The sequence below is a fragment of the Diceros bicornis genome, chromosome 24, assembly GCF_020826845.1.
Source record: "Diceros bicornis minor isolate mBicDic1 chromosome 24, mDicBic1.mat.cur, whole genome shotgun sequence".
Lineage (NCBI taxonomy): Eukaryota > Metazoa > Chordata > Mammalia > Perissodactyla > Rhinocerotidae > Diceros > Diceros bicornis.
Window position 1 is genome coordinate 44,271,693 of NC_080763.1, and position 72,089 is coordinate 44,343,781.

Consider the following 72,089-nt stretch of genomic DNA (forward strand, 5'->3'; position numbering starts at 1 on the left):
GTGGTTACTTGCCACCCCTAAGAATGGTGGGATGGAGAAATTACAGGATGTTCCCACCTTGCACTCAAGTCTCCCAGTGCGAGGGACAGTGCTCCAGACTGCAGTGTTAAGCCAATTCACTAGCTGAAATTGACCAAATGTCCTTTGCAATTTTGCCCCTACCAAGACTACCTGTCCTTACCTGGGCGACTCCTCACTGCTTTCCTGCAGGAAACAGACAAGGTGCTGGCTCGTCACCCGCCAGCTGTCCTTACATTCTCATCTTCCCAGGCCCTTTCCCAGAAGGACGCAGCCTGTCCAGTCTGGACTGCAGATTCCCAGAACCCAAATCCCGTGACGCAAGTGTCAGCAGGAACTGAGACTCAGCAAGTCCGGGCTGCGGCTCTGAGGCCGGGGCTTTCATCCGGCTCGGGTGCCAGCCTGCTATGTGACAATGGCAAGCCATCGCCCCTCTCTGGGCCTCGGCTTCCTCACCTGAAAATCAAGAGAGCTGGTCAGAATGACCATAAAGTTCTTTCCAACCCCAAATGAGCTCTGATTCTGTGACGCCATGACCTTGGATGATAACATCTTAATCTAGAAAAAAACAAAGCAAAACAAACACAAATTTTAGAATCAGCAGACCTAGGTTCATATCCCAATCCTGCCTCTGTGTGTGTGTGTGCGCGTGTGTGTGTGTGTGTGTGTGTATGTGCACTCATCTTCCTGCACCCATTATGTGTCACCTCCTCCAAGAAGCCCTCCCTGACCTCTCTTCCCTGAGCTCTGGTGAGGAGGGTCCTGTCCGGATGCTTGACCCAGACCCCCCTGCACGCACCTCACACCTCACGGCCCCCTCCTGTGCATTGATGGTAGCAGTGCTGGGGACTGCTCACTTCATATTGTCGTGGTGTGTTGACTTGTCCATCCCCCATTGAACAGTGGGTCCTGTCACCTCGTTTATCATCCCAGGTCCCCGGGATCCTCTACGTTTCTGTGTGCGCCCTCCCCTGGCTCTGTCACTTTCGCCTCGATCGGCCTGCACCTGTGACTCCATTTAGAGGGTGGGTTTGGGCTGCCTGAGCTTCCTGCATTGAGGGAGCCGAGGCGCCGGGAGTTTACGACCCCCTGGGGAGGTCCTTAGCCAGTGGCTGGCCCAGCTCCCTGGCCTCAAGTAGGACAAGCTCAGAGGTACAGTGTGTGCTCCCAAGCTCCCCGCGGGATCAGGCTGAGATGGGGCATTTGCCTGAAATCACAGCCTCTCTCGGCTGCTCCCCCTGCCCTCGCCTTCTCACCCCCTCCCCCACCTCTTATCGGTTTCTTGTGAGAGCACTTCCTTAATAAATCACTTAACACACAAATTCTTGCCTCTGGATTTTTCTCTGGGCAACCGAAGCTAAGACATCCTGATTGCTAACAATGACGGGCACGTGATACATGCTGCTCAATAAACGTTTGCTGAATGAATAAATGAATGGATGGATATCTCCACGGGCTCAGTAAGTGTTGGATGGATCTGTCAATCATTTCATAGAGCTGAAAAGCCCGAAAAGACCAGAGGAGGTCTTCTAGAAGATTCTACCTTGGAACATAAGCTCCATGAGAGTAGAGATTTGTACCCATTTTGCACATCCACGGAGCCTGGCCCATTGTGGGTTCTCAGCAAATATTTATTGACTGGACGAATGTGGTCCGCCCTCTGCTGCCAACAAGTGCCGCATCCTCCAGTTAAACACCTACACATTTTTGAAAGAAACCCTGGGACCTGGCTTCCCACCCTGATGCTAAGCACAGCCAGGGCATCCTTCCTTCCAGACCCCTCCCTCCCGTCAGAGCCCACCGCCTGGCACCAGGACCACAGTGGAGATGCAGAACAGCTAGGCCCATGTCAGCAAATGTGTGTTCATGGTCCACACCCACAAACAACGTCCCTGGGCAGCATCACCCCGGGGTGACCTCCCTGGCGCTGTGGGAACAATGGCTGGGCAGAGCGATGCCAGCCCTCCGTGGGCCGGGGCAGGCCAGGGCGGCAGGTTCACACACTCCAGACGAGTGTGAGCGCCCTTCATAATAGGGCTTTGTCCTGCCCCAGTGAGCCAGCATCTGCAGAGCCCTGGGGGGGCAAAGGCGGCGGCCCATGTACACACCATCACTTCCCAGCTCTGGGAGGCTCGGCCCAGAGCCCAGAATCATGAGGGCGTCCAGGGAGGAGAGAGGCTGGTCCTAGGAGACCACCTGCCAATGCCTCTCCCTGGGCCGAGAGGTGCACCAGGAATTTCAAAAGCAGTCTTATTCCCTGGCCATTTGCAAAGAGGGACGAGATGGGGATTATGAGGAAGAGGGAGGAAATCTGCATCCATTGAGCGCTTACTGTATACCAGGCCCTATGCCATGCACTTCACAATCCTTATCTCATCTCACCTCTGTGAGAGGTGCGTCGTCACACCTGTTACACAGATGGGTAAACTGAGGCTCTGAGTGGTAAAATGACTTGCCCACAATCGCCGGGACCCCAGACGTCTCTGCCTCCAAGGCCTGTCTCTTCCCCTCCTCCACGTAGACTCTCAGAGCTCTCTCCCTCCCTCCCTGAACGTCCACCCACCTCTCGCCTCTGCAGAGCGGACCCAGCTGGGCAGAACCGCATTCGGACCCCGTGAGCACCCCACCCCAACCCCTGCTGCTTCAGCGTCCCTCAGCCTCTTGCTCCACCTGGCTCCTTCTGAGCAGGGCCCCCTGCCGGCTGCCTATAGCACTTTCTCTACTCCCGGCACAGGGCAGCAAGGGCGTGGGAACCTGGCCTCGCTCCGCTGCTCCGGCTCTCACCCTTCATCAGCCGGGCAACGGCTCCCAGGGGCAGACGCCCGGCGCTTCCCCCACGCCAAGTGAGGACCAGGGTGGACTCCCCTCCCCAGGGAGCTGTGGCCCACCACCCACTCCTCTCCCATGGGCCGAGCCTCAGTGTCCACAAATGGAAAGGGAGAGGCTGAGAAGACTTGCCCAAGGCCACCGAGGTACCTCAACTCCAGAAAACTCGTCCAACGGCCAATGGCGCCATCCGCGTCAGCCATCTCTCCACATCCATGTGCACTAGGCAGGGCATCCAAAATGGGATTTACATTTTATAAAAGTCTGGAGACTAAAAATAGAGATCCTTTGTGAGCAGAAGGCAGCAGCAGGAGTGATGTGACAGCTGCAGTAAGAGAGTGGGGTGGCGACCTGAGTGTTAGAAGCAGAAAGACAGAGCTCAAGTGACACCTCCACCACTTCCAAGCTGTGTGTCCTATGGTGAGCTCCTCGAGCTCTTTGAGCCTTGGTTCCATCATCTGTATTTAAGGCAAAGTATCAGGCCCGCCTTGTAAATCTGTTGTGAGCATTATGAGAATGCTCTTGGCACATGACAAGCACTCAATAAAATTTTCTATGCCCTGTGTAAGACTCTTCTAGGCCACTGTGACCTTCAGACTCAAGCCCAAGCTTCTTGCCCAGCATTCAAAGCCCCTGTGTCGACCCCTGCCCACTCTCAGCCTCTTCTCCCTCCTGCCTACGTGGTACTCAAGGCCCAGTCAGGGCACTGTGGGCAGCCTCCTGGGGCGGCCATGCTTCCAGAGCTCAGCACGTGATCACCCAGAGAGCACCCTCCATCACCCACCTCAGGGATCCAGCAAACCCCGCTTGGCCGTCTCTCTCGTCCATGCACGGCCTCCTATGAAGGCTTCTGGATTGTCCCAAGCAGGGTCAGCAGCTATTTCTCCGCTTCCAAGGCACCTCTGTCCAGCGCCTCTGTAGTGGTCGATGGATCCTGCCCTCCCACTGGTCCTCATGTCTCAGGTTGAATTATGTCCCCAAAATTCACATGTTGGAATCCTAACCCCCGTTATCTGAGGATGTGATCATAGTTAGAGACAGGGTCTGTACAGAGGTAATCAAGTTAAAATGAGGTCATTAGGGCGGGCCCTGATCCGATATGACTGGTGTCCCTATAAGAAGGGGAAATTTGGACACATAGATGCACACAGGGAGAAAGCCATGTGAACATGAAAACGGCCATCCACCAGCTAAGCAGAGGGGCCAGAGCAGATTCTCCCTCAACCCTCAGAAGAAACCAACCTTGAGGTCACCTTGACCTTGGACCTTGGGCTTCCAGAACCATGAGACAATACATTTCTGTTGTTTAACCCACCCGGTTCATGGTACTTTGCTACGGCAGCCCCAGGAAACTTACCCACCAGAGAGCCAGAGCTTGCCTCTCCTGTGTGTATCCCCACACCCTCCTTAGTCCCCACACCTGAGGAGTAGACACTCCAGTGAGCAAACTGAGGAGGAAACGGACAGGTGAGTACAATGTTTTAGGGTCTAAACCTTTACAGATTTTCATGCCAAATCAATCCTCCAATAGAGGCGTTTTTCCTCTGCTGGCCAACAATTTTCAAATAATGCACCCTCTCAAAGAGAAGTGGGGCATGAAGCAGAGAGCTGCATTCGGTCTAACCCAAGAGCATTTATTGAGCACCTGCTGTGTACCTAGAATAGGTTTCCATGCATCCCTAATGCTCCAGAGCAGAACCATGGTGGTCCACCACAACAGAAGACTTTTTCCAACACGTGCACACACACACACACATACACACGTGCACATGCACACACACAGGATATTAATGGGTAGAATTTTCTCAGTTTCAAGTTCTTCCTCTCCTAAATTTCTCTTAAACTGTTGGCTTTTTTGTGCTAGTATGTCACCTAACATAGCTTCAAACTATATTTAGCATATTTAGTCATTTTAGGCTTAAAATGCCAAAAACATTTCATGACTTTCCACCAAGTGCCTCACAACTCTTTCTTTTTTTAATTTGACAACCTCAGGAGTTTCCTCATATTGTTGTTTTGGGGGATAAGTAGCAGTTTACATATCCATTCACCAATTCAGGTTCATTCACTAACTCCAGAAACGCCACTGAGCCCTCCTCTGTGCCAGACGCACACCGGGCGCTGGGCACACAGAGCAGATGAGGCAACCAGAGAGGGATCGTTTCTCAACACATATCTCCCAGCCCACAGTGTGTGGGGCCCGCGCCCTGAGGGGAGGGCGGCTGGACCAGGTAGGGCTGGTCCTGCATCCGCCTGGGCCCTGCGCACGGCCCACGCAGCCTTGGGAGCTGGTCAGTGGGGTGGCAGGCCATCGGGCTGAGCCCCAGGATGAGCTTCGCTGCCCTGTGCTGCCCAAATCGCAAGATCAAGCCTCGTCTGAGAGTATGGTCAGGTCCAAAGTCGGTAAGACCAGGACCTGTTGGATGGGAAGGCGGGAGATGCCAACCCAGGAGATCGCAGACGCTGCATCCGGGTATTTCCAAATCCCCTGCAATTCATCATGTGCTCGACCCTCCTCCCGCCCGCCTCAGCTGGAGCTATTTGAGAACCCTGTCTGCAACCCCGACAAACCTCGGCACCTGCCCCAGGTAGGCGCTCAACAAACGTTTCTCGGATGGAACTAGTTACAGCCCGAGTCACAGCAGAACAGCGGGGTGGGGTCTGATTCGCCATGAGCTCTTGGGGCTCTGCCTTTCCCTGCTCAGTGCCCCTGCCCACCCAGCACAGCACCCGACCCCTCTGTGTGTGGACTGGCCCCTTTCCCTGGGGCCCAGCCCCCAAGTTGGAGTTGATGAGAACCGATGGTTTCGAGCACCGACTGTGCGCAGGCATTCACTGGGCGCTGACTGTCTGCTGCGAGACCCGGTGAGATCTCGCATACCCCGCGCAAGCTGCTGTGGGGCAGGCGCCCAGGGTAGTCATCGTTTCCACCCCCGCAATTCTGTTAGCTCCGGGCTGCACTCTTTCCACTGCACCAGGCCCCATCACTCACGAGACGTGACAATGACAATGATGACGATGATGATGATGACACGAGGCCTGGGAGGGTGCACTTCCCACAGGCCAGGCAGGCGCTGTGCCAAGACCTGGAGGCTTATTATTATGTAGTTTAGTCCTCGCTGACCAGCCGTGGAGGGAGGGGCTATTTTATGCCCATTTGGCAGAGGAGCACACTGAGGCACAGAGAGGATGAAGAACTTGCCAGAAGGCATGCGGCCAGTGGGTGGCTGGGCCAGGACTTTCCCCAGATTCTGACCACTCTTCAAACCTCTCAGAGCACTTCCTCCCCATGTGCTGCGGGCTGTTGGAGCCAAACGGCTTTGCCCTGCCAGAACCCTATTGGAGCTGCCCCCACACAGGCACATGGTCTGCGGGAACCACCTCGGGAGAGAGCTGGGACACCTGGGGCCCGGGAAGGTGGCTGCCTGGCCAGGAGGTGGTGGATGGGGGTTCCCACCGCGGGCAGAGCCAGGTGAAGGCGGTTGGAGGTCAGAGGGGCCTTGTCAGGGAGTCGGATCCACTTTGCAGAGACCAGAACCTGCTGGAAGGGGGCAAGGGACAAAGTCAGTTTTCATCTGACCTCCCCACCAGCTAAGGGCCACCATTGTCTGAGGTTGAGAAATAAACACATATGCACACCTGTCAACAGGTGAAGGGAGCCTACACGCTGGCCTAGACGAGGGAGAGCGAGTTTGGAGACTGCTCCACACCCAGTTCCTGCTGCCTATGGGCTGTGTGACCCAGAGAACATTGTGGAACCTCTCTGAGCCTCAAACGCCTCCTGCAAAGGATGGAGACAGAAATACTTTTCAAGGCTTATGTGTAATTTTAAAACATTTTCAGTGTTTTAAAACGGTGCCTGGTGCTTAGTAGGAAGGGCAAGTTCTCTTTTCTCTAGGAAGAAGGTAGAGCCTTCAACAAGTTCTTTTTCTCCCAGCGCCTGCCCATCCCATCTTCAATGGACCAGGTCCCCCAGCTAACTCAGCTGAACTGAGTTCACAGGGAAGAGGCTGGAACAGGTAGCCCCCAGGAACCCTGCAATGCTGGGCTCTGAGCTGGCCCTCGGGCCTCTGTAAGGGAAGGGGAAGGGGCACGGGCCTCCATCCCACACCTCATGTGGAACCCTTTGCCTGCTTTGCCTCCTAGACTCCACAACAACTCTCCAAAGATATTGTTCTTCCCATTTCGCAGATGAGGAAACCGAGGCTCAGATGGTTGAAAAATCTCAGCCAAGTTCACAGCCGTGGATGCACCAGGATCCAGACCCAATGCAACAGAACCCCAGCACTAGCCACACACCCTGGGAACCACGTGCGGGCCAACGCCGAGCCTCACGGGGGCTTCATCATGCTGGAAATGAGAAGCGCTCCTCATCTGGGAACAGTCGAGAGCGGAACCGAGCTCTGCCAATCATCCGGCACAGCATATGCATTTCAAGGATGGAACAGTTGTATGCTCTTTTTTACCCAAACTTAATATTTTGCATGTTCCTCTCTCAAACACCACAAGCTTTCCCGTCACCATGTTGCATAAGCCCCAGAGATATTTTCTCTCTTATGTTTTACCCCACACAGCGGCTGTCTTCTGAGAAAAGAAATAGACCAAGGGACAAAATCTTGTAAATATTCCAGCCATTCACTTATCCAGCATAATTACCCTGCAAAGAGCAACATTTGGTCCTCAATTCACTAGCAGATAACTGCATTATGCAATTAGCCAACACGCAATTAGCAGGGTTTGCAACATGCAGGAGCTGATGGGGGCGCCACAGGCTTCCAGGAGCCCCTGTGCGCCGGGACAGACACGGCAAAGTGCCACCTGCCCCAGTGAAGGTGCCTGGAGCAGAGTCATTTGGAAAAGTGGAGGTGAGCTCCTAGAATTTTGGAATCCACCTCCTCCCTCCATCCCATCTGCCTCCACACAGGCCCAGTGACTTAGTTAGCTCAGGCTGCTATAACAAAATACAGCCTGGGTGGGCTAACGCACAGACATTTATTTCTCATCATTCTGGAGGCTGGGAAGTCCAAGATCAAGGTGCCAGCTGATTTGGTTCCTGCTGAGGACTGTCTTCCTGTGGACTGCCCCCTTCTCACTGTCTCCTCGTGTGCCAAGAGAGAGAGCTCTGGTGTCTCTTCCTCTTCTTATAAGGGCACCAGCGCTGATGAATTAGGGCCCCACCCTTATGATCTTATTTAACCTTTATGTTCTCCTCACAGACTCTGTCTCCAAATGCAGTCACATATGGGGTTAGGGCTTCAATATATGAACTTGGGGAGGGTGGGTCACAAACATTCAGTCCATAACACCCAGAGTCAACATTTCTCCCCTAGACGACTGCAGCAGCCTCTCACCTGGCCTCCCTGCCTCTCGTCCTCCACCCAGCAGCCAGTGAGAGCTTCCTAAAACCCAAATCCAACCATGTCGCTTCTCTGATTCAGTGTCGCCCCATCACCTTTAGGGGACACAGAAGCTCCTTCATGACCTGCAACCCCCATGTGTCCCTCTAGCCTCCTGTTTTGACACACCCCAGTACCCATCCCCTACTCACTCACCCCTCTGCACGCGCACACACACACACCCCATACACACACACCACGCTCTACATACGCACGCACCACATACACACAGACACCACATATACACACACACAACACGTACACAAACACACAACATACCACATACACACATACCACATACACACACACACACACAGCAAGCACCACACTGTTTCTTCTGCCTGGGCAGCCTATCTCTGCCCCTTCACTCTGCCATCTGTTGGATGAACAGCCACTGACCCTTCAAGTCTAAGGTCAAGAATGACCTCTCCGTGGAGGCTGCTCATTCCCCTCCCTTCACCTGCGGTCTGGAATCACACAGAAGCTGCCTCCTTCGCACAGAAGATGACTTTGTGTCCCAAAGAATAACCATGAATAGACTTGTCATTTCTTCAAATTTCTTAGAGAAGGCTCTTTTAAAAATAATATTCCAAGGAGGGAGGTTACTAATTTTTAAACCCACTGCCAAATTATGTCAATGTCCACTGCCAAAGAGAGTGCCTGAAGAAGTGGTCCCAATCCGTTATGTCATTATCAGTGCTCAGAACTATGATTATTTATAATTTTGCTCATCTAATGGGTAAAATAGCAGGCATCATTTTATTTTGTATGTTCTATCTAGTGAGGTTAATCATTTTTCTAGGTACTTGCCAATTGCATTCCATCTTGTTAGAATTATCAATTTCAGTTGTTTACTTTGGAGTCTGCTGGTTTTCTCGTTAATCTGTGTGAGCTCATTGCACAAACCAGGGGCACAGAAACATCACTTCAGCATTATTTATAATGGCAAAAATGAAGACTCTCAAAGAAGGAGTACTTTAAACATGGATAGTGCAACACTTCAATAGAATATTAGGTAGTTGTCAAAAATGATAACCAGAGAGGCTTTGTACCATGGCCAAATGCTCATCATATGATGGGAGGTCAAAAGGGCAGCATACAAAATTACTACTCTGCAAAAATGCATCATGTGTGGGGTCTTAGAGAGACAAGGATGAACAAGACTGTCCAGTGCAGGGAGGGGAATGTGCAAATAGACTGCTTTAATGCGATGTGAGAAGGTTTCAGTGGAGGGGAACATAGTTGGGAATGTAAGTTCAAAGTAGAGGCCTAAGGAAGGCTTCCTGGAGGAGACGATGTCTGAGTCGAGTCTGAAGGACTAAATCATCAGTCCCAAGGATGTGGCTGGTGTCCTCCAGACTGAGAGCCCCACCCCCTGACATTCAAGTGTCACCAGCTCAGTCCCCCCTGGGGGCTGAGTCTCCCTCTTGCAACCTGCAAATGCAGAACTGAAGCAGCTTCATGTGCATGAGCCGTATATTCCTCCAACAGCCCTCTGAGGTGGACATTCTTACGGCTCATTCTGCAGCAGGGGGAAGTGAAGTTCGAAGAGGTTAGATCTCTGTCTTGAGTCATACCAACTTCAAGCTCACGATTGCAAAGCACCAGAGCACATGCTCATACTCCCATGCCTGTGTTTCTCAAACCTCTTGCACCAGAACCACGTGGAATGACTGTTAAAGATCCCAGGCCCCATCCCAGACGACTGAATCAGAATATTTTGGGGGAATGATCAGGGAATCTGCATTTTTTTAAACACTCCTCCTAGAGGATTTGTATAGACACTGAAGTTTGGGAACCACTGAATGACATGCCACTTAACGAGTTATTCTAGGAAATATTTGCATCTGCCTGGTTTTAAGCACCCATTTCCCAGGGCCCAATCCTCCACGTGTGTGGTCATCATCACTAGCGCTTTGCCTGCTGTTTAGGGCAGTGTGCATTCAAGACATTTCTGACAGCCAGCCCACTCCCACAGTTCACGCCTCTCCCAAGAACTTTTTCCTCCAGTACCACTGAGCTTGTTCTGTTCAGAGCTAGTGTGCAACCTGGCTTCTTTCTCATTGTTTTTTTTGATGCCAGCAGCAATGAGGCATCTTCTCTACCAAATTAATTGTGTCCATCATCACTAAAAGACGTCCTCTTAGCCCCGTCAAGCCCAGCTCATCATGGAGGGGCTGGCATCTCACACACCCACATCAGCAACAGAAACTGAACGCTGGAAGGGGACAGAGGAGGAGAGGCTGATGCTACAGGATACCAGAGGCTCCAGGACTTGATCTCATCAGCCAGGGTTGAAGGAACAACCCGGAGATGGGTAAACCCGGGTTCAAGTCCTGTCTGCCTTTTGCAAGCCATGTGACCTTGACCACATCCTTCACTTCTGTGGCTCTCAGTTTCCTCATCTGCTCAGTGGGCATTACACTGCCTCATGGGGCTTCTGTGAGGGTTATTCGAGCTGATGTACAAGGCAGAGAATTAGACACACACACTGCTTCTGAACATGCCAGTCAGATGCAAGGATCTGGATTTATGCTGCACTCCAGAGGAGATTTTCTTCGTTCTTAGAAGAAGAGGAAAAACCGCAAAGAAGGTGAAAAAAAAAGGGATATTTACAAATAATGTACATTCTTTCAAGGTGTGTTAAAAAGCAGTAAAATATTAAGAGAAAGGAAAGGAAAACAGTGGAGGATAGGGCATTTCTTACGTCCACATTAGCTTCCCATCTCACTGTGATCTAAGACTGACTTATCTATGGTGACCACTCACGGACATCTGGCCCATTCCTCTCCCTCCACTCACCTCTATTGGTCCCACCCCAGCTCTGGCCTCTTAGTTAGTCCCCTAGAACTTAAATACACCCCCACAATGAGGTCATCACTGTGCTGTTCCCTCTGCCTGATGCTCTTCCCACATAGAGCCGTGGGCTCACTCCTTCCTCCCTCTAGGCTCTGCTCAAATCCCACCTCATCAGCCTGGCCCTCCTGGACAACCTACTGAGGACCGACTGTCCACGATCTCCACCCGCCCACGTGCGTGAATCTTCCACACGTGCGGGTCCTCCACGTGCTTGGGTCACCGTCTGATGGGCACCACACTGACTCGTTTACCTGGCTGTGTCTGTTTCCGGTCCCTGAGCACCTGGACTTGGTCTGTTCACATCCCCAGCAACCTCAATACTGCCTGGGCATTCACTAAATACTCCACCAGTCCTGTTTAATTGATTAATCAGCTATGCAGGATTTATCTCATTGAATCTACGCATCCAGCCTGAGAGGTAGGTGTCATTGGTCCCATTTTGTGGATAATGAAAATGAGGCTTGGAGAAATTGAGCAACTGGCCAAGGCCTCACAGCCAGCGAGTGATAGAATGAGTGCTAGGAATTCAAATCCAGGTGTGTCTGGATCCCATGCACAAACCTTACCTTTCACCCCACAGCGTAGAGGAGTAAGTATGTAATAAATGAGCTGGTGGCTGAGAACGTACCGGAATAATCAGAAAACCAATGCAGCCCCCTGCGTAGCCTCATGAAAAAACCCATCCAACCTTCCAATCCAGATGTAAACCACAGCGAATGAACCTTGACTTCGTGCCTCGATACTTAAGGCAGAAGCCCTTTCCCAGGGCTGCGGGATATAAGAAGCCAGGACACTCTGGGGTCTCCAGGGATGAGCTCAGAGGTGCTGTCTGGACACACTCCGCACGTGGAAAGAAGGACCCTGTTTGCAAAGTTGCAACGGGACGGAAACCTCAGTGCTCCCCACCGAGGGTTCAGGGAAGGTAGGGGGAGCAAACCTTTGTGAGAATCTCCTCTGCCGGGCTCACGCGGGCCCTCCCTTCCACCCCTCTTCCCACCCTCACAACAGCAGAGCCCAGCAGAGGGCATTGAGGCCATGCAGACTGTGCCTGCACACCTCCAGGGGGCAACACTCACGTGGGCTATGCTGTGAGAGGTGTTCCTTATAGTTGTGCAACGTGGAAACCCTGGGCATCATCCCACTTTAGAGCAAGAAAACAGAGACTCAAAGACGGGAGCAGACTTATCTAAGGTTCCCCAGTTAATGAGCCACCGAGCCAGGACCCAAACCCAGTGCGTCCAACTGCAAGGCCCACGCTCAGCCCACACACCGCCACACCTCTACGCTCCTGGGCTCACGCGTGTTACTTCATTTAGTCTTTGCTGTGACCCCGGAAGAGATGTATCATAAATGAGCAAACTCCTCATCTGCCCAAATCAAAGGGCTGTGAAAGAGACCACCTCCAATGTAATTTTCAATCTAAAAAATCCACAGTGTTTCATTATAGTCATCATAATCTTAAGGAAAAGGCAATGCTGCAGGAAGGCCCATCCTCACACACTGCACAAGTCAGCAGCCACTGACCAGACGTACCAGGGAAGAACAAAGGGAGAGATATCTGGAGTAGGTGGCAAGAGTCGCACACTTTCACCTCCACAGCCTCATCATTCAGGCCCCACATGATGGAACCCACCAGCATGTGGTCAGCTTGTCCACGGCTGGGAAGTGACAGAATCAGTCAGACTCCGAGCCGTTGTGACTCAAGTCCAGACTCTCCCCTGAACCTCACTGCCTGTCAATGGTATTTCATTTATGCTCACAGTGACCCAAATGCCAATTCTGATTCTATTGTCCAGAAATGGCCCCAGCGCTTCCCACCTCTGAGCCTTGTCACTCCCCGGTTGAGACAGCAGCGGTCTGTGTCTCCTCCCCTTGCACCTGGCTGGTCCTGGGCAAGTGTCCAATGGAGGACAGCAGAGGTGGAGCTGCGTGGCTTCTGAGGCCAGATCATAAACAGCAAAGCAGCTTCCTCTGACCTGCAGGACACTCAGTCTTGGAAGCCAGCCACCATGCCATGAAGGAGCCCAAGGGACATGGGGAGGCCACACCGGGGTGTCTCAGCCAACAGCCCCTTCTGAGCCAGCACCTCCCAGACATGCGAGTGAGGGTGACTTCAAATGCCTCCAGTCCAGCCAACATCTGACCACAACCCCCTGAGAGATCCTGCATGAGAGCCGCCCCACTGAGCCCGGATACCCCCAGAATCAGGAGAGATAATAATAATAAATGAGGATTGATTTATTCCACCAAGAGTCGGGGGGGTTGCTACATAGTGATAGGTAACCAGAACACTCGCCTTATAAAGGAGTAACAGGCTCTGAGTCGTGCAGTGACATCTCTAAAAGAGAAAGTCAAATCCCCATGCTATCTGTCTGACCCTCGACTCTGTCAGGGAGCAGGTGGAAGGAGGCGGGGGCCGCTATTCTATTGCATGGGTTCCTTTCAGCTTATTAAACCACAACGGCTTCTTTTACTCAGCAAAATAAAGGAGGGAGGTTTGCTAGCACCGTTTCTGCACAGTTAGAGGAATACAATGTAATCGTGTTCTGTAATGACTACTCATATAAAAATTACGTTTTCTTCACAAAGAGCCTCTCTCCCTTTTTCTCTCTCCCAAATCAACCTAAACCGCAAGAACTATGAAAAGTACAGCCTCCGAGATGTTATTCAATCCTTCAGATGTGCAGTCCTTCATTATAAGCATAATCACAATAAATAAAAGATAAGGCTGAGTGTGAAGAAGTTCATCGTTGAAGGTGCAAACTCGCCAGCCCGTCTGCCCACGATCACTGCCGGACCATGTGGGTGAGGTGGGGGAAATAAAACCTGGAGGAGGTGGTTCAGTGTCCCCATCAGCCGGGGGACGCTGGGAGTTGGAGCCCAGCAGAACCAGTGCAGCAGCCCAGGATGAGGCTGAGCGAATTCCTTCCCACACACTTTCTGGTTTCTTCTCAAACTTCTCCAAGGCAACAGATTTTCACTTCCTTTTAAGATTTCTTTTTGCTCAGAGAAAGAAAGGAGTTAGCATATACTGATTTCTCACATGCCAGGCTGGCCATGCACACAGTATCTCCAAGCCTCATAACCACCCTGGGAGGTGGGTATGGTTATTGGAGGCAGGAGCGTGGGCTGCGGAATCTAGACAGAAACGGGTTTGAATCCCCTCTCTGACTCTCGGTAGCTGTGCAAACTCGATGCTCCATAAATGAATGCCTGTCGAATGAAAAAATAAAAAAGTCTTGCCTTCCATCTCTGCCCCATTCTTGTCCCTCTCATCATCACACACCCCTACGTGTAAGGCACATAGAAGGTTTAATCCTGTTTGAAGACTGAGCTCACAGTTCCTGAGATGGAGCCAAGACAAATGGTTGCTTCTAGCCATAGACCCTGACTCCAAAATGCAGACTCAGCATCGTCCATAAGCAGAACAAAGCCAAGCCTCATGCCCTGTCTTCCCTGGACCTGGGAGAGCTGAAGAAGAGGGTCTTACTCCCAGGGAGAGTAAGAGGCACAGGCCTCACCATCCGGACAGACTGTGGGGCTTGGGACAATGGAGCGAGGGGGAGCAGGGTTACAGCAGCCTGAAGGCCCCCAGAAGAGTGGCTGTGGGGAGGAGTAATAGAAGATTCCAGTAGGTGACCAGCAGTAGGAAGAATGCAGTGCACTTCCTGTGGCCCCAGGAGGCTCTAGGAGCGAATCGGAAGACCCAGTGGCCACAGCCCTGCTCTCACCAAGAGTGCTGGGTATTTGCGAGAGTGGCTGTCCATGCCCAGGTGCCCATCATTCCCTTCTAATGACATTACTAATTACTAAATACCAACAACACCTTGCAATTCACACATCGCATCTGCACCTTAGCTCAAACTTCCCTAAAACAACGTGGTATCATAGTGCTTATAACTCAGGGCCCCAAAGCTCCGACCAATTTATAAGAGAATGGTTATTACCAAGGGCCATTTGCTTGGAAAGCCCACACCCCACCTCAAAGATTTTATCCAGGACCCTCCTAATGCGAACACCTGCTACACATCAACACAAAGGCACTCGGTAAGTATCTGTTGCAAGAATGAATGAAATAGGCCCCATCATATATTTTATATCATGTAATAAAGAATGCTGCTTCTTATACTCTCTGAGCCTCGGTTTTCTAGTCTATAAAATAAAGATAATATGACCTGCCTAACAGTGTTAGAAGATTAAGCAAGGTGATATATGTACAGGGTCTGTGCACCTACGACAATCAATTTATGTTCAATTAAGTTCAGCAAATATTTAATCACCATCATCATTGTTATTAGCTATCATTTATTTAGCATCTGCTAAGTGCTGGAGACTTAGTAGGCTTCCTAATTCTCACAATAATCCTTCAAGGTAGACAGTATGATCACCTTTATTATGCAATATTTATGAGAGCTAAAGAAGTAAAAAGGTAAGAACAGAATAATACAATAACTTCCACTCTGGGATTATGGCAGACCAAGTCCTCTAAGACACCCTCCCATGTCACAACAAGACTATCCCGAATAGCGTGCATGTTTGACATATTGCCAGGCTTGCAAGACATATGGAAGTTTCCAAATCCCTCCACCCTCCCCATTTTTCCCCAAAATGAGAGCTAGACCTGAAGCTGGGAGGAGCTAGTAGTGCATGGACAGAAGGGGTTTGCTTGCCTTGAGAGCAAGCGCCAATAGCAGAGCTGCAATCAGGATTCTGAACCTAGAGCCAGGAGCAAGGGGGAGGAGCCAAGCCTGGATCCCTCACAGATCTGGGATGCTCAAAGGCAGCAGATATGTCTCCAGGTCTTTGGTGCCCCTGACTCACAGCAGAACCAGATGGAAATCTCCAGAGGAAAGCATCTCCAGTTTAGGCCTACAAGCGTCCCACAGACTAAGGATAAGCAACAACCTCACAATGAGAAGTCACAGAAACAGAAGGAGGCAAGTGTCCATGAGCAGCAGTGACAACAAACAGTAGAAGTAAACACCAAAGATAACAGACACTGACTAGTCTGATCCATAATATATAACATCAGCGTCTGAAAGGTATAAAGACAGACAGACTGGAATCACAAAGATGAATAATAAACAAAAGATCATCAGGAAACACCAAACAGGTTTGAAAAATAACCAGTTGGGACACCTAAAAGTGAAAATTTTAATTGATTTAAAAAAACTCAAAGGATGGTTGATTATGCACACCTAAAAATAAAATTTGTGAACCCAAGAATAAGAATCTGATTAAATTACCAAAATGTAGTACTAAGAGATAAGGAAAACTATAAAGGAAAACGTAAGCCCTATGGAGAATAGAATGAGTAGCCCTAACACATATCTTATCAGCGTCTCAGAGGAGGGTGCGGAGATATTAGAAGAGAGGTAACATTTGACAAGATCATAGCTGGGAACTTTCTAGAACAGATGAGAGACACAAATCCAAGATTCAGGAAGCACAATATATTCCAAGTAAGAGTAAATGTTTTAAATCCTCTCAGATGTCCTATAGTGAATCTTTCAAATTCCAAAGACAAAAATAGTATTTTTAAAGCTACCAAACAACATGAAGAGCTAATCTTCAAAAGAGTGGCAATAAGATTGAGAGCAAACTTGTCAGCTCTGACAACGGCAGCCAGAAGACATAGACTAGTGCCTCCAAAGTGTGGAGATGCTCTTGCTGCCATCCAGAATTGTGTACTTCACAAAACTGTGTGCCCAGCACGAGCAAAAATGAAACAGAGACACATTCAGATAAGTGTGGTTGGTGGTAAACCAGCAGATCTTCCCCTGGGGAAGATCTTACGAGAGTGAGAGATGCAAGAAGCAGTGGTGGGCAGAGAGGCTGATAAACACGTATGTGAAACTATCAAAGCAATGTGTATGTAAAATCGTTAACACTGATTCATAAAATTACAGAAAACTCACAGAATTGAAATATTAGGCAACAATAGCATATAAGTCAGTCAGGAGGGTGGTGATTTGATTTGGGGTATTCGAAGGTCCTTTTATTAATCAAAGGAGTTTAAGATATTGTTTAATTTAGTATGTTGTTAAGTTAAATATGCACGATAAAGTGTCTGGGACAATGAGAAAAATAGTAGAATAAAGGAATAGATTTCAGAGCAGTAGGGGGACAGTAAAAACAAAATAAGGAAAAAAGTAAATAAATAACTGTAAAAAAAAATCCTCAACCAAAGGCAAAAAAAGACAATTGTAGAGAAAGTATAAAAATGGAAATCGCAAAGTAAGATAAAAGAAACAACAAAAAATTTAATCAATAATCTAAATAAACATAAATGGGCTAAATTAACCAATTCAAGATAAGATTGTCCAAAAGATTTTTAAAAACACAAGAAACACCCAGGTAGACCCAGTATGGAGTTTAAGAAGTAAAATACTATGAGAAAAATTGAAGCATCTATGTACCCTTCCCTGATCACAAACCCCTCCCCCAACCAGAAAAAAATGACTATTCAAATCAGTGTCTAGTAGAACCTTCCATTCCCATACATTTTACTATAAATGTAAGTATCACTACACGTGCACACACATACGCACACACACATATTTTTTCTACACATCACATTTTTACCCAATGTTGTGTTCACGAGGTTTGTCCATTTTGATACATGTAACTTTAGTTCATTAATTTTCACTGCTGTATTATTTTTGTAAAACTATGCCACAATTAATTTATCCATTCTCCTGTTGGCTGGCATTGCTATTATAAAAACTGTTTACATTTGCAAAAGTTTCTCTCTAGGGTAAATATTCTCAGGCGTGGAATTTCTGGGTCTTGGAATGCAAATATCTTCAATTTTCCTAGATATTGACGAATTGAACGTAGTTGTACCAGATTGCCACATTTCTGGCAGTGGCAGACTAGGTAATTAGGACCAACTACCCCACTGTAAAACCTAAAAAATATGGGTAAACTTTTAAATTAAAAATTAAATGCCCGAAGGCATTGGAGAGTTACCAAGACAGTAAAGAATTACAGCCAAGATCCAGGAGAAGGAGGAAGCTCAGCGAGACAAGCTCAGAATGTGGACAGCTTTTCCCCTAGAGGTGCCCACTGATTCTGGAAGAGGAGGCTGAGTGGCTGAGATTTTGACAAATTCATAGAACTGGAGGGGCAACAATTAAAGTTCAGGGACCACTAATAAAGGGGATTTAGTAAATCACCAACACCTAAAGTGTTATCCTTTTTTTTCTATGATTCTCTTTTTTGCTTTTTTGGAGGAATTGACTGGGTTTTATTTTTTAACTGACTCTAAAGGGATACACCCTAGAATATGCTGTCCTTCAAAGGGATTGAAGCCCAGTCTAACACATCTCCCTCCCTAACTGGATTAAGGAGATCCGGCATTGCTAGTAGCCTGTGCCAGAATCAAACGTTAAACTTAGTCCTCAATTTATCTCTACATTTTTCCCAGTACTCAATCAAAACCATACATACAAGGAAACAAAAGAATATGGCTGAAAACAAAGAGACACAACATAAGATGCAAACTTCAGGGGCCAGCCTTGTGGCATAGTGGTTAAGTTCGGCGCACTCCACTTCAGCGGCCCAGGTTCACAGGTTCAGATCCTGGTGGACCTACACCGCTCATCAAGCCATGATGTGGTGGCAACCCACATACAAAATAGAGGAAGATGGGCACAGATGCTAGCTTAGGGCCACTCTTCCTCAGGCAAAAAGAGAAAGATTGGCAAGAAGTGTTAGCTCAGAGCCAATCTTCCTGACAAAAAAAAAAAAAGATGCAAACTTCCCACAGGACCTCCAGATAACAGAGGTACCAAACCCAGACTTTAAAAATAACTGGCTTTTATGTTCAAGGAAATAAAAGAAAAAATTGAGAATTACATCAGAGAACCAGAAAGGATAAAGATGAATCAAATTTAAATTCTAGGACTGAACATTAGAATAACTGAAATTAAAATTTCAATGGCTAATTTTAATAACAAATAAGACACAGCTGAAGGAATAATCAGTAAACTGAAAGATACGTCAGAAGAAAATATCTAGAATGATGCATGGAGAGACAGGAGGATAAGGGAAAAGTGGAAGAGACATGTGAGTGACCACAAAAGGTCTAACATATGAAATTAGAGTCCCAGAAGAACAGAAAAAAGAATGAGGCAGAAGCAATATCTAAAGAGATAATGGCTGAGAAATTTCAAAAATTGATAAATTACATTTAGAAAGATTCAAGAAGCACTATGAACCCCCAAGCAAAATAAATACCAAGGGAGCCACACCTAGGCACAGTATACTAAAGCTATTGAGAGCCAAGGCAAAGAGAAAATTTTAAAGATCAGACAGAAAAAAAAAAGAAGCATTACCTTCAAAAGAACAAGAATAAGACAGACAGCTGATGTCACAACAGAAACAATAAAACCAGAAGAGAATAGAACACTATCTACAAAGTACCAGAAAAAATTTGTCAACCTAGAACGCCCCCAGCAAAAATATCCTTCAACAATGAAGGTGAAATAAAGGTGAAATAAAGACATTTTCAGATTGGGAGAAATATATTTTCAGGCTGAGAAAATTCACACCAGCAGACCTACAAGAAAGGAAATACTGACTGGTATTCTTCAGAGAAAAGTTTGGAAATGTAGGAAGAAATGAAAAAATGACAAAAAGGTAAGTGTGTGGATAAACATAAATGAATATCAACTGTATAAAAAATAATAATGATGACTTAGGGGGAGCGGAATAGATAGAGAAATAAAATGCATGAAAACTATAAAGTATAAATCAAAAAGGAGAAGTAAATGAAGTGAAAGTGCTCTCAAGCCCTTGATTTATCCAAGAAATGGGTAAAGTACTGTTTTATATTAGACTGCAAAAAATCAAAGATGTCTATTGTAATGTCTGGGGCAGAGTTCTCAAAATGTGGTTCCTAGACCCCTAGGAGTCCCAGAGGGGTCTTCAACATCAAAAATATTTTCATAGTAATACTAAGGCATTATTTGCCTCTTTTTATTCTGTTAACATAGGCACTGATGGTGCAAAAGCTACAGATAAACCTGCTGGGGCCTTAGCACAAATTACATCAGTGGCAAGAAACCATACCACTAGTCACTGTAGTCTTCACTACCACACACTTACAGGAAAAGGAAAAAAAAGGAGCCAATTTCATTTGACTATCCTTGATGGAACAGTAAAAAAAAATGCATTAATTTTTATTAGATCATGACCCTTGAATACACATTTTTAATACTCTGTGTGATGAAATGGGACATAGACGTGAAGCACAGCCACTGCATCCTGAAATAAAATGGTTGTCTCAAGGAAAGGCACTTGTGTGATTAAGTTGCAAGAAGAACTAGCCACTTTTTAATCCAACACCACTTTTACTGGAAAGAGCAACTGACAAACTACGGTTATGCCACATTGGATACTGGGCAGGCATCCTACCAAAAATTACCAAAGTGACCATTTCACTTTAAGGAAAACAGCTTACAGCATATGTTACCAATGATATAATTTGAGATTTCAAATAAAAATTAGAATTTTGGAAAACTTGTATTAGCCATCATGAGCTTAATGGCTCCCCAATATTTAAAGACTTTTCTGGTAAGATCAATGACGATATAAATAAATTTAATTTGTTAAGTCATATAATCAAATATGTCAATATTTGGAAGACCTGAATAACTCTATGAAGTAATATAGTCCAAAGACCAGTGCATAGTGTTATGAAATTATGCATGAGTTAAAGATCTATTCAAATTGCAAGAGAGACCCATGGATTATAATGAAATAGAATATGAAAAGCTCATTGATATAGTTTAAGATTCCAAATGGGAACTAATCTTTAAGAAACTACCACTTGTGTAAGATCAAAGAAGAATATTCACAATATTCTGAAAAGGCTATTAAAATATTTCTCTTTTTTCCATCCACATATCTGAATAAGGCCAGATTTTCTTTATGTACTTCACTCAAAACAACATATCACAACAAACTGAATGCAGAAGCAGATATGAGGATATAGCTATCTTCTATTAAGGTATACATTAAAGAAACATGCCAAAAGAGAAAACAATGCCATCTTCTCAATTTTGTTTCAGTAAAGATAGCTATTTTTCACAAAAATAAGTTATTTCTATTAACTAGCATTTGTTATTACTTTTAAATGAATTAAATGTTTTAAACCTTTCTCAGTTTTAAATTATAATACAACAAAATATTGATAGATGTGATCCAGATGAATAAAATCATTTCAGGATTCTCAACAATTTTTAAGAGTGTGAAGGAGTCCTGAAATCAAATAGTTTGAGAATCACTGTTCTAGGGTAACCATTAAAAGAATAACAAAAGAATGGATAAATACTGTTAAGAGAAGGGAGGAAAATAATAATAATGACTCAGTGAATCCAAGAAAAAGCAAGAAAGGAGAAAAAAATAGCATAGATGAGACACAAGAAATAGACTATAGCAGTCATTACATTAAATGTATATAGACAAAGACTGTAAGTCAGAATTTAAGAAAAAACATGATCTAATCAAATGCTTCTTACAAGATAGACACTTAAATAGAAGGATACAGAAGGGTTAAAAGTAAAAGGATGGTAAGCTATGTCAATGTAAATACTAATCAAGAGAAAGCTGGTAAAACTACATTAATAGCAGACAATGTAGACTCCAAGGAAGAAAATGTGACTAGACATATAGAGTAACATTTTAGGGGCCAGCCCTGTGGGCTAGTGGTTAAGTTCGGCACACTCCACTTTGGCAGCCCGGGTTCAGTTCCCAAGCATGGACCTACACCACTCATCGGCAACCATGCTGTGGCAGCGACCCACATACAAAATAGAGGAAGACTGGCACAGATGTTAGCTCAGGGCAAATGTTCTTCACCAAAACAAATAAAAAAATAAAAATAAAAGGAGGGACATTTTATAAAATACAAAGTCCAATTTGCCAGGAAGCTATAATAATTCTAAATGTACATGCACCTAATAACATAGCCTCAAAACATATAAAGCAAAAACTGACAGAACTAAAAGGAGAAATAGACAAAAACAGTATCACAGATCTTAACACGTCTTCCAGTAACTGATAAAACAAGTGGACCAAAATTATTAGCAAAGATATAGAAGCTTTAATAACATGAGTAACTAATTTGAGTTAACTGACATTTATAGAATATTGCACCCCAAAACTGTAGAATATGTTTTAAACATTTACCAAAACCGACTGTATGCTGAGCCATAAAGCCATAAAGATTTGGAATCTGAAACAATATCAAAAAGTTTCAACACATTTGAAAGAATTAAAATCTCACAGAACATGTTCTCTCATCAGAGAGGAATTCAGCAAGGCATCAATAGCAAAATTAAGTAGAATATTTTGGGGAATTAACAATTTGGCGGAAATAAGTACATTTCTAAGAAATACACTGGGTAAACAAAAAAATCACAATGGAAATTAGAAAATATTTTACCTAAATTATGAAACAACATTATATAACTCGTGGAATGCACAAAGGCCCTGCTTAGAGAGAAATTGGGATAGCCTTAAATGTATATATGACAGAAGTGTGGAGTCTGCAGAGGGTCGCTGCTTTGGGGAGGCTGTGATGGGCTGCAGGGGGCAGGTAGTCAGCCAACGAGGCCGGTTCCCCTAAATGTCAACTCCAGCCGCTTTCCATCTCCCATCCATTATTTCTCTCTGCCAGGTATTTTTGCTAATCGAGTACATAAGGTTTTAATTCACATTTCCCTGATTACTGAGAAGGTTAAGGATCTCTTCATACGCTTGGAGCCTCACATGATTTCTCTTCTGTGAATTGTCAGTTCAGATCTTTTGCCCATTTTCCTATTCGTTTTCTTTTCTTTTCTTATTTTGATTTGTAGAAGTTCTCCCTATATTTGGATACAGATGCTTCCTTTGTAGTACGTATTCCAAATATCTTCTCCAACTTTGTAGCCTATCTTTTCACTTTTTAGGATACTTTTCATTGAACAGAAGATTTTAATTTTAAGGTGGTCAACTGTATCAATATCTTCCTGTGGCTTTTCTTTGGGGTTTATTTCCAAAGTTCTTCTGTATCCCCAAAGCCATGAAGATATTCTATTATATTTTCTTCTAAATGTGTTAAAGTTTCTCTTTTCCCATGTAGGTCATAATCCACCTGGAAGTTATTCTGGAGGTCATGTGAGGCTGATTCTGTTTTTACAGCAGATGAAATCAAGGCTCAGACTGGTGAGCGGACTTCTCGGGCTGTAAACGGCGGAGTCAAACCAGATCTGCCTGGTCTAAACCACATAGTCTCTCTCTTCCATCCGCCTGCACCCTTCCAGAAGCCTCCAAGCTGAGCTGCGCTGGGCTCCTGGCCCTGTGGGAGGTGCTAGGGACAGAGACATCAGTTGGACCCAGGCCTGCCATGCAGGAGCTCAGCCTGACGGGCCCGGATGTGCGCTGTGACAGGGAATGCCAGGATCATACCTTCCTGATGGGTGAGGACTGCGGAAGCAAGCCCAGGGCCAATTCGAGGCTCAGGGGCGAGGCTGGGGAAGTCCTGCCTCAAAAGCCAAGACAGCACAAAGAAAGTGCTTATTTCCTAGTTACAACTCAGCAAAACAACACTCGAAAGTTCAAGGAACCAGCCCAAAACTATACCTGGAGGAAAGTAGCAGAAGGGAAATTGGGAGTCAGGCCTGTGGCACTGAAGTCTAGTCTCTCTTGCTTTCTTGGCACCGCTATGCAGAAAGAAGAAAGTTGGGGGGGGACGGGCAGCAGCTGTGGGCTGCCCACTCACCCCAGCTGCCTGACCCCCATCCCCAGCTTGGGGCCTCTGAGGCGGGACTTCCGGGTTCCACGGTGCCCTGCAGCCTTGTAGGTTCTCAGGTTTCCCAGCAACGCCAGCCTCGTCAGCTGCAGCCAGGTGTTTCCAGCAACCCACCCCCAACACACATAAACTCACATGCGTGCACACACGTGCACGCACATATACACATGCACGCACACACACACACCCCCTGCCCTGATGCCCTGTGCTGGAACCACACCCCTCCAGCAGGACCTCAGCTCCGGAGCCCGGCACACCGAGCTCAAATTTCTGAATCTTCATCCATCAACTGTCCAGCTGTCCAAGCTGCTCTGTGGCCAGTGCTGGGTGACCCCAGGGGCAGACCAGGCAGGGACCTAGGGCTCCAGGCACACACGCACAAAGGTCAACTTCAGAAGGCGTCTCAAGATTTCCCAATCAGGAAACCTAACAAGAAGTTATTTTAAATCTCATGGGACATGTAAGGGTTGTGTCAACACGCAAAATAAAATGTGAATTTGAATTACATGGGCTATAGGAATCATTCTCTCTTCTCAGCTTAGATCTTCTCAAGGGCTGCATTTTGCCCTGACAGTGGCTCAGCCCAGAGAATGTTTTTCCAACTTGACTCTGAGTTGCTCTCTTTCTATTTTTCTCTGACCCTGCCTCTTCACATCTTCTTTCTTTCTCTCCCTCTTTCCTTCCTCCCTCGCTCTCTCTCTCTCTCATCCTTTTCACTCTGAACCGCACATAATCATTTCCAACCCTAAAGCACTTCACATTTGGTGAAAAGCACTTCAGTATCAAAGTGATTAGATGTTGAAGATCTGTCGTTTAAAATTTAAATTAAACCGATTAAAATTACAGGAGCTCTTCACGTGTTTTAAGCAAATAATTAATTTTTACAAACAGATCCGAGAGGTTGGGCCGAGCCAGGTATAAGCAGGAGTGAGATTGGGCGGGGGGGGGGGGGGGGGGGCCGCCCAGGGCTGAGCTGCCCCGCCCCGCTCAGATGGCTCACGGCAGCCTCCCCAAATTTAGGAGCGGACAGGCCCCCGCCCGCAGCAGGGCTCCCTCTGCTCCCAGAAACCACTCAGGACCCTGAGCCTTCCTTCCAAGGTCCCCGGGCTTCCAGCACACGTGGAGGTGGGCCTGACTGAGGGAGGAAGTAGAAGTTCTCTTGCAGCTCCCCCCGCCCAGTAACACGCACACTGCATTCCCAGGATATTCCCGCGTGCCCCAGCAGAGAGGATGTAGACCTCAGGGTCAGCAGCATGCAGAGAGAACCTCATGTTTTGTGTCCTGGACACAAGAATGAATCAGCAAAGTTCCCCCCCTTGAGGAGCTCAGCCCAGCAGAGGAGTAAAAGTATAAATTACACAAGTGTTGTGAGTAATACAGAAAACTATATGAGGTAGTGAAACAGAACCAAGATAGAAGTGAGTAACTTCTGGTGGTCCTCTGGGCTGGCCTCACAGAGAAAGGGCTATGTAAACTGGGGTTTGCAGGATGAATAGGAGTTTTCAGGCAGGCAAGAATGCAAAGACATTCAAAAGACCATGCCATCAGGCTCCTGCTACAGAATGAAGAGGCGTAGGGGAGGAGATACTCAAGTTATCTTCTTACCAAGTTGGAAACTAAGTCACAGATTTGGAGCTGCTGTCTGAAGTGACACAGCTAGAAAGTTGTCAACTCAAATCCAAGTCTGACTCCAATGTCCCAAGTACTTTCTATTCCCCCTTTGTTGATATCTGAAGCCAGAGATCGGTGTTTTAAGGCCTTTTTCTTCCTTATTTTTGACCAAACTGCGGCCTAGGATCAAAACCAATAAACCAAGCCGCCCTTCAGTGCCGCCTCCCACCTCCCCACATCCGTGCCCAGCTGGTGGGAAGGGGAGCTGGTTGTTGGGCCTAAGAGGCAACTGGAACAGAGAGCAAAAGAATATAGTTCATGGTCTGCATGGCGAAGGGAGACGGGCAGCTGCAGCCACATCCAGGAGAGCCAGAAGACCAAGCCCAGCACAGACATTTCAAAAACAAACCTGCGTCCAGGTTTCCATCTCCTGGGGCTGGCCCCACCCTCCAGGAGGAGGGTAACTGTGAGCCGCCCAGCTTCCTTTATTTTGGAATCCTTGTTTTGTAGTTTTCACTTTTCCCTAATTAGGTTTCAGAGACCAGAATAATCCGGGCAGCTTCCTGTGTGCCGTCTGGTTGGACGCGTGCTGCGGTGTTTATTTAAAAATATTCCCAAAGAGCGAGAGTGATTGGGGGGCGGGGAGGGGGGCATTTTCTAAATAAGAATTAGCCCTGGGGCTGGGAGGAGGGGGGACAGGAGTTATTATTCATGGGTCGCAAGTTTCTGTTGGGGATGATGAAGAAGTTTTGAGTAAAGATAGTGGTGATAGTTATGCAACAGTGTGAATGTACTTAATGGTACTGAATTGTATACTTAAGATGGTTAAAATGATCAGTGTTATGTTATAGATATTTTACCATCATAATAATCAGCTCCTGAGATGTTTTCTGAATGGGTGGCAAATAAGGAAGTCTTCAGTGATAATTATGTCACCAGTGGTGACAGAGGGGGAAACACTTCTGTGCTTTCAGAAGGTCATTGGTATATTGGTCCATTGGGAATGGAAGCCCCCAGCTTTTGGACAGTCTGGGCGCGGCTGTGAAGCAGAACCGGTCCCTGGAACACCTTCACGCTCTGGGGACGTGCATTCAACTTAGAAATCAGCAGAGCCATGTCTTTTCTTTCAAGGAACTGATGCCTGTGGCCACTGGGAAGGCCCTCAGCCCCTGGACCCTTCCTTAGATCCGTGTCCCTGAGCAGAGAAGTGGGAGGTTTGGAAAGCCATGGCTTCATCATGGCGGTGCAGGGTCGTGGAAAGTGCAGGGGCTTGGCAGACAGAATACGCTCCGCTCCAATCCCAGCACCATCACGGTGCGACCTTGCAGGGGTCACTTTGTCCCCCTGACCCTCATCATCTCCATCTTTTGACTGTGACTGAAACCCTTGAATGGAATGAATCAATGCTTGTGTATGTGCCTGGCACATAGTAGGTGGTCGACAAAGACTGCTTCTCTCTCTCTGTCACTCCTAAGAGGAGCCTTGGTGCCCAACTGAGCCATGGTTTATCCTTGGGGACCAAGAGTGAGCCTCGCTGAGGCTGTGGCTGGCGAGACTCGCAGGCAGGGTGGAAGCCTTGCTCTCTCCTTCAGTGATCTGTGTGATCTGTGTCCAGGGTAGGGTGCAGATGGGAGCAAAGGGGGACATGAAATCAGGAGCAAACCCCTGTTGTCGGGCCCCACGCCCCTCGGCATCAGCAATTTGGAGGCCCCTGAAGGCTCAGCTCCAACATCTGTGAGAGAGGGAAGGTCGACCAACAGGCCGGCTGGCTCCTCTGCCGCTGCCCCTTCTCCCCTGAAGATGAGAAGTTGTGGGTCCAGAGCCCACACAGAGGACTGTCTGTCCCGCCCAGTTTGGGGTGAGCTAGAGTAGGGGTCACAACGTCAGAAAGACCTCCCTCCTACCCTCACCCCAAACCAAGCTAGCTCTTTCTCTGCCAACCATGTCCCTTGCTTAAAAGAGAGAGGATGGAAACCATTTTGGAAGTCCACCCAGGAGCCTTCTTAGACATTGTCACCCGCTGCCCCTCTGCACAGCAGTGTTCATGTGGAGCCTTTGAGAGAGTCCCTAGAGGTTCTACCCCCTGCAAAGTGTTTCTCAGCTCGTCTGGCCTAGGAGTCTTTTTACTTATGGTGTCTTCTGAGAGTTAAGTTCTGGAGACATATTTTTGGAAATGTGAGCTTCATGTTTTTTAACTATGGCTAAATCTGGCATGAATTTTTCTAAATTCTTCCTGTAGATGTGAGCATCTTTGGCAACTGAGGTTCTTGGAGCCTCGGTTTTGACATCTGTAAAATGGGTATCATAAATCGTATCCACACAAACAGCTGCTGCAGGAATAAAGGAAAATATTTCACGGAATGCACAGGCCGGGTCGCCTGCAGCTCCCTGGGGAACAACTAAGCACCACCTTTTGTTGCTCATTGTGTGTTGCTCTTATTTATTTATTCGCAGATTTGACAAACACTTACTACCTGACAGACCAAGAAAGGTGTAATGACTCCCTTTTTCCTCACTGCTGTTTGGGTTGGGATGCAGACGCTGAAGTGAGGGATGGAGCTGACCTTGCCTGGTGTCCCACAGCTGCAAATTCCAGGGCCAGCGTCAGAACCCTGGTCCATCTGAGCCCAAATGCAGGCGTTCTCCACCACACCAGCTGGCACGAGCTGCCGCCGTTCTGTGCAGGTGCCGCGAGGAACACAGCATGGGAGAAGTCTAAGGTTCTTCCCCAGTGAGGTTACAGCTCCGTGGAGACACGGAAGTCACCGTGGGAGCCTGTGAAAGACGAGGCCAGGTGGACAACCTCTCCTTCAGAGATAAAAATGTCAGTAAGGACAGTTAGACGTAGAGGAGGACCATGAAGGGAGGAGGAGGAGGCGAGGGCGGATGCTCCAGCTAGGCCCACATTATCGAGGAGCATGGGATGGGGCTTGATGCTGTGGGCATTGGCGGGCTTTGTGGATTTCTGATTCCGGTTGTCAGATGATGTGGGGGTACAGAAGGACTTATCCGAAAACTGTCTGGAGAACTGTCGTGCACTGCTAGTAGGGATGTAAAATGGTGCAGTCACTTTGGAAAACAGGCGGGCAGTTCCTCAAATGATTAAACATAGAGTTACCATATGACCAAGCAATTCCACACCTAGGTATATGCCCAAGAGAAATAAAAAAGTATATCCGCAACAAAAGTGTACTTAAATGTTCATAGCAGCGTTATTTACAGTAGCCAAAAAGTGGAAGCAACCCAGATTGTCCATCACCTGGTGAAGAGACAAATAAAATGTGGTCTATCCATACAATGGAATATTATTTAGCCATAAAAAAGAATGAAGTTCTGACACATGGATGAACTTTGAAAACATGCTCAGCCAAAGAAGCCAGTCACAAAAGACCACATATATGATTCCATTCATATAAAAAATTCCAGAATAGGGAAATGTATAAAAATAGAAAGTAGATTGGTGGTTGCCTAGGACTGGGGGAAGAGGAGAAAGGGAGTGGGTGAGAACTAACAGGCATCCTTTAGAGATTTTGAAAATGTTCTAAAAATTGACTGCAGTGAGCGTTACATATATCTGTAGATATACTAAGAGCCATTAAATTGTAAACTTAAAATGGGTGAATTGTATGGTATGTGAATTATATCTCAGTAAAGCTGTTTAAAAAAACTTACAGAGCCATTGAGTAGCTTATATGTCAGCTTAGTTGAACCTGACCTCTACATGGGGAGGTTTATTTTATTTCCCATTTTACAGATGAGAAAAAAGAAGGTTCAGAGAGGTTAAGTGACTCTTCTAAAGTGAGAGTTAATACGTGGTCACTCCAGGGGTCCAGCCCATCCTCCAGAGTCCAGACTCTTCCCAGAACAGTCGTTTCAATCCCTGTGGGGCTGTTAGGTCCAGCCCGCCTGCCCGCTCGTTGAGGACCCAGACTGGCGGTGCTTCACCACAGCCCCCCAAATCATTCAGTGGCTCGGTCTACCCCAAGGCTCCACGCCCCTCCTGCCTCGTTCCCCACCACGGGCCACACGGCCAGGGCATGCTTCGCTTCTAGCCCAACTCTTTGTCTTCAAAGGCAATTTCCGCTCCAAGTATTTATGGCAAAATACACAGAGAGCCTTCTTTCACTGGGGCCTATGTTTGAAGCGGTTTCCCAGCGTGCGTGTATTTGACAGTCAAATCTCTCGGAGGGCACACGCAGATCTCTTGGCTGCTGGCGCTCCACATGGGCACCCGCCCGCCCTCACAAGTTGTGAATGGCCCCGACAACGTTCAAGTAAGTGGTGTCACTTCCATGAGCTTCTGAGATGCCACGCCCCGTGTGCTCCAGCCCTGACTCTGTCCACTGTGTCCAGTGGCAAGGTCCTCTCCACGGTGGACGCTCATCAAGGGGCAGCCCTTGGAAATCCGGCACCGCCATTTACTGGCTGCGCGACCTGGAGCAGATCACGCTTTCCTTTAACCGGAAACTGAGGACAGTAGTAAGTGCGGGATTCTACAGGACAGTTTTGTAAAGGGCTTACAGCTTAGGCTAGCACGTGGTGAGAACTCCGGAAATGTTAACTATATTTTTTTGTCCTCCTTCCCTGCTCTTCCTCATCCTTCCTTCTTTTTTGTTATTAAACAGAGAATTCTGCAAACAAAATATAGCCACTATGTGTCCGTCACATTTTTACTACATGCCTAGCCATTGGCATAAGGATCTCTACTTCTCAGAGGCCCCTGCAGCATAGGCCTCCTCAGCACCCTCATTAGAGAGAGAAAACTAAGGCTCAGAGAGGGGCAGTCAGTTGCCCAGGGTCACACAGCTCAACATGGGCCCGCTGATTTGGAAGTTCCAGCTCGTTCACTACTGTCCCCGCTGGTCCTCTTCTTCCTCAAATGCAACCACAGTAAGTATGACTCAGAAGGAACCATGGCGCACGAACATCGATCATTCTTCTATCTGAGTCTTGGGACATATTTAAATTGTGAATGGCCAATGAAGGTTTGGGGGATGCTAAAATCAGAACTGTCAGCACATTCCTGCTGTGGGAGAAGCCAGCCCCCGCGGATGACACAGCTCAGCATGGCCCCACCCTGCGCCCTACCTGCCCCACCTCACCAAGGTGGCCAGGTCAGGTCAGGCGGGGCCAGGCCAGTGTCTCAGAGGCCCTGGCGGGAGCATCCAAACCCAGGGATTCTTCAGGCGAGGTCGCCCCACCAGGTCCAAGGACTTGACCACGTGCTCCTCCCCAGCCTCTGTTCCTCCAAGACTGCATTTTTGAGGACTGGTCAGGACAAGGCTGGGGGAGCAGTGCCAGTTCCCCTGGGGCTTCGGCATGCAATGGAAAGAAAGCTCTCAGGCCCCAGCGGGCAGGGGCGGGACCTCTCGTTTATCAAGAAGATTCCCAGCGCCAAGCCAGGCGGTGAACTCTACAGGTGTGCTGTTCAGGCATGGAGCCAGCCGGTCCCTCCACCAGGGCCAAGCCCTGAGGACGGGGGCTCCAGAGGGGACAGCGGAATGTCCCGGAACACAGGAGCAATCACGCGATTTGGAGTTAGACCTTGTGGTCTTAGCTCCACCAGCGGGAGCTCTGGAGCAATGTGACTGCGGAGACTCGGTTCCCTCTCTCCCACTAGGAAGGGGTCAGTGACAATCCCCTGGGCTTGTTATGGGGAAAGGAGAGCGTCCATTCATTCAACATTCCATCCCCATCCCCAAGGCTTTATCGCTGGCTGGGGATGCTCATCCAACACTCAGGCAATCATCTAAAACCTGGTTTAAGACCCATCTACTCTGCTCAGCTCAGTGTCCCTTCTGTCTAAAATTCACTCACCCACCCATCCACTCGTTCAGAAAGTTACCCATCTTTCATTGTTGACACTTGCTGAAGTGCCCATGCCCAGCCTCCTGGACTCACCCACTTCTTCACTCGTGCATTTATTCATTTAGCCATTCATTAGACAGACATGTTAAATATCCAGATGTTTTAGGCAAATCACCTCCTAGCTTGGAATTTCCTTATGAATGAGTGAATGAATTCTAAGGGAAAATTAGAACTATAGTTTTTCCTACATTATCTCAGCTAATAAAACACTAGTGCACTGACATGGGTGAATTTTGAACTCATAAATTCTGGCTTTAAGGGGTTTGGTATCCAAGCTTCTGCTACGATTATGCCTCTTGGCACAGTGGCCCTGGATTGCCACCTTCTCTTCCCAAACAGGGATCCGCGTAAGAAATTCTGCTTGAGCTGGAAACTGACTTCAGAATGTCCCTTTTACAGGTACAACCTTTATGAAGACACATAGAGGGCCGGCGCTCTCAAAAAGAAGTGTTTCCCCAAAACAATTTAATGGTTACATTGAGTGGGAGGAAACAAGATCCTCATATCTTAAAAAAAAATTTAAATCATAATAATAACCCCACTCACCACCTGTATCTGAGTCAGCATGCCCAATTTTAAAGTCAGAGCGCTGTGGCCTGAAGGCCCAAGCGCCCAATTCTATAAATACAGACAGAAGCTGCAAAGTCAAAAGGCCAGACCATCCCAAGCTGTCACCCTTTCCGCACTGATAAATTATGTACACCCCTTGGATGGATACGCCCAGAGGCCTGAGGTCCTGTCTGAGAAAGTCGGATCCTCACGAGTCCACCTGGGGCCCCGCTCACCCTGCCACCCGCTCCCCCCGACCCGCTCAGCCCGCCCCTCCCTACCTGCTGTCTCCTTTGGGCAGACCAGGTGTGCTCTGTGATGGATTGCCCAACGGGCTCCTCCATCCTGGAGGCGGCCGAGTCCGGGTGGCGGAAAGCATCCGCCAGGTCTTTGACAGACGGCAGGCACGTCAAAACTGGAAATGAACCTGGCTCAGGGGGATGTGCATTTTATTTGAGTTGCAGGGCCCCTTCCCAGCTTCTGCCCTGACCACACCCTGTGCCCCCACCGTCTCATTCCCCCTCACCCCTCTTCATACCTCCTTAGGGCCCTGAACGCATTGGGTGCGTGTATGAGAACCACGTTTAGCTGAAGAGCAACAGAAAGGAACCAAGTTCCGCCCTTTTGGAAGACTTTTCTCTGTGATCTTAAGACAGAATCAGAAGCGTGCCATATCTCCAACTAGCTCCTTATAATTCAGAGAGACAGTTGCAAGTCGTTTAAAAGGAGACACAGCATCTTTAATAAATTTAATCCACGTCTGATTACAGAGGAAGAAAGCTTTCTTTCTCTCCCTCTCTTTCTCTCTCTCTCTCTCTTTTATCTTACATGGCTGAAATATTGCAATAAATGTTCCATCTGATTTTTTAAAAAAATAAGATTTGCTAAAGGTCAATGTATCTCCTGGCCACATATGCAGCAACATTCAAATTTCCCTGGCCCGAGAATAAAAAGATTTTATCATTAAAAATAAAAGCATAAGGACATCTCTGGAGCCCATGGGGGATTTTAGAAAGAGGAGACATTTCGTTATCAACGTGCAATCACGAGATTTTTAAGCAGTATCTCTAATCTGCTTCCCCCCTCCTGCCCCCCGCAACCCATCCACCCCCCACTCCCCTCACTTCCCCCCCCTTCTTTTCACATCAAGGTCTTTTTATCTTCCAATTTTGCATCTAAAGATGAGGTGAATACCATTAGCTCAATTCAACCTCAAGTGTAGTCAGATGGGCCTGTGATTTCTGAAAAGCGCTCGCTAAGGTCACATTAAAATGTATAAGAGCATTTCGATTCCTGAGAAGGGGGCTTATTATCCACCCGTGGTGTAAAAGAGGCATGTCAGTGGCCACAGACTTGGGTGAAAACAAAAGAGATACCAGGATTTCAGTCTTTTGTCAGCAAGCTTCTCTGGTTTCTTTTCATAGCTCTCCCGCCAGCTCTGCAGATAGCTCTGCAGACTGCAAACTCAGGCCTCTTGCAAAAAAAAACACAACACTTAAAAAAAAGAAACAAGTTTAACTGGCTTCCCCTGCCAGGTTTTATTTAACCCTTCCAGCCAGAGGCAGCCGTGTCAGTTGCCTTCAAATTACAAACGCAGATTTCCTTGAGAGAGAGAATTTGGTCTGTCTAGTTCTTGTGGCTTGGTTTTTGGTCTGTGTTTTCAGTAGACAAGAGTCAGCATGCAGTTAGAAAAGTGTGGACCTTGGGGTCAGACCTACCTGGGTAAGAAGCCCAGTTTTGCCACTCATGACTGATGCGACCCTGGGCACTCACCCATTCACTTATTCAACAGACATCCTTGATCATCTGCTATATGCCAATCACGGTTCTGGTTTTAGGGATACGTAGATGAACCAGACAGGCGTGAGAGTTTGCATTCTGGAAGGGGCAGGACTTCCGTACAGAGACGGAAAGCAACAAGATAGGTGGAGATGATCATTATTTCTGAGGAAAGAAACGAGTGCTGTAAAAGAGCGAACTTAAAGGCCAGCTCTAGGAAGGGTAATTAAGGAAGGCCCTTCTGAGGAAAGAGAATTTGAAGTGAGACCTGAAAGTTGAGACTAAGCCAGCAACGGGGTACAGGAAGTGAAAGGGTTGGCATCGTGGGCATCTGATATTTTGCCCACCAAGCACCCACTCCTCCTCCCTCCCGTCAACTGTGCTCCACTTTCTTGGCACAGTCTTGGGGGGTGCCCTGACCTCATCCAGCAGAGGAAAGGTCACATGACCCAAACAGGCCATTAGGCCCTCCCCTGGGGGCGTGCCTGTCAGGTGGAGGAACATGAGATGGAGCAGAGATGCAGCTTCTTCATCTCGTTGGTAGTGCTCTGAGGAGAAGGCCTTTTGGTTTTGACTCTTACACGCCTGGAATTTCTCTTGTTCCTTATCATCCCCAATTTTGATTCTTCAGCTTTCCTTTAGATTCTGTGAGCCACTCAGCCTCCCAATAAATGCCCTTTGTGCTCAAGTTAGTCAGAACTTGATACATGATTTGAAAACGAAGCATCATAACCAACATAGAAATCAATAGCAGAAAGTGAATCTTCAGGTAAAAGAACATCAGGAAAAAGTCAGGTATATTGAAACAGCTATTGGCCAAGAGGACTCTGATTTATATTCAGAGCGGGGACCTAATAGCCGATGGCACGTAGAGGTGAAACAGCCAATTATGTTATCATCTTCAGGACTCTCAAAGAGAAGCCTCGAGAGTGAAGGTCTGGCCTGAAACAGATTGGATTAGAATTGGATGTGTTGGTCTGAACTCATGGTTTTCAGTATATATGGATACATCTAGTAACAGACATGAATGTGTGTTTGTGTGTGTCCACTGAGAGTATCTGAGACACCAGGTAGCAATGAGCACACTTAGTGCCCAGATCTTGGTTTCTAAATACCATTCTCCGCTAATAGGAACAAGGGCTCCTTAGAGAACTGTATGATTCCAGGGGTGGGGCAGGGAAAGAACACAATGTACCTGGAACATCTTGTGCGAGAAAGTGAGGAAGTGCTCAAGGAATGATGGGAACATGTAAGAACAGAGACCAACTTGAGGCACACACCGACCAAATTTGGGAATTAAAAGAACTTTTTTAATCAACTTTATTCTGATATAATCTACATATGATAAAGTGTCTTTTTAATTACAGTTCAGTGAATTTTGACAAATATATAAATACACATACCCATGTGGTCACCACTTTAATCAAGATACAGAACATTCCCATCATCCCAAAATACCAAAAATAGCATTTATGGTAATTTGTTAAGGCAACCCAAGTAGACTAATACAGTATGAAAACAGATGAACAGAGCATCACTTCTGTGACATTTCTGACCAAGATGCATATCCTGAATCTAATCATTAGAAAACACAACAGAGATCCAAATTTGTAGACACTTTACAAAATAATTGGGCTATAATCTTTTAAAATGTCAAGATCATGAAAGTCAAGGAAACAATGAGAAACTGTTCTGGTCTTAAGGAAATTAAAGAAACATGATAACTGAATACAACACATGATCATGGATCCTTTTGCTACATAGGACATTATTGGGACAATTGGCGAAATTGAATGGGGTCTATGGCTGGATGGTAGTAATGTATAAGAATAATTTTCTGATTCTGATAGTTGTATTGTGGTTATGTACAAGCATATCCTTTTTTTCATTAGGAAATACATACTAAAATATTCAGCAGTGATGGGATATAGTGTCAGCAACCTTTTCTCAAATGGTTCAGGGGGTAGTTCTTTGCACTATCTTGCAACTTTTATGTAAGATTGAAATTACTTCAAAATAAAAAGATAAAAATAAATACTACATCCCTGGAAGAATGCAATTATCAAATATTTGATACACACAAAGGTGATAATTCTAATCACAACCATATTCAATTCCACAGTTTCAGTCAATGCAAAACTCTCGTGAATTTGGAAAGCACCATGAATTTATATAAACTTAATCAGATGATCAATTAAATTGCATTGACTAGTTCCACATCTGGTCTTACAGGAGACTATTTGGGGGTTTTATTCTTTTTGTAGCTTCTTAAGCTGTACACTTAACTTATTTATTTTCAGACTTTTTTATTTCCTAATAAATGAACATGAGACTATTAATTTTCCTCTAAATACAAATTTATCTGCATCTCCCAAGCTATTATATATGAAGATTTCATTATAATTCAGTTCTACATATTTTATTATTTCCTTTATGATTTTCTCTTTAACTCATGGCTTATTTAGAAGTTTGATTTTATATTTAACGTTTCCATATGCATGGGAAATAGTTATCTTTTTATTGTTGATATTTTATTTTATCTCATTTCACTCAGAGGATGTGGATTGTGTAATGGCTATTTGCAATGTGTTATAACTTCCTTAATAGTCTAATACATTGTCATTTTCAGCATATATTCAATGTATGCTTGAAAAAAATTTAAGTTTATGTTTTCTACTGAGCCAGTTTCTATATATTTCCTGTGAGACCAAGCTTGTTTTTCTATACCTTTATATATTCTTTGTTTGCCTGATGAATCCATTTCTAGGAGATGGATATTAAACCTTCTATTATTGTCACAAATCTTAGCAATTACCCCCTGTTGTTTTGACAGTTGTTGCTTTTTATATTTTGAGGCTATATAGTTAGGTATATACAAATTAATGATTGTTATGTCATGTTGGTGGATTATTCTTTTTATCAATATGAAATAGCCCTCTTTAATGTCAATATTACTTTTAACGCTATTCATATTAAATTCTGTTCTGTCCATTACTCTACACTACACTAGCTTCCTTTTGGTTAGTAAATGCCTGGTATATCCTCTCTATATACCTTAATTTTCAAACATCCTCTGAATGTTTTAAGCATATGTATTATAATCATCATATATTTGTGTATTTTTAATCTAATCTGAAGTCTCTGTCTTTTAATTGTGAGTTTAACCTATTTACATTTATTGTGATTAGCAATATATGTGGACTTATTTCTACCTTCTTGCTTTCTTTTTACCTCTTTTGTTTTTCTCCTTTCATTTCTTTTGTTGGATTGATCAAGTTTTCTATATTTCTTTTGTTTTCCACTAGTGGTGCAGAAATTACACATTCTATCATTTTAGTCTTTATCCTTAAATTTTAATATTGTTTATTTTGCATCCCACTCCTTCCTTCTGGAATTTTTTTTCTTGCTTAAGTAATTCATTTAATAATTATGTTAGGGAGCATCCACATGTAGTTTTTATTCTATGTTCTAGTTTATCTAAAAATATCTTTGTCTCACCCTCACCCTTAAATTATAGTTTTATTGGGTATATAATTATAGATTCACAATTATTTTCTCTCAACCTCAAAGATATTATTCCATTTATTTCTGGCATATGTTGTTGTTCATTAGAATTTGGCTAACAACCTGATTGGTGCTCTGTCGAAGGTAATCTATGTTTTATTCTCTGGTGGCCTTTAGGATTTTCTCTCCCCTTGATATTCTGCACTTTCACTATAAAGTCTGTAAGTATGGAGCTTAATGGGTCTTTCTGCACTTCTGAAAATTTTTCAGAATTATTATGGTTTTACTATTTTTCTATATTTTGTTTTATTATTTAAAGTTTTCAGAACTATTATTGTTTTAAATACCACCTTGCTGTCTTTTACCTCAGTCTTTCTCTCTTGACCTATGACGGAACTTCATTTTTTTCTATCTTCTATGACTCTTAGGTTCTCTTTCATATTTTATATTTCAATAATTTGCATCCTATTAGATTTATTTTGAAGCATCTCATTCTCCATATCTCTTTATTTCTCTCATAATTTCTATGTCTTTAATACTTGCCATCTTCCCCATATTTTCTATTCTGTTAGTCATATGCTGAAATGCTTCATTCTGCATTTAAATTTTTTTAGTTCTGTTTTGTGTTTTCCATGGCTTTAATAGTTTTTATCTCTAATTCTATGTATTAGATTCTGGGAGACTTAATCAGCTCAGTTTTCTAATTCATTTATTCTTTACTCAGCTATATCGAGTTGATCATTATCCTTCTGCTGAGAGGTTTTGTTTTTAATTCCAATAACTATTTTTAATTTATTTTTACCTCACATGCCGAGAACTGTGTCAATAAGAATCTTCATTTGAAAGCAGGTTGCTATCATGTTTATACAAGGCCCTTATTTTATTTTATTTTCCCCCTTCATTTCTGATCACAACTACCATGCCTTTCTCACCCATTGACAATCACTCTGTAATATATAATAGACAATACGTGGTATATAATTTGGGGTGGCTTATGACTGTGGGCAAATAGGCTGTGGCAGAGACTGGCTAGGTGGTCTTTAATCTCATTTCCACATCCTGAGCACTTCTTTATCCAGCCTCCCTTGCAGTTAAGTCAGAGCCCTCTGACTACTTCTGGTCACTGAAATTTGGGTGGAAGTGGTGCAAGGTAAAATTGCATGTGCGGGGAAAAGGGTGTGGGGGGATGTTGAGCTGACAAGATATGGACAGTGATAAACATCTATTGTTTTTGCCCGTATGCCTGCCTGCCTGACCTTCATCCCCCCTTCATATGATAGCATCCCCCAATAGTGCTTTAGGAAACTGCCTAATCATGACTGCAGGCAATCTTGATAAGACTGTCAATCAAAGCGTCTTGCATTCATCTGACCAAAGCAGGACTGGCTACATAATTTGTGAGGCCTCTTGTTCAAAAATTAAGAATTACCATATGACAACAGCAGGGCATTAGATCAATTGAGGGACTCTTCTAAGAGCAGGGCTGTATGAGACTTCCCAGGCTGTAGGCTCAGGAAAGTCACCCAATCTAAGCCAATTGGACTGTCCCTCCTCAAAATTTAAATCTTGACCACAAGGACATAGGTTTGGGAAACACTTGGAACTGATTTTCCCTGGAGGGCCTGCTACTTGTAGCCCCCAGGGGATTCGTGATTCCTGTCTTCTCCAAATCTGATTGATTGGTTTCTTTCAATTCCATCAGCCCCTACTCCATTTCCTTCCCTTTGGCTAATTTAACTCTGGTCGATTGCTGATGGTTATATCCAAGAACCCTAAATGAACGATGAGTAATTCCACTTGAGTCCTCTGATCCTCAATTTTCCATCTGCAAAATAGGAGTGATGACGTACACCTCCAAAGACTCTTTTTATGATTAGAAAAAGATAAATCATGTGAAGTGTACAGTACAATCCCTTGCATGTACTAGGAGCTTATTAAATACGAGTTTTCTTTCTTCACCTCCACTTCCTACTAGAAGCAATTAATTACCACTCTACATATTACTCAGATGGAAGCATTATCCATCTTAGACCTAGGTCTAGAAGTCAAATTTTTCAAATCCATCAGATATTGTGAGAACCTCTCTTGATTGGACCAAGAGAAGTTCTGGCAAGGGCCTCTGCCAAGGAGTGAAAAGGAGAAAGAGCCAAGGGTGAGCGTGGTGGATCTCAATCTTCTCGTTGTCCTGTGTCTAGTCCCCCTCCCTGAGAGCATATCAGATTTCTTTGGAGAAACTAGCTCTTCCTTGGTGTGTGTTCTCTGATCATGATTCCAGAACAAGCCTCCCACTTGGAGGCCAAAGGACCAGATTCTAACTCTCCTTGCCCTGGTAAGGCAGGGGGTGGGCAATACGACCTGAGCTCAGCCAATCAGGGCCTGCCTTCCAGGGCTTGAATCTTGAATCATCATATCTGAGTGATGTGAGGAGAGACGGGGGGCTTCACTGCAGCTGCAGCAGCTATAAAGTGGCCACAATGGCCCCAAGGCCGGGCTGCTTCAGTTGTGACACAGTATCTGTGCTTCCTGCTGTCTCTACTCTGTCTCCTTGAGTTCTCTTGGTCTCTGCCCACTCCAAGTATGGCCCATCCATTTCAGGAGCTCCTCTATCCCCCAACACACAAACACCCCATGATATCTTTCCACCAAAACTCCATTTATTAGCTTAACCAAGTAAGTTTCTATTTCTTGCAAGCAAGACCCCACATAACCACAGGGAGTCAAACTCTATGTCCTCCAGAAGAGCCAATCTTAGGGAGCCAAGATCAGGTGAAGACTCCAACAGGATCAAGTCTGGGAATGGGGAATGGAGCCCAGGGTCAGCTGCTGAGGGGGGTCAGACCCCAAGCAGAGGGAACCCATAGCCCCATCCAGGCACTTTGTGGAGTGAACCCATTGCTTCCCCTTTTCCAGAAAAGGAAACTAGACCTCATGGAGTTACATGATGTGCCAATAGGTGGAAAGCTGGGACTTGAACCCAAAACTCTATAAGATGTTATTATGCCCATTTTTTACAGCTAAAGGGCCCATATCTCCAGATGGAAGGAAACTCAGATCTATCAAGCAACAGCCAAGCGCCAGGTGCTGCCCTGGGATGTATTTCCCATGTGGTATGTCAGTTGCTCCAAATAACACAGGCTCTGTGTCTCTGTCTTTTCAATGACTACGATGATGTTATATTTCAAATCTATCATTTAAATACGGGACTGTGTAGTGTCATAGGGTGCTCAACGTAAGCTCAGATGGCTCCATGCTGTTAGGAGCTCACTCTCCATATGAGCGCATCCAGTTGAGTCCACGCATCGCATGTTAGGGTGCCAACAGGATAATTTCCATATAGAACACAATATTGGAGGATAGGTAACAAAAACATGTGAACCCGAAGCTAAAAGAGATAGTATTTTGACTCACCATTCGATGCAGCAATTGTTTAAAAACTTAGACCAACAAAAGAATATTTCAGAGGGGAGCATTCTATCATTGATATTGTTTAGAACTGTCAGCGCAGAGTGAGAATAAAAAGCCAGCTCAGTTTGAGTCAATTGTGTTTGTTTGTTTAAATTCCCTGTTGACAATGCCTCCCCTTCTTGCCTGCTTCCCCCAGCCCCCCAAGTCTTGGTACATCATTTCCATTTTGCAGATAAAGCAAGTGGGCTTTGGAGTGGTCAGCGACATGACGTCACTACCACAGAGTGAAGGCAGAATTCAAAGTCAAGGGTGTCGGGATGCCAGGCTCTCCTTTCCACTCTGTGGGGCTGCCCACAGGCCTGACGCTGCAAACGCAGCGACTTCTTCCTTTGGGTGGGAGATGAATGCCCCTGCCTCTCCCCACACCCTCCTCTTGCTGCCTTTGAGGAGGGTGCTCCGTGGACTCCTCCCAAGAACGTGCACTTTTCCTGGAAGAGACAAGCTCCAAGAACACTCCCGCGGAAGAGCTGGGTTCCAGTCCCAGCCCCACCGCGATGTCATTTCGAGGTTCCCCACAGATGCTCCTGCTTGCACCCCTATCTCAGGTCGTGCCAGGAGGTCACGGGTAGGAGAGCAAGTTGTCAACGGTGGCCCCGCTCGAATCCAAGGGACCGCCCTGTCTCTAACCTGAGTGTCGGCATCCACATCCCCTGTCCCGAAGGATTCTGATGCTGCTGTCTGGAGGGAGAGAGCCCACCCGGGGCGGCAGGCCAAGAGAAGCGTTGTTGCCGGAGCCTCGCGGGAGCCAAGCGGCACCATGTGTCTGCGCGTTATCATTTACACTGAGGAGCCGGGTATTTAGAAAACAGGGCTGGTACCAAGGACGCCATCTGTGGCCAAGCTTTCCCGGCCCACCGCACCATATTGTGGAAGGCGCCGGCTGAAGGAAACAGCCTCCCGTGTCGCGCAGTGTTTGTTTGGTTTGGGGCTTTTGTTGTTTTTTGTTTTTTGTTTCTTTAACAAATTCAAATGTGGCTTCCTCACTTCGGGAAGCAGGCTGAATGGCCTCACAAGTCAGTCGCTGGAGGGAGGGAAGAATTGACGCTGCATGGGATTTGTACCCTGGTTCTGGGAGAGGTATAAAATGATCCCACCCGCCAGGCACGGAGGGCCTGGTCTCCATCAGGCACTTGGCTAAACGCGATATATGTATGGATATTTATAATATATTTTGTGTGTACATATAATTTCTTTAATCTGCACAAAGTCTTGAGTGCTAGATATTATTACTATTCCATTTTGTAGACATGGAAATGGGAGCCCAGAGAGGTTGAGTAACTGGTCCATGGCCACACAGCTAGCAAAAGTAGAGCCCAAGCAGAGAGCCAGGTTTCATCCACGTCCACCCTGGCTGACCTCCGGGGCCCTTCTGTCCCTAAGATACACAGAGCTCGTTTCCCAGCCTTTCCGGCAGCTTCCACACCTCTTTGGGTCACTCTCTTTCATGTGGTCCTGCTGTATTGTCCTCTGCACACTGATGGAATCTGAAATTCCCTTCCGTATGAATTGCTTGCTGTATCTGTTCCCCTCCCAGACCATCAGTTCCTTGCAGGCCAGGCTCCTGGCTGCGTTCTTCATCACTGCATCCCCAGTGATGGGGCGCAGGGGCAGGCCACCCCACCACTCCAACCATCAGCTTTCTTATCTATAACGTGAGCATAAGACCCACCTCCACGCCTGGGTGGTGACATGAGACAGCCGGGCCTGGGCAACCTCGTCTGTAAAATGGTGACCAAATACCTGCCTTTGGGGCTGTGTGAGGATTCGTGGTAAAGTGGGAGAAGTGCCAGGGTGGGGCCTTGCCTCTGAGCTCACATAATACCCCCCGTCCGCTCTCCTGGCACTTGTCACCTGCATTCAAGTATTCTGTGTAACTGGCTGTCCCCCGCCCCAAGAGTAGGGCAGAACCCTGTTTACCTTCTCCTCTGCCACTTGCCATAGAAAGTGCTCAAGAAACCATCGTTGAAAATCAATAAAGAGCCTCATTCCCTCTTTCTTCTCTCAACCTCAGTTTCCCCGCCTGTCACATGGCCCACTGCTCTCTAAAGCCCTGGCCAGCTCTGACATCCTTTGGCCCAACTCCTCCAGCCCTGTGAGAGCCCGGGGCCAGCCTCAGAGCCCGGCACTAGGCGAAGGTGACGAGGGAGCACGTTGTGCTGTTAAATAATGCAGGCCTTGAGGTGCTGCCGCCCCAGCTCTTGCCAGGCAGCCGCCCTGGGGAGGAGCCAGCCCATTAAGGAGCGATTATCTCACCACCGTTAAGTGGCTGCAGGAGAAATTGGGTTTGGAGAATGGCAGGCAGGCTCTGCTGCTGCAGCACATGGTAAAATTTGGTGCAATTAGCAGCGAGGGAACACACATTACTACTATTATTATGTACTCTCGGCATCCCGGCCCTGCGCGGGCTGCCTTCTTTCTTCCATTTCTTTTTTTTTTTAAAGAAGGGGGAAAAAATGCTCTTTGGGAACTGAAGCAAAATAAAAATGCCAAGAATTAAAAATGCAAATTCATCCAAGATGTTCCCTGCCCAAGACGGCAATGGCCACATGGCTCGATAACATTTTAAGTGTTAAAAAATGGGTAATTTTCAGTAAAAATCAAATTTGCCAGAGCCCGAGTTTAAACGAATCCCATATAGCGCTCGGGCACACGGCCAACATTCATGCACAACAAGCCCCTTCAGGAGGTTGTGTACAATTAAAATGAGGAGAAAACACAGACCTCGCGTATGCAACGCTGGTCCTCGGAATCCAGAAAGCACGGGTGGCAGGGTGTGGACCCAGCCCAGCCTTTGCCCAGAGCGGGCAATTTCCCTCCCTGCACTTGGTTGCCCCATCTGTACAATGGCCATAAATAAAATCCAGCTTTGCGCTTTTATTAGTAGGAATAATGTTATAAAAGCCCAATAAATGTTTTCTTAATGAACATGAAACGAATATCTTGCACATCAATAAATATCTTGCTAAACAGAAACTTTTAAGGACCAGGATTAAATCTGAATGCACTTACCAGTCCGCCCCCATTACCCACAGCGCCCGGCGAAGGGTCTGGCTCCTAACAGATGCTCAGGAAGTGCTTTGGCAATAACTGGGCTCGAGAGAGCTGGGTGCCCACCTGTGCTCAGCACGCAGCCCAGAGGTTCAAAGATGAATAGTCTTTGAACTATTCATCTACCCGTCTACCCAGAGGAGTCAGCACTCAAGGACAAAAGTAAACATCTCCCTTTCCTTCGTTTCTGTCACTAGTTCCACCAGGCAGGAAGTGGTTGGGGGCACCCGTCTTACCACCAGGCATACCTGGGCTCAAATGCACCTCCACTCTTACTGGTCATGGGACCCTGGGGAAGGCAGCAAACCTCTGCATGCCTCAGTTTCCCCATCTGTGGAATGGAGATAACAGTGGAACCCACCCACCAGCTCTGTTGTGAAGATGACTCACATGAAGCTTTTCACGCCTGCCTGGCCCGTGATAAGGAGCCTGTTTCAGTCGTTGTATTAATGTCCTTCCTCAAAGTGGCTGCTGCCCTGCTGTCCCTTGGTCTAAAATGAATCCTGCATCTGACGAAGATGCCCTTAGACTACGAGGTAGGGACACATCCCAGGAAATCAGCCAATGTTTGCTGGGTTCTGGTCAGGACGCAGCAGGAGACACGACAGGTGCCTCCACACTCGCCTCCCTCACTCTCTTGCCCCAAAGTCGGATTGGCCCACTCCTCTGCCTAGAACCCCCACCACCCCCCATCACATAGACTCACGCAGAGCCAAACCCACCCTAACCTCGGCCTTCAAGGCCCCATGTGCTGTGCCCACCACCACCCTCCCCGTCTCGTCACCTCTGGACCTCATCTCCCACCAGCCTCCCACATGGGCCCTTGCTCCTTTTCTAGCCCACTGATTACCCCCGCCCCCTCCAGGCCTTGCCTGGCATCCTTTGCTGGAACCCTTTGCAGGAATTCACAGGGCTCACCTTCTCACTCCCTCCAGGCTACCTCCTCACAGAGCCTGCCCCTGCCCACCTAGGAGAGACCCACCTGCTCACGGGCACTTGGCAGCAGCTGACCCATTACCTAGCAACACTCATTGCCTGTCAAGTTCCTTTCTCTCCCCACCACAGTGTGAGCCACATGAAGGCACGGTCCTGGGGACCTAAGTTTCTTTGAAGACCGAGGGTCTTGGGAGAAAAGGCAAAAGTCATGGGCTCCAGACGAGGGGGACCGTGCCTCAGCTCACAGACGGGGAGATGCAGGTTCAGAGAGGGGAAGGGTCCCGCTCACAGCCACACGGTGAGTCAGTGGCAGAGTCTCCTCCTTCTCTTCAGCTTGTTTGTGAGCTGATGTGTCGGGCAAGCAGGATTCATGGGATATAAGCACAAGGCAGCTTTACTTTGCCTCCTTCTGTCCCTTGAAAGTTTACTTAATGGGAAAAGCTCCTCCCCTGCCCATGGATGATCCTCAGAAGGCTTCATGACTTTGTGGGTCACTCAGGCAGTAAAAGTGCTATTGTCACTTTAAGTCACCAAGCACTGTGTCACTTTAGCAATTAAACATGTCTCGTGCCTGGTTGTAATCAAAACTTCAGAGGTGATTTAAAGTGAAATTTCATCTCCTCCCAGGCAGGCCTGCCGCCCGGAGATACGTCACTCAAGACAGAGGCCTGCTCCCTGCCGCCCCTCTTCCCTCTCAGGACTCCCCCTATGCGGGTCCCTGCTTCTGACCCCTCCCTCCAGGATCTGGATCTTCAGCACGAGAGGGTTGCAGGAGGAAAAGAAATGGAGTGAGAAGTTCTTACTGCCTGCACTGTTGTGAGCTGGCTTCTTCCTCTCCCGGCCTGGAACAGGTATGAGGCCTCCTCCTGCCACTCTTCTGCAAAGATCACTCCCCCGCAGCCCCCTCGACCGGCTCTGTATATCTCGCTGCCTGCTGGGCACTTCCCCTTCCACGGCCCCAGGAAGCCTGGGTGCACCAGCTTCCCTCTGCTCAGTCTGCATTAGCTGCCCAGGCCACTGTCTTGGGCAGCACTGGCCATTCAAGGCTGGCCCCTCAGTGTGCATGGCCCCCTCTGGGTCCGAGCAGCACACACGTGATGGTGTCCCTGGCTCTGGTCTCTAGGAGTGCAGGCCGACGTCACTGCAGCCAGCTCTGCTTTGGCTCCTCCGAGAGCTGTCAGACAAACTTGACTTCTCTCAGACAGGAGCTGGACAGAGGGCCCCGCATGTCCACTCTGCAGGGACACGCAGGAAGGTCCTCTCACTAGACTCGAGGAGGGGGTCTCCTCATGCCCCTCCACATGGTAAAGGAAGGGCTGGGCACAGCTCTGACAAAGAATCTTTCCCCAAATCTCTCCCTTTCTTCCCCAAACCCATCTTACATTCTCAAAGGGAGAGAAGAGTTTTTAAAACCCACATCCATTTCCCTTTGAAAATCTGCATCTTGTTCTGGGACTTCACTTGGGAGAGTGACATCTATTAGACCCGATTCTTCTGTTGAGAATTCCAGTTTAACAACCTGTCACAGTTTTCTGTTGGTGGGTATGTTTCTTTGGGGAAAAAAACAAATAGATGATAAGAATATTTATGATGATAACGGAGCAGATGATTCTTTTCTGAAATGAAATAAAATGCGATACGTTGGAGATGTGGCCTGAACTCAAGCATCCAAAAAGCTCCTCTGGTCTCCAACTTCGAACTGTATCTTCCCACAAGTGGAAAACCAGAGGTGCCACAGGCACCCTCCATCCGCCCCCCTCCTTCCCCTCAACTGGAGAGCTGCGATGGAAGCAGTAGCCATCTCCCGGGAACCGCTGGGTGGGGAGCAGTCCATCTGTACGTGGTCACCGTATGGGTGGCTCTAACTATTCTTGTTTTACAGACGAGGAAACTAAAATAGTAGAAATGGCTTTCTTGAGATCACGCAGCTATGTATTGGAGCAGCTGGGATTCGAACCCACAGCTGTGGGTCCCAGAGCCTATGCTTTTTGCCCTCCTCCACCTCTGGGGAGGGGCCAACAGGCCAAAAGCACTCTGAAAGGACAGTCCTGTTTTCTTGCAGGTGTATCCAGGCCTGCCAGGCCCGTGGGTGGCGCCTTGTTGGGACCTCTGCGGTCAGAAGGAGGAGCTGCAGGCGGCAAGCTTCGCCCGGCTGAGCTTCCTGCCCCAGACCCCACTGCGAGCATCCCCCATGCAGTGAACCAGCCCTCCCAGACTCCTCCTCGCCCAGGCCCTGGGCCTGGCTGCAGGGACACCAAGAAGGACAAATTTTGGTCTTGGCCCCAAGGAGCCACATTCTAGTGGCGGCGATGGGCCCGTGAACCAGTGATGCCAGTAGGGCGCTGCCAAGGCTGTGGATTGTCGGGGCCACCTTCACAGCAAAGAGAGGGTCTGCGCTGCTGCAAACGGACAGCGGAGCTGGACTTTGCCAGATGGAGAAGGCAGGAAAGGACTTTCCAACAGGGGACAGTACTTCCACACTTGTGCACCAGAGTCCCTTTAACGGCAGAGGAGGGCAAACCCCCTGGATCTGGCGACATGGACCAAAGTGGCCCACTGCCCCCAGGAAAGTGCATCCAATTCCATTCTATACCTGTGCTTGTTTTACTATAAAAACATTGCTTTAAATGCCCAAAGTGTCCAGGGTCCGCATTGGCTGTGCAGGGGCAGGGTCTGCTTCTCTGGGCTAAGCACACAGGAGCAGCTGGTGAGAGGTTTTAAGCAGAGGAACGACACGGTTACATCCAGACTTCAGAAAGAAAGACTTTTTGGCCACAGCATGTCCAGGGAGACACTGAAACAGGGAGAGCAATGAGGAAGCTGTTGCCAGGGGCCCAGTGGAGTCCCCAAGAATGGATCTGGGAGCCGGAGCCTGGGGTGTGGCTGGGAGAGAGAGGAAAGGGGGGAGCATGCCAGCTGTAATGCCTGGGAAACCCTTGACATCATGACACTGTCCCCATGCTCCTCACTCCTGCTCCTCCACCGAATCCCAGCTCAGGCCTCACTTCCAGAGGAGCCCTCAGGACCTCCCAACCAGGTCCACGTCCCCTGGAATAGGCTCTCATGGTCACAAGTTCCTCTGCCTCCCAGTTCTTACCAGACAGCGTTTTACATTTACTCCTGGGACTTCTCAATGAAGATCTCTCCCCAACGAGTTACTAAGCTCCACCATTGGGTTGGTCAGTAGGTAGGTTGGTAGACTGGGTCGTAGGTTGGGTGGTTGCTTGTTTAGTTAGTTGGTTAGTTGGTTGGTTAGTAAGCTGGTTAGTTGGTAGGTAGGTAGGTTGGTTGGTAGGTTCGTTCGTTGGTAAGTTGGTGGGTAGGTTGGTTGGTTGGTAGGTTGGTTAGAAGGTTGGTAGGTAGATTGGTTGGTAGTTTGGTTGGTTGGCTGGTAAGTTAGTTGGTTGGTTGGTAGGTTGGTTGGTTGGTTGCTTGCTTGGTTTTCTTTGAATCATCATCATTCAACACAGTGCCATGTACATAGTAAGCCTACAATAAGTATCTGTTGAGTTCTCTCAAATCCATATTATCTCATTTGATTCTTGCAATATCTTGGGGCCCTAGGCACACAAGGAAGTGATAACCTCACCGATGTGCAGGCTGTGAATTCAGCCAGACTAGCCTGGGTTCAAAACCAGCAAGTCAGAGGCAGAGCCAGTCCCTGTGCAGGTCTGACAGTCATGGAGCTCTTACTTCTGATGAGTGAGAGGAAACCCTTCATGGCAAGGTCAAGAAAAAAAAATGAAGGAAAATAGCATGTTTGTTCCTCATTACTAATCGTGCAGCATTGATTACCTCCTACCACCACTACCAGCTGGAAGAGTGCCTCTCAGCACCTGCCTTCCATTCACTTGAAGTAAAGCGAGCCTCAAAGCCCCCTGACCACTGTCTTCCCCTTGGCCTGCAACAGGAAGGTAGTGAGCATTCCTGACTGAGACCCTGCAGGAAGGGGAGGCCACCACCCCGCCCCTACGTGAGAGCTCACTGGCTTCAGCGAACCCCAGGCCCTGCCTCTCCATCAGCTAGTTGGCTGGCCTTCAGCAAGTCATCCGACCCATCAGATCTTCAAGGGAATAATCCTAGAGTGCCCTTCGCAGCATCAGCAAAGAAGCGGGTATGTGGCAGTTATAGCAGCCAACACCTACTAGGGCTGACCACGTACCAGACACTTCTCTAAGCACTTTCCATTCGTTACCTTCTTACGTAGATGCCTCTAATGCCACCATCCCTGTCTCCCAGATGAGGAAACTGAGACACAAAGAATTAAGTAATGTGCCCAGGATTTCACAGCTGGTGAGTGAAGGATCAGGCTGGTGCTGAAGTTGAGGCTGGTGGGAGGAAGAGAGAGACCCTGTACGTGCCACTGTCCTTACTACTCATAGGTTTGGTACCCACTGCCGTGGCAGCTGTCAGTCACGCTTTGACATTCTGATCCAATTGTGATGATGGTGTTCGGGCTCTCTCCCCTGGAGCGGATGAGTGTCTCTGGCACGCTGCCTTGGAAGCACGATCCACAAGTAAAAGGAAGAGAAACCTGAGCTTACAAAATCAGTCTTAAGAACACTGTTTCCCAAAGTGGAAACGATCAACAAAGACCTCCAGTGATGTGTAGCCTCTGCCGCTGCTCGCTGCCAAGCCCAGCCACCCAGCTAGTGAGGAACGCACACGCTCGCGCACATGCCTGCTGTTGCAACTTGCCCTCCAGCTCCTCTCCCCTCTGCCCCTATTACAGGATAGGAAACTAATCCTTCGCCCCTTTCTTCCCAGCACGCGGGCTGGGAATGCCAGGGCTGCTTCATGGAAGGGAGAATGCCCTAACTCGAGCCAGTTCCAAGGTAAACAGAAAACTCCTGCCTGCCCGGCTCTGTGGCCTGTGAAAACCAGATGCACGTTCTCTTTCGCATCGTGTGTGTGTGTGTGTGTGTGTGTAAGGTGTGTGCACGTGGGAGTGAGTGTGTGAATGTAAATGTGTAGGTGTATGTTAGTGTGTGTGTAAGTGTGCATTCTTAGTATATGTGTATGGTGCGTGAGTGTGTACATAAGAGTGTCGGGGCAAGGAGGGGTGTGATGTACCAGGAGCTGCCGCCCAGAACATGCTAAGAATTGGGAGCCCGGGTCTAAACCTCGACCCCCTGAAGATATGCTTCTTTGAGTGAATTCCCAGAGAAATTCCCTCTCCTCCTCTCACTTCCTTCCATTCATTCCCAAACCCCTTGGGACAGAAAACCCTGAGCCCCTCCCAGCTGTTTTGTGCTAAAGGAGTAGAATTTAGATGGGCAGAGAGGCAGGAGAGTAAGGTCTCTGTGTGAGGGTAAAGGCAGTGCCGGAGACCTACGGGCTGAAGTGGTCCAGCAAACCCTCCCGACTCCATCAAATCGCTCAACATCAGAGCCGGGAGGAGCTGCAGAGCCCATGCAGTCAAGCCAACCCATTCTACAGATGAAGACACCCAGGGGGAGAGGAAAAGGAAAACCTGACCCAGGCCGGGGACCTACAACATGCCGAGTGCCTTGACACCTGCTGTCTTCGTGAATCCTGCACAGTCCTCAAAGACCAGTGTCCACCGTGCGGATGAGAAATCCTAGACTCTGAAAGTTAAGTCACTTGCCTGTTAAGGTCAAGGGAGCTGAGAAGTGGCAGGAGCGGAGCCAGGTCTCTGGGAACCCAGGCTTGTCTGTCCACCGCTCCTCGCTGCTTCGGAGGCCGGGAAGGCAAAGAGAGAGCCAGGAACTGGGGCCTGCTGAGCCTAGTCAACGCTCCGCTAAGCCAGCTTCTAATGGCTCGAGACTTGGCTTTCCCTTCCTTTCGTGGCACCAAGGGATGTTTGGACTTGGGACTTGCAGGACAGGGGGCAGAGGGAATGTTTTTGGTTTGGTGGCTTTTATTATTGGTTGGCTGTTCAGATTCAACCAAACGGCCCTGTGGCTGAGTCTCCTGGCCAGTTTCAGCTGAGTGGCTGCAGTGCAGAGGCTATGAAGCCTGTGTGGGGAGGCAGGTTCCCACGTGCGGCCCTGGGCCCGGCTTCCCGGGACTCCAGCCTCCCTCGCCGCTCCTCCCGGCTCCAGTTCCTGGCAAATCCTCTCCAGGAGGCTGCTGCACATGGAGCCTGGGGTCTTTCATAGAAGACAAGGGACCGCTACAGAGGAGTGGGCAAGGGCTGGAACGAGAATTGCAGGCCCTTCTCTGGGACGGTCCCTGATCTGCATGCACCCTCCCTTCTGGGGCCCTGCCACTAGGTAGGCCTCCCCTCCTCTCTCTCCTGTCTCTGCTTCCTTATCCCTCTTCCTCTGTCTTATCTTTCCCTCTGTGTGTATCTCTCCCTCTGTCCTTCTTGCTCTCTGTCTTCCCTCTCTCTTCCCCTTGGGTTTCTCTCTGCCTCTGTCTATATCCCTGGCTTTATCTCCATTTCCCTCTGTCTTTATCTCTCTAGGTCACTCTTCCCCGAGATGATCTCTCATTTGCTCCTTTCTTGGTCTCTACCTCTCTGGGACTTTAGAGTCCAACAGGCTCACGTTCAAATCCAGGCTCAGCCCCTTCCTAGCTTTTTGACTAAAGGTGAGTCGTTTTACCTCTCGGGGCCTCAGTGTCCCGATCTGTACAATGGGGATAATAACATCCATCTCACAGGATCCTTAGGAGGGTTTGAGAGGTAACAGAAATAAAATACTGAAGAAGCCAGGTGCAATTACAGTAGAGGGGGAGATGACAGCTGCAGAGGAGTGGGCCCGGGGCTGGAATGAGAAAGGCAGGGCCTTCCCTTGGCTCAGGGCCCCACGCTCCCCTCCATCTCTGGCTCTCTGCTCTTCTGCTTCTCTCTCACTGTCTCTCTCTCTTCATTATAGGGGTTCAGGAAATGCCAGGCTGTCACCACTTTGCTCATTGTCCCTGTCCCCAAAACAGAGCAGTGCCTAGAGCCCATTCAGCATAAGGCTAAGCCAATAGAGATTTCTGGAAAGAATCCTTTTGCCATGTGGAAGGAGATGCTTCTTTTTACCCATAAAGTTGGCAAAATTAAAGAAGACGTCGCTATCCTCTGGCCTAGGAAAGGAAGCAGAGGGGCGCGCGGGCTCCCGTGTTGTCAGCGGGATGAAAGAGCAGAGGCGGTGGCTTTACATCCACCCTGTGCCTTATGGTGGCACGTTAACAAGTGATTGGGATAATAACCACGAGTGAATGTCATAGTAATATTTTAGTAAGTGAGTATCACAATAAGATTTTGTCAATTGTTGTTAAAATGAATATTATAAAAAGATCTTTTTCAGTTGTTATTTTAAAAAGTCTTATGTTATACCTCCTGTGTTGGTCACTGCCCTAAGCACAGAAAGGTTAAGTCATTTGCCCAGAGACACACAGCTAGGGAGGAGATGAGCTGGGATTCAAGCACATAAAACTATAAAAGTATATAAAATATATAAAGCATATATTTAAGCATATATAATACTAACATATCGTATATTATGTAACACATATAAGAACATATATAGCATATATAACATACAGCATCTAATAATTGATAATTTATATATGATATATAATTTGCATATAATTTATACATAACATATATAAATTTATTTGTGAACATATGTAATTTAATATGTATAATTTATTTGTACAGTCACGTGCCACATAATGACATTTCAGTCAATGACAGACCACGTATATGACGGTGGTCCCATAAGACTAGTACCGTAGAGCCTAGGTGTGCAGTAGGCTGTACCATCTGGGTTTATGTAAGTACACTCTATGATGTTCACACAACGACAAAATCACCTAATGATGAATTTCTCAGAAAGTATCCCATCGTTAAGCAACACATGACTGTACATAAAATATTTACAGCACATAAAAATTTGGAGATGAGAACATTATAACAATGTAAACTGGCTGGATATGTCACTGACTACCTTAGAACACAGTGAGTTCGCCATCGCGGGAAGTGTGCAGGCAGAGGCTAAAGGGCTGTCTGTTGCAGCTGCTTGAAACGGGAGCCGTGTCCAGGAGAAGGAGGAGCAGAGGACTGTGCCTCAGTGACCCTTGATTCTCAGTCTTGGGGGCTGGCCTGCTGGGGCAGGCTGGGGAGGAAGCCCCACTTACGTGTCCTCTTGAGCGATGGGCGGGTCTCACGCCAGGGTGGATGGAGAAGAGTGGAGAAAATGTCAGGAAAGCCAGCCTTGCCTTCTAGTCCTAACTCCGGGGTTTCAGGTTACCGGCCGGGACAGTGCCAGTGCAGGATGGCACTGCATCCACCCTGTGGGGGAGGAAACAGCTGACAGTGACACCGGATGGGAGCCCTCACCGTCACCGGGATCCCCACGCCAAACTCCCTACTCAACAGCACCAGCAGCAGGGAATGAGCTCATCCCCACAGAATCCGCAGAACATTGGAGGGAATGGGGCTACGGAGATGAATGGGCACCAGCATATGGCAGGCCCCACTGGGCACCAGGGCGCGTGGACAAAGATGCTCGGGACCGCTGACTCCTCATTCTCTCTGGTCTGACGCCCAGGGAGTCAGAGTCAGAAAGACCTGCTTCTCAATCCCAGCCCTGCACTTACTGGTCTGAATAAGTCACTTGTCTGTCTGAGCCTTACTTGTCCCCTCTATAAAATGGGATAATACCAGGCCCTATCTCCTAGGGCTGTTGAGAACGTTCAATGAAATGCTGTTTATAAAGTGGCCAGCTCCCAGCCCGCCACACTGCGGGTGCCCGACAGATGTGGGGTTCCTTCCCCTTTTCCTGTGTGAGCCCATGCAGATATGTGAAATGCGGGAAAACAGTGGCCCTAGAAACAGACTAGAATCAGGAGTTGTGGTTCTAATCCTAGGCCTGCCTCTGTCTGCCTTACAGAGTCACTTTGATCAAGTCCCTTCACCTTCTGGGCCTCGCTTCCCTCTGAGAAATGAGAAACGAAGGGCATAGACCTCAGAGCCTTCCACAGACCATTCGGTCAGAATGCCTTCTCATTAGAGAAGAGTCCCTGGACTCTGGGATCAGCATCTTAAAAAGCAGCACACTGGATTTGACTCACACCAATATCTGACCCACTGTACAAACTGATGCCTCAGGGAAGGATCTCTTTTTCTTTTATCCTGACAGCAAATCCTGAGAGGCAAGGGGCACTAGGCTTACTCCCATTAAAGATGGGGAGGCAGAGGCCAAGGAGGTTGTGTCACTCCAGGCAGCAGGGAACCTCCTTCTCTTGGCTCCCTGCTCCGTGCCTTCCCCAGCCCCTTCTTTTCCCCAGAAAGATAAAATAAAACCACAATCATAAGGCCAGGGTTCAGACACCCTTCTCGTCCCCCGCCGCAGGGCAGGGGCCCAGCACTTTTCAGATCCATCAGCTCTTTAGCCTCATCCCAGCAGCCTTGTGGTCACAGCCCTCCCTCCACTCTGGGTGTTTCTGAGAGTGACAGAGGAAGACAGAGCCCCTGTAGCATCAGAATCCTCCCTCCCTTGCCTATAGTCAGAAATAAAAGTCCTTACTCATTTTTGTAAGACAGAGCCGAGGCAGGGAGTCACAGTTGGAGTTGGGTGGGGGCGGGGAGCAGCTTGTTTTTTGGGGGGTGGTGGCTTCAAAGATGTAGCGCTGTGAAGCCACCCTCTGTATTTTGCTTCCTCCCTCTGTCTCCTCCCAGAGCAGTTCCTTATTTGGGGAGCATTTGACGATGATCACGGCTCCATTTGCATGAGAAGTTCTTGGGAGGGAGAAAGGACTTGTCACATTTCTCCCAGAAGAATGTGTTCACACCAAGAACAAGAGAGATGCCAACGGTGGCCTTTGCCGTCACCAGAAGTGGCAGCTGAGTTGAAGAATTTCTTCCTCTAGGCACATTTTCCCTGTCTCCCTATGAACCGACTTCTCTCTAGGGAAAGAGGATCTCGCTGTCACCAGCGCAGCCTCCCCGCCCGCCCTCCACGCTCGGCGCTCCGGTTAAAATCACGTCCTGTCGCTGCTACAGGTTTATGAGGCCCTGTTTCAAGGATGACAGTCTCCTCTCTGGGTGAGAACAGGAGAGCCAGGGCCAACCGTTACAAAACAGGCTTTTGGAAGGAAGCTGGCGGGGGTGGAGAGGGAGACCCACAGTCAAACTAGGACAGCGTTTCCCAAGAGGAGCCCAGGAAGACTCCACGTGATTTCAATCAGGGAAGAACACAGGCTGTTAGCCACTCCACCTCCCCATCAGAGCCAGACGCATGCAGATGTCTGCACAACAGCCTGTCTTCCCCAGGTGCCCTGTCTCTTCCCACCGCTAGCCTTTCCCTGGCCCTGCGGGGCACACCTGAAATGCGCTCCAGCCCTGGCTGCTCTCCCAGGCCAGACATAGCTGCTCCAACCACACACACATGGGTGTAGTTCACAGAGCATTTTATAGCTCTCACGGGGTTGGACGTGAAGTGATGAAACAGCACGGGCCCTGAGCTGCTCCTTGGCTGCTGCTCCTGGGGGGACGTTTTGCAGTGTTACACAGGAAGTGGCATGGTGGCCCTGGTTGGACTCACTGGGGGATGTGTTTCCAGGCGGAACTCCCAGCAGGAAATGAAACAAATGTCTCTTCCCGTCAAGGGCAGGGTTTAGACACCGCTGCCATCAGCACGGCAGGAAGAAAGCCTCCGCGCCTGGGGGCCAGGGCCCTCAGGTCCAGCAGGCAGGGAGCTGCCGCAGCGCTCAGCCCCTCCGGCCTCCGTGCTGCAACACTGCTGTGTGGTGGGGACCTGGGGCCGCAAAGCCGAGGGCCAGGGGCGGACCCAGGCCATGGGCCCAAGGCCAAGGCCACAGAGCTGATCCGGATGAGTTTCCCCAGCCCCTCAGCTAAGGAGGCCTCCCTGGATCCTCAGTGAGGACAGGCAGGAGCCCATGACTGAGCCCCTCAACCCCCTTTAGAGCCCTCATTACTGCAGGAGTCCTCGTTCTTGAGTGCGGGCGTGCTCACGTTCCACCCACCCTCGAGCCATTCTCACTAACCCCCCAGGCTGACTGCCCATCCAGTATTACTGTCCACCCGTATCTGGACGCGGTGGATCCCACCTGACTCTAGTCGTGAATCACACCCCAATGGGCAAAGCCGGATGGACAGGCTCCTCAGAATTCCAGCCAAGTGACCTCCACCGTGCACCTCAGCACCCACCACTCCATCTGAACACTTGAACGCTGCTGCTCCCAGAAGGTCCTCCCGCCTGCGCGGAACTTGGGCTGCACCCTTTCTCTGCTTTGCTGTCTGCCCTTGGTGGGCCCGTCTGATTCATGGACCACTGTTCGTGCCTGGTGCTGAGCTGCTTGGCCAAGTGATATCTGAGGCTCCTTTCTATTGTAAAAACTCCGAGACTCTGCCCTCTGAATTCAGCTCCCAGAGGAGACAGTTTTAAAACTCAGACTTGGAGTAAAACCCAGGAATAAGACAAGTCCAGGGCAACATGGATTCAGTCCGTTATCTCCAAGCAAAGGAACAGCCCACATCTCCCCGGAAGCCTCTATCATTTTGCACCTCCAGCCCCACGCACAGGAAGAAGCCTCAGTTCCGTGCTTTCTCGTGATCTTCTCTGCCCTCCCTGATCTGCTCCTCACTCCGCCTGCCCTTCCTCCATTTGTGGTCTTTCTGCAGGACCGGGGTGGTGCTCCCTCCCACTCCAAAATGAGCTGGGCCTCAGACGTCAAGGAGGATGTCAGCAGGGGCCGAATAGAGGCTGGAGATTTTAGACCAGAGCCCTAGACCCGGGGACGGCGGACAGCTTCAGGAGGGACGAGGGTCCTGTGTGTGATTGTGCCCACGTGCGTTTTCCTGGAGAGCTTTATTCAAGTTCTCAGGGTGTTCTGTGATGCAGAAGAGGCTCAAAACCAAAGCAGAACAAAAGGAAGAGAAGAAATTGGGAGAGTTTGCTCATCCATTAATCAGCCAATCGTTCAGTCCTCCTTAGCAAAGGCCTGCTGTGTGCCAGGCTCCGTGCTGGTGTTGGGCATACAGTGGGGACTAAATACCATCCATGTGCTTACAGTCTCTGGTGGAGACAAGTATTAATCAAAAGCACACAAATAAAGGTAAATAACAACTCGGCTAAGAAGAGGTCCATGGATAGGTCCAGGAAGTGGCGAGCAGCCTGCTATGGTAGAAGTAGTGGTTCAGGAACTTAAAGACAGATCAGTGACAGGCTGCTGCCAAATCCAAAAGAGCCAGGAGTGGCCAGCTCACAGCCTGGCCTTCAGATGGCTTGGAATAGAGAGAGAGCGGGCCAAGAGCCAGCCAAAGGCCACAGCAAGTAACCCTGTGGGGCCAGGGATGAGTGGTTCCATTTGACAGATGAGAACACTGAAGCATGGGGAGTTTAGACAACTAGAGAAGGTCACACGGGGTCCTGTTGCCACCCCACAGGGGCCTCCATCTTCCAGGCACCCCGAAGTGGGGGCCTGTGGGAAACCCCACATATCTAAAAATAAGGAACTCATCACCTACCCTCAAAACCTGCCCCTCCAGCTGGGTGTTAGGTCTCTGAGCTCCTCAGAGGTGGGGCTGGCAGCAGAGTGCCAGGCACATAACAGACCACGGAGAATTGCCTGGATGAAGAAACCCATCGTCGAGGGAAAGGTGGCTGTGGTCCCATCAACAACACCGCAGGCCCCCTCCTCACCTAAGGGCTAGAGGGTGACTGAAGAGCCAAGGGAGCAGGCTCTGTGTCTCAAATCAAACTCAGCCCCCAAACCACGGGACAGAACATCAATATGGAGCCAGACAAATTAATAGTCAAGGGGGGAGAGTCAAAACCCAGGGCCGAGCTTGTGTAGCCGTCTCTAATGGACAGAGCCTGGAAGCATTGCTTTTTTCGTTCAGAAAATATGGCCCCCATCAGTTACTGGAGAGTAATTACCCATTAGAGCAAAAACTGCGAATGTGCCGCTCTGCCACGTGAAACGAGCAACTTTTATGATTTGGAGGGAGGAATAAATTGCTCTAAGTATGCATGTACAAACAGCTGTGCTCTGCCAAGATGCCCTGAAGAACCCACTTTAAATGATCACCTATAGGGTGTAGAAGGGGCTCTGAGGAAAGGCCTCCTCCAAGGCATCAAAACCCAGTGGTCTGTGTGCCGGAAAGCTTCCTCTCCACCCTGACCCCTTCCTCGCCCCTCCTGCAGCCACTGAAGCCAGGTCTGCAGAGTGCATTTTCTGGGCTTCATATCTCCCACCTCCACCACCTCCCCCGGACTGTCGCAGTGGGTCCCCAGGGGCACCCCTGCCTCTAGGCTCACCACTCGGCTCCAGCCTCCTCCTGGCGACCATAGTGGGCATACGCAAATCCAACTGCAGCACTCCCAGCTCAAAGCACCCCAGTGCCTCCAATGCCCCCAAGATGAAGGCCGCGGCATTCCACCCAAGGCTGAACTTGTTGTTTCAGCAACCTGCCACCTGCTCTCAGATCTTCGGCTCCAGCCCCAGCTCCTCCAGCCTCACGTCTGAGCTTCAGATAATTTACTGCTTCTTGGGCATCTCCACTGGATGGTCCACAGGTGCCTCACACTCAGTATGGTCAGGACCAAACTTGTCACCTCAGCCCTACTCACCCCAATCTGCCCCCTTCTCCTGGTTCAGTAAACGGTCCCACCTTCCAGCAGGGACCACATCCAGTGGGCAGTCCAGGACCTGCCGGTCTTACTCCCTGAACTTCACCCCTCCCTCCGTCAGCCTGCAGCCTGGCTCTCATCGTTTCTCCCACCCCCACAGTCTCTCCAATGATTTTCCTGTCCCTACCTGGCCCGTTTCTCCCCCAAGGCAATGCCAGCTGCTGTGATAAATAAAACCACAATCTCAAAGGTTTGACATGACAGAACCTTATTCCTCACTTATGTGAGGGTCCAGTGCAAGTGCCCTGACTGCAGCGGGGCCTTCCTGCAGGTGGTGATTCAGGGACCTACATTCCTTCAACTCTGTGTTTCTGCCGCCCCGGAGGTCTCTGGCTTATCCGCTTACAGACAGTGGGAGAGCTCTCTGTGGAAGAGTAATGAGGCTCCCATTCTTCCTTCAAGACCCAGCTTTATCTCTGGCATCCCATTGATTGATTAAGAGCTAGTCACCTGGCTACACCTGGAAGCAGAGGGTTCTGGGAAATGTAGTTCTTCCATGAAGAGCCTCGCCTGAGCGAGTGGGAGAGGGAGCATGAGTTTCTTGCTGGACCACAGCCATCTCGCCACACTATACTCTCCAATGCATAGGAAGGCCAGTTCAGCATCCTTGGAACATGCATAAGGTGTTCTCCGAACAGGTGTGGCTCATCTCCCCGGCCTCAGCCCCACACACACGTTTGCCCTCTGCTCCCAGCAGGCTGAAAGCCTTGACAGTCTCTGAATGAGCAGGGTCTCCTCCTTTCCACACCTTGGCATGTGCAGTCCCCTCTGCTGGTGCCAGGATAGAAACATTGACAGTGAGGAGTGTGGTGATGAACCTTCAGACGCAGACGTGGCCCCTCCAAGCAGATCTTAGACTGGGGGCGGGGAGCTGGATTCCAGCACACAGCCCACAGGGCTTTGTCACACTCCTGACGTGACCAGGCTGTGGGCTGAACATTCACACACCTCACTTCACCAGAACCCCCAGCGAGCCTGGAGGAGGGCACAGTCACGCCTCCCTTTGCAGATTCAGAACCAGAAGCACGGAGGGCAGGGGGTTCAGTTCAATGCCGCAAACGGCTGGCTGGCTGGCTGGCTGGCTGTGATGTGCCAGGCAGTGAGGACACAAGGACTAACGGGCAGGGAGCCCCCACCCTGCACCGCCACCTCAGGGCTCAGCAAAGAGCCCGGCTCTCAGGCCCACTTGTCCCAGGGCAGCCCTTCTGGCCTGTGCCACAGGGCCTCTGGGCGGTGAAGATTCATCCGCCCCGACTAACTGCCACTGGTTCCATAAGAGGGGGCTGGAGCTGTGTCCTCTTCCTGCTCCCTGAAGTTCCACAGACTTGGGCCGCTTCCTGGGGCCACAGAGAGGCGGAAGCACACACAGGTGGCCTGGAGAGAAGCTGGGGGCCTCGTGGAAGGGCGGAGGTTCAACTTTACCTGAAAGCTTGAAGGACAAGCAGCAACAACCTGAGGAGAGATAGACAGGAAAAGTGGTCTGGATGGAAGGATCAGAATGAAGGGAATGCAGAGAGGAGCAGGATGCTGATGATGTGGGGAGGGAGCAAAGGAGCGCTGGGGCCGGGGAGGCTGGGAGCACAGGGCAGGAGGCTGGGCCTGGGGACGATGGAGATGTCAGCAGCTCCCGGTCAGGGAGGGCCTAAAGTGAGGCTGGCCAGCGCCCCTCATCTGGGGCCAGCAACGGGGCTTCGGCCAGAGCAGAGACACAGTCACAACCGAGTTTGTGGGAGAGAAGAAGCCGGGGTGCAGCTGGCCCCCAGAGCTCCCAGCCTGCCTGGCGCCAATCAATTTCCAAACCCCTTCCCCTCAGGAAGCCAGTCTGGGCTTGCTTGGAACAATCCCAAATCAATAATACATCTTAATCAAATAGTACCAAATCTTTAATTGAAACCAATCATGGAATTGCATTCTCCTCCCTTCCAAAGAGCTGTGCTTTTGATTAGGCAGACAGAAGATGGCGTAATTTCCCACCCAAGGACTCGGGGTCCTGCCCAGACCCCGCTTCTCTGCTCCACAGCTGTGGAAGATAAGCCCAGTGGGGAGGACTGTGGGCTCCCAGATAGGCCCAGGGTCCAGGGCTGCCTGTGGTGTGGGTTTCCCTGTGTGGTCCCCAAAGGGTGGAATGCTCTTGGGGGTACTCCTGACTTGGGGAGAGGCTCCCTGATAAGGCTCGGCAGGGATGGCCAACAGGAGGTGGGAGCTGTCCACACCTGGGCCCCATGAGGGCTGGACTGGGTACTACTGTCTCTGTAGCCCCAGTTTGAAGGATGGATGAATGAATATCTACATGGCCTGGAGGTGCCAAGAGGGCCTCCCTGGTGCCCTGCGAGTGGCTGGGAGATGGGGCGCTGGGAACCCCAGAAGACTGCCAGCAACTGGACCTGGCCTCTGGACCTCAAGGCCACTGTCCAATTGTGGCCCTGTCATCCCTCCCTCCCACCCCAGCCTTGAGCATCCCACGTGCTACAGGGCACAGCTCCTCAGTCATCTTTCCACGAGATGTGAGTGGGTTGGACCTGAGTGATCACAGACCTTTGTGACCAAGCACACCTTTGGCCCTGGCCCTGGTGAGGCAACCCATCCCCCAGAGACGTGAGCCCCTGCCCCAGCCCAGCCTCAGTCCTGAGCTCTCACCGTCCTCACCTCCATGGGGAGCCTCCTGGGGCCGGACGTTGTGTGTGTAACCACATCATGCCACTTCATGGAAATGGGTCTCACTGAGCCAGGAGTCTGCTAGGCATCCTGCTCACCCTGCCTCCCTCAAGACCTCTGAATCTCGCCTCTGATGGTCAAGGGGCCCGCCTGAGCCCGTGAAGTCAACAGTGTTAGCTAGCACATGTCTACATAGCACCCTTCTCCCACCGCCTCCTTGGCATTCCTTGGGAGGACTCCCCAACTCCATACGACACTAGCAGGACACTTCATCATGAGTCCTGTCCCCCCATCCATCACAGGGGCCAGGCTGCCAGAGTACCCGACCCCTGGCCACAGCAGTTTGTTCAGAGATGGATATATGAGCCAGGTGAGGCCAATCACAGGCTTCTGCCAGCATGCTAAGCTTGGAGGACGTTGCTGAGGTGAGCACCATCTTACCTGCCAGATGAAGCCAAGAAGTGGCCAGCAGAACCATGACATGCATGAGAGAGTGGGGAAGCTTGACAGCATTGCTTGAAGCCCTGGATCCAGCTGCACCTGAAAGTTCAAATGGACATCTCAGTTACTTGGGACAATAAATTCCCTTTTTGATGCTAATTCAAAAAGATATATGCACCCCTGCATTCATTGCAGCATTATTTACAATAGCCAAGATATGGAAACAACAAAAGTGCCCATCAATGGATGAATTGATAAAGAAGATGTGGTATGTATACAATGGAATACTACTCAGCCAAAAAAAAAGAATGAAATCATGCCATTTGCAACAACATGGATGGACCCTAAGAGAATTATGCTAAATGAAATAAGTCAGAGAAAGACAAATACCATATGATTTCACTCGTATGTGGAATCTAAAAAACAAAACAAAATAAAACCAAAATCAGAGATACAGACAGGTGGGGGGTTGGGGAGCAGGCAAAACCAGTGAAGGGGGTCAAGAGGTACAAACTTCCAGTTATGAAATAAATAAGTCATGGGATGTAATGTACGGCATGGTGACTATGGTCAGTGATATGGTAGAGCATCCTTGAAAGCTGCCCAGAGAGTAAATCCTAAAAGATACCTTGTATGGCAATGGATGACAACTAGACTTATTGTGGGGGTCATTTCACAATGCCTACAAATATCAAATCATTATGTTGTACACCTGAAACCAATATGACATTGTATGTCAATTATGCCTCAATTAAATCAATCAGTCAATAAATTCCCTTTTTGTTCAAACCCGTTTGAGTCGGGTTTTGCTCACTGGCATTAAAGGACTCTTAACTAATATGCTGCCAGGGCTCCTAACCTGATCCCGAAGAAAATGTCACAGCCACGTGTGAGCATCTCAGAGCCTAAATGCTGGGTTAGGAATGACCCAGCATCACTACACTGTGAACTCCAGGGTCGCTGGTTCCCAACCCTGTTGAGGATGAGGACTCCTTTATAATGTCAAAAACTCTCACAAAGGCCCACAAAATAATACCTGCACCTTTCATATCTCTAGTGTGATTGAGAAAACACACAAAGAATTCAGTACACTCTTTAAATGAATTTTTGTTTTTTCTACATCCATAGCATCTGCCTACATCAGAGAAAATTAACCATATATAGGCATGCGAGAACGTGAATGTGCAGTCCTGAGAAATGCTTGGTGGCACGTGGACTCGGGAGGGCAGTCCTGGCAGCTCCCTGCCCGTCTCCCAGTGAGCCAGAACCCGAGTTTCCCAACTCATCTGGGGAAAGGTTGCCAAGCCTGGGCTCCAGGTCCCTGCACCGGCAAACGAGGGAATCACTCCACTCCTCCCTCTTCCAAAAGGCCCAGGCTGCCCTGGAGCCCGGGTCTAGCTGGCCTGGCCACCACCAGTGCCAGGGACCTCTGTCTGACTCGGGCTCCAGCACTCAGGTTTGTTTAAGGTACCTCGGGAGGTTCCTGTCTTCAGCTGGTTTCCGGGGTAGCTTCATGTCCTCCCAGTATGTTCTACACCAGTGCTTCTAACTTGAGCATCAGACCACGTGGGAGACATGGAAACACAGATTCCTGGGCTGCATCCCAGACTCGGATTCTGTAGGTCGGGGTGGAGCTCAAGATTTTGCATTTCTAACAGGCTTCTTTCTGACTGTGGCCTTGGCAGTTCAGCCTCACTAACGTGAACGTTCCTAACATCTCATGTCCTGGCTTTATCTGTGCTCTCGGTACCCCCGCCCACTGTGGTGATAGGAGGGACACATTCAGGCACATGAGGTAGAGAAAATCACTTCCTGGTTGGAGTCCAAACAGGACATCCATCCTCCATAGCACAGCAGTTTCCTGTGACACTTCCTGTGTCACATCATTAACCTTCCCCAGGGAACGGCTTGACCATTTCCCACCCAGTACTGTGAGCAAGGACAGCTAGGCTCTCCAGGGTCTCCCAGGGCTCATCTCCACTCCTCCACTCCTACCAATGTGTTTAGCCAAGCCAAAACACTTCCAGCTCCTCTGCAATGCCAGGCTACCAGTCTCTCTTTCTCTCTCTCTCCCTCTCTCTTTTTGCTGTCAGATTTCACCTCCTCAGAGAAGCTTCCTTGTTCCGCACATAGTCAAAGTTAACTATTCTACCTCCCAAGCTTCCTGGCCCTGTGCTACTGGGAACTTGCGCTAAGATATGAAGCCCTGGAAGGCAGGGATGGCTCGTATCTACCTCCACTGCCTAACACAGTGGCTGACCTGTAGGGACTCAGCATCTGTTGATTTGGAGAGAGAAGAGTATACAAAGTCGTAAGACAGGAAGTTGTAGCTATTACAGCAAGAAAAGAGCAAAATCCAATACCTTCATCATAGAGATGAGGGTGCAGAGGCTCAGAGAAGTGAGGGACTTGCCTAAGGCCATTCAGTGATGAAGTGCCACAGCAGGGATTCAAACTCAGGTCTGAGTCCAGAAAGCTCAGGTTTTTCCAGCTGCGCCAGGCTGTCCCCACAGAATGGTGTTTCCTGAAATGGCATTTTAGTGTTGGGCCTCTGAGTAACTCTCCTTAGTTTTGATTTTAGTCTTGAGGACACTGAAAACTGGGGATGGCTTATTTTGTCCTCTTCGCTTTGGCAGATAGGAAGCTCAGAGACAAATTTCTGGCAAACGTAACAGACATAGGGTGGCACCTTATGAGCTAACCTCCCCTTGTTTTCATTTTCTTTCTCTTTTTCCTTATCTTCCTACCCTGATTTTCTCCCTTACTAATTTGTTTCACTTGTACTATTTATTGCATCCCTCTAGGTGGAAGATATAGATAACGGAAGAGTGATGTAACAAATCTGGCAGGACTGGGATCAGAGCCACCTGTCCTGACCCCCACTCCAGTGCTCCTCAGCATCTCGAACATCCCTCGCCCTCAAGGAGCTTACGATCATGGTCTTCTGGACCAAACCCTGGAGATCTTTCAAAAATTGTCTCGTTCTCCTCACTTTACTTTTCCCAAACTTTGGAAATTTCTCTGAAAACCTGATTAAACATTTTCCCCGGCACACAGCATACGAAAAGCACAAACCTCCCCAGCCATCTAGTTTGCCAGTTATTTTGGGAGAACAAGAAGAGTTCAACGAGAAAAGAACAGAAGTGCATTTCATTACCATAAGAAGACACCACGAACGGAAGATGATTCACAGAGGTCACTGGGTTCTGACAGGCACATTTTGCTAAACAATTACCTGTTTTGTGCATTGTCGTAAACTACGGCATCTTCCATAAAATGCCCAAATGTTACCGCAGGTGGAATTGGACCTCGGGGCCCCATTTCCTGCCACATTACAAGGTGGTAATTAACTCAGCTCAGAGGTCCTGTTCTTCCCTAGGCACCTCCAAGTTTTGCCTTTTACAGTGTTCCTTTCAGCAACGGCTCAGCCAGTTACAGAGGCAGAGCCTCAGGACTATAAAATGCTCCCCACCTTCTCAAACAGTGCACCACCAGGCAGGCTGATGCACCTCCATTAACCTCCCCTGGTAGGTCAACCACATGGCAAAGAGGTTCTCCAAGGTGCCATCAAAGGAACACACACTGCGATTCCTGAGGAAATCCTGTTCTCACAGCAATGCTGGGACATCAGACTCTAGTTCCACATGCCCATGAGAGCCAGTCGATGGCTCCCTAAGCAGAGCGTGAACTCTGTCTCCTGGGAGAAGCGCTCAGGGTCCTCCAGGACCTGATTGCTCCCTCAGTGGCCATCTTCTGCCACATGAACCTACATTCCAGCCTCCCACAAGCCCGGTGCAGTTCTCCAAAGGTGCCATGTCCTGAGGTCTCTGTGCCTTTAACCATTCTGCCCCAGCCTCCTCATCTTCCCTTGACAAACTCCCACTCATCCTTCAAGACTCTGCTCCATCATTAACTCCTCCAACAGCCTCACCCCAACCATCCACTGGAAAAATTAGCCAGGTCCTCCTCCTGTCTCCCTGGGCCATTAGAGCAGCTCCGTGGAGCCAAGTCCCAGCTGAAGGCGGTAAAGGTGAGTCCAAACCTCAAGCCTGTGAAGGGAGGCAGTGTGGCCTGGTGGGAAGAACTCTCACGTTCCCAGTCACACCACAGCATCATGATTGGTAAACACCATAAACATGGATGCATACAACAGATGTCACCAATAAAGCACACTTTTAGCTGTTTGGGTTCCATGTCAGATTTCATTTTTTAAAACACAATAAGCTTGTTTTGTGCTATTGGAAAAAATATGCTATGAATTTGACACTGGCTCCTGTGAGCGGGTGGAGGGGAAGTATGAACCATGCTGGGGGAGGGGACACCATGGGCTGCGGCAGCTGAGCCGCCTACCTCCCAGAGGAGACAGCGTTGGGTAGGGCTGGCCTGGAGGAAGACACAAAGGGCATTCTGAGCCGGGGCAAACATCACTTTGGCACATTGGTTCCTCTGCCCAAGGCCACAGCACCTGTCAGGCAGCCCCTATCTGCCCCTTCCAGGTTCCGGTAACCAACTCCCTTGCCTTTTCAGGCCTGGCGGGGACAACTCATCACTGGTGCTACCCTGGGGCTCTCACCAGCCCTTGTTGGTTTCATTTAGCTCTGCCCACAACTTTGTAAAAATCCTTTCCTTAAACTCTCTCCAATCACCCCTATTGACCACGCCATCCATTCCCCGCCAGGACACGTACCAACATCGCTTACAACCTTGATTCATCAACTCAACCACGGGAAAGAAAAGAATGCAAATTTGTAGAGTATCACATGGGGCCAGGCCCTCTGCCTGCATTGTCTCATTTGATCCTTGTAACAACTCCGTGATACAAGTGTCATTGCTTGTAAGACAAGTGGTCACTGAGGGGGAGACCAAGGCATAGAAAGGTGAAGTGGCTGGTCTGAAATAATACAGCTTTTTTCTTTTAATCTTAGAAGGATGTTTTCTAAACCTCCATCTCTCACTGAGAAGCAACATGACTAAGGACCACCCATCCTTCTGCCTGACTTATGTGTAAGGAGCTTCCTGAATGATGGTCACTCAATGTTAATGATGTTTATTTGGGGGTGGGGGAGTGACAGAATTTGTGACGTTTGAGATTTTTTCTTTTTATCTTTATGCTTTTATATATTGCTTAAATTTTTAAAATAGTGAACATCCATCATTTATAAAAACAATAATATTTTCTAAAAGGTTAAAAAAATGGCAGGCTTCTTTCAGTAAGCAGGAAATATTAAGTCAGTGAGGAGCATGTTGTGCGTTTCTCTGTCGGGTCTGCGGGGCTGGAAATGAGGGTGCAGTGTCTACCTTCGCCTTCACACGAGACACTGGTTCAACCCACCGAGACCACCCCGCACATTAAAATGGGTGAGTGGGCTACAAGCATTTACCTTCATCCTACTACTCAAATGCAGCTCCATAAAAATATTTGAGTTAATAATTTTGTGATCTAGAAATTTGCTTGTGCCTCATTTTACAATCGTATGTCTTGCTAGCGAAAGTGTTTCTGGTCCACATTTCAGGAATTAAGAGAATCTGTATTTCCTAGGGAGCCACAAAGAGCCCCATGACATCTAGATGGGGGTCCTCCCTGCAGAATGTACTTGAGACCCAGCTGAGGAGGTGATGTCCAAGTCCCCATCTACCCAGAAGTGTGAGGATTCTGTGTAATCAGCCGATAGAGAGAGCACCTAGAGATGATCTCATCTCCCAGGCTAAGTCCAAGGAAAGGGTGTGGCTGCCAGATAGAAACTGAGACGGATTTGGAGTTACAAGTGGGCTCATGGGGAAAAGAGCAATGATTGACTAGTCAGGTCTGCATGGTTATCCGAGGCATGGGGGCAGTAAGAATGCTGGGAATCTGTCATCTGGTTCCAAGTCTTCAGTTTCAAGTAACTTAATCAGAAACTTTGTTGTTAATTCCTCGTGATCATTAAAATTGCCTGGAATATTGCAGCATGGCAGAGCCCTCTCCAATTCTCCACTTTCCCTGCTGTCCTGGGAACATCTGAAATTCAGGTGAGGCATTCTTTTTTCAATCTGCTTTACTGAAATATAATTTGTACACAATAAAATTCACCGATTTTAAGTGTAAAATTAGGTAAGTTTTGACAAATGTACACAGTCATGTAAGCACCACTGTATTCACAATATAGAACATTTCTATCACTCCAAAAGGTTCCCTTGTGCCCTTTGGAGGTCAATCCCCTCCTCCCAACCACTGGCCCCTCTTGTTCACTAATCTTCTCTCTATCACTGTAGCTTTGCCTTTTCTAGAATTCTACGTAAATGAAAATAATGCATATAGAATCTTCAGCTTCTCTCATTTAACATAATGCATTTGAGATTCATCCATGTTCTTGCAGGAATGAGTAGTTTGTTACTTTTTAATGCTGACTACTATTCCTGACTACTATTGCTGACTACTTTTTATTGCTACTTGTGAATTTCTATTTTAGAAGTCCTGCTGAGATTTCAATTAGGATTGCTTTGAATATATAGATAAATGTAGGGAGACTTAATATTGTGTCTTGCAATCCATGAATATGGTATATCTCTTCATTTATTTGAATTTTTTTTAGTTTTTCTCCGCTGTGTTTTGTAGCGTTCAGCATGCAGTGTATCTGTTTATCCATTCAATCACTGACGGACATGAACATTGTTTCCAGGTTTTTTGGATTTTATGAATAAATTTAGGGGAAAATTTTCATGTGATCTTATGGTTGTATTTCTTTCAGGTAAATACTGGGGAACACAATTGCTGGGTCATACGGTAAGGGCACGTTTAACTTTATAAGAAACCGCCAAACTCTTTCCCAAAACTCTGTATTATTTTGCATTCCCACCAGCAGTGTATGAGTGTTCCAGTGGCTTTTTGTTCTTATCAGCACTTGTTACTTTGCAAATATTATCTCCTATCTAAGGCTTGACTTTTCATTTCCTTAATGGGGTCGTTTCAAGAGCAAATGTTTTAAATTTGAAGTCCACTGACATTTTATTTTTTTTCAGTTCATGTATTTTGTGTTTTATTTTTAAAACCTTTGCTTAATTAATACAAGGTCATGAAGATTTCCTTCTATGTTTTCTTTAGACGTTTTATCATTTTAGCTCTTACATTTAAGCCTGTGATCCATTTTGAGTTAATTTTTTTGAGGTGGAAAGTAAGGATTGAGGTTCATTTTTTGGCATATGGATATTGCCTTGGGACCAGAGTCAAAAATCAGGTGAACATGTATGTATGGTTCTATTTCTGGACTCTATATTTTATTCTATTGATCTATAAATCTTCCTTTATGCCAATACCAACAGTCTTTATTATTATAACCTTACAGTAAGTCTTGAAATCAGGTCATGTGGGTACTCCCTTTTTTTTTAATTATTTAGGCTATTCTAGATCCTTAGTATTTCTATATAAATTTTAGAATCAGCTTGTCAATTTCTAATTTAGAAATCCTGCTAAGATTTCAATTAGGATTGCTTTGAATATGCAGATAAATGTGGGAAGACTTAATATCGAGTCTTGTGATCCATGAACAGTGTATATCTCTTCATTTATTTGAATCTTTTTAAATTTCTCTCAGCCATATTTTGTAGTGTTCAGTGTACACACATGCATTTTTTGTTAAATTTATCCCTTAAAATATCTTTTGTGATATTATTGTAAATAGTATTGCTTCTTAAAATTTAAATGACCATTATTCATTGATATTTATAGAAATACAGTTGACTGTTGTATATTGACCTTGTATCCTGCAACCTTTCCAAACTCTCTTATCAGTTCCAGTAGCTCTTTTGTAGACTGTTTGAGATTTTCTACACAGAAGATAATGTCATCTGGGAAGAAAGACAGTTTTATTTCTTCCTTTCCAATCTGTGTGCCTTTTATTTCTTTTTCTTACTGATGGCCTTGTCTAGAGTCTCACATATAACGATGAATAGAAGTGGTAAATGCAGACATCATTGCCTTAATCCTGATCTAAAAGAAGAGCATAGTTTTACACCACTAAGTAGAATGTTAGCTATAAGCTTTTGTAGACTTAGGAAGTTCCTTTGTATAACTAGCTTGCTAAGAGTTTTTAATGATTACTAGGTATTGAATTTTCTCAAATACATTTTCTGCATCCATTGAAATGATCATACAGTTTCTCTTTTTAGTCTGCTAACATGGTGCATTACATTAATTGATATTTTAATTCCTGGAGTAAAACCCACTTGGTCATGATATGCTATCATTTTTTATATTACTGGATTCAATTGGCTACAATTTTGTTAAAGACTTATATCCAAGAGGAATATTAGTCTGTAGTTTTCTTTTCTTGTACTATCTTTGTATGGTTTGGGTATCAGGGTAAGGCTAGCCTCATAAAATAAGTTGGATTATCCCCTCTTCTTCTATTTTCAGGCAGGGTTGGTGTACCATTAATATTATTTCTTTTTTAAATAGTAGACAGAATTCACCAATGAAGCCAGCTGAGCCTGGAGGGTTTTTTGTTTGTTTTATTTTTGTGAGAAAGTTTTTAACTGCAAATTTAATTTCTTTAATAGATATAGAGCTATTCAGTCTCTCTATTTCTTTTTGATGAGCTTTGGTAGTTTGTATATTTCCACAAACTTGTCCACCTCATGTAAGTTGTGAAATGTATTGTCATAAAGGTGTTCATAGTATTCTTTTATTATTATTTTAATATCTATAGGACATGTAGTGATACCTCTGCTTTCATTTTTGATATTGGTAATTTGTGTCTTCTCTCTTTTTCCTGATCAGTCCAGCTAGAGACTTACCAATTTTATGGATCTCTCAAAGAACTAGATTTTGTTTTTGTTAACTTTTTCTCTTGTTTTCTGTTTTCTATTTCAATCTTTCTGCTCTTATCTTTATTCTTTCTTTCTGATTACGTCGGGTTTAGTTTGCTCTATTTTTTCTAGTTTCTTAAAGCAGAAGATTAGATCACTGATTTGAGATCTTTTTTCTAATATAAGCATTTAATGCTATAAATTTCTTATTAAGCACTGTTTTAGCTTTGTTCCACAAATTTTGATATGTCTTGTTTAGATTTTCATTCAGTTCAAATATTTTTTAAATTTTTCTTGTGATTTCTTCTTTGACGCATGAATCATTAAGTGTGATGTTTACTTTCAAAATATTTTGGGAATTTTCCAGATTTCTTTTGCTTATTGACTTTTAGTTTAATCCCATTGTGATCAGATAATATATTTGTATGATTTTAACCACCTAAATTGATTAAGACTTGTTTTTATAGCCCAGAATATGGTCCATCTTGGTGAATGTTCCATATGTTCTTAAAAAGAATATGTATCTTGCTTTTGTTGTTGCTGTGTTCTATGAACGTCAACTAGGTCAAGTGAGCTGATAGCGTTGGTTGATAGAGATGTCTTGTACATCCCTTTTCATTTTCTGTCTATTTGTTCTATCAAGTATGAAGAGAGGAGTATTGAAATCTCCAACTCTTATTATGTATTCGTCCATTTCTTTTTTCAATTTTATCAGTTTTTGCTGCATATATTTTAAAGTTCTGTTATTAGGTACATAGGCATTTAGGGTTATTATATCCTCTTCATGAATTACACTGCTGTTGGTATGCTGTTGAGGCTTGTCATAGTCCCTTTTATAAGTGAGTCTCAACTTTTTTGTCTGAGTCCCATTTAGGTGGAGCAAATGACCTTGCAGTTTGTTACCCTACTCAATCCCATTTTCCAAAGCAATTACCAAGAAAAAAAAGATGAACAAAATTAAAACCTAAAAGCTATTCTACCAATGTATTTTCCAATATGGGACTAGAAACCATTGAGAATCACATGAATTCAAGACCACATTGATAATTCACTAATAAGAAAGTGTCCTTCCCCCAAATTAAGGAAATTTCAGATCTTTGCCTATACATTTGATTGACAGGAATTTTGCAATACTGTCAGGAAGTCAGACTTCATGATAGAATGCTAAAATAAAGTCCTTAGTAAACTCCAGTAGGACACTACATTTAATTTATGAGAACTATATGGTAACTTTTAATAACTCAGTGAGTTACTGCTAAGTAGACATCAGTCATACAGGTCAACAAAAGTAAATGAGATTGTCCATAAGTCACTGCCAAGAACTAGATTCAGAATGTGCATTTTTAATCAGTTTGTGACTGTCCAGAGTCCCTTTCCTCCCACCAGTGGACAGTGGACCACACATAGAGAAACACAACTCCAAACAACGATCTGTAAGAGAAATTGCTTTCAGATTAAAGTATCAGGAAACACTCTGCAGGAAACACCCCTGAAGGACTACTGTGGTTCTTTCCACACTGATGACATACTCATTGCATCCCTTTTCTCTTTGACTGCCAGGAAGCTCAGAGCCAAACTTGCAAATCAAACTTTAGAACCCTCTGCCTTGAGTGTTTTCATCTTCACTTCTTCTATTCAAACTAGCATTTGCCCTAATCTTATTATTCATATTGTTTTAATTTATTAAACATATTTCTCATCAGCCATTTTTTTTATTTGTGTGTGTGGCACTGGCATGAATAAATAAATGCATGACTGTCTGTGGGTCCCTTCAGATATTCCCACAATCCATGCCTGCTAAATTCCTGATCACAGCTTTGCACTCTATTAGTTCACTCAGGCCCCTTTCAAGCAGCTAAAAATACCATTCGTACTTACAAGCCTAACTCTAAGATAGAGGAGAAACAAAGTCAGCTTCCTGCCAACCTTCAGGCATGA